The sequence below is a fragment of the Rhinopithecus roxellana genome, chromosome 4 (assembly GCF_007565055.1).
Source record: "Rhinopithecus roxellana isolate Shanxi Qingling chromosome 4, ASM756505v1, whole genome shotgun sequence".
NCBI lineage: Eukaryota > Metazoa > Chordata > Mammalia > Primates > Cercopithecidae > Rhinopithecus > Rhinopithecus roxellana.
Window position 1 is genome coordinate 149,216,465 of NC_044552.1, and position 72,089 is coordinate 149,288,553.

The 72,089-nt window shown below is 41.2% G+C and overlaps 1 long non-coding RNA gene across 1 annotated transcript; it reads left to right on the forward strand.

The window, feature by feature from the left end:
• Window positions 1-19,778: 19,778 nt before the first annotated feature.
• LOC115896962 lies at window positions 19,779-59,656 on the forward strand. Its single transcript, XR_004056913.1, has 4 exons — window positions 19,779-19,903; window positions 26,904-27,022; window positions 31,469-31,613; window positions 59,553-59,656. It is a non-coding gene; the product is annotated as an uncharacterized LOC115896962 (long non-coding RNA).
• Window positions 59,657-72,089: the final 12,433 nt, after the last annotated feature.

Here is a 72,089-nt window from a genome sequence, read left to right on the forward strand (position 1 = left end):
ACAAGATGGTGTATTTGATGAGTATTACAGCACATGAAAATGGGAAGTATTATCAGTATTTTTACAAAGATTTTAACATTTTTAAACAGACTTTTCAAAGCAGTTGTGGAAAAGGGAGAAAGCAAGAGAGTGCCAAAGACTGGGAAAGAGTGAATTTGTGGATACGGTGAGGAGGGAGACACCGGCATTTAAGACTGTACTGAACTGAATCGAGCCTATGGGAAGATGTTTGCAGACAATTGTGCTAATGAAAAGAGGAGAAAAAATAAAACACACTGATGAAAAGACTGGACCATTACTACTGACATCTTGCTAAATTAAGGCTTAATTTGGCTTAAATTTTACTCAGTGATAATGGTCATTTTCCCCTCTGGAAACCATTTTCAAAAATTTGTGAGTAAGTAAAATTTTCTGCTTGGTAGCCCAAGTCTGTCGCCCATCTCCAAAGCCAGGGAAGGATGGAAGTGTGCTGGCAAGCACTTTCAGATTCTGCGCAGAGGACACGACACGATTCTTAGTACTGCTGACTTATGAGGAACATCCATTGAAGTGAACCGTGTCGAACAGTTTTGAGACCAATGTTTCTTGGAGCCTAAGACCTCTAAAGTTCTGAGTATTCAAAATTTGTGCCCTGGGGATTGCATTTATCCAAAAGGAACCACCTTATGTGGCTCCCTGCAAGGCTTCTGAAATAAAAAGGAGGCCTGGCCCACCAGACGCCATCAGCCTGGAGTGAAGGGGTCACTTTCAGGCCAGGTGGTCCTGACTGCCACTAGTTCCTTTGAATTGATCAATTACCCACATTAACGTGGATCTAGGAATAAAATTGTGACTGAGTATTTCTCTTGCTATTTGGCAATACGATTGTTTATCAGTTTAACAAAAGCCACTTCCCTGAGTCTATTTATAACTTTGAACCTTGGAATCTCTATCTCAGGGCCAACCTCAAATAAAATGGCTTCCCACCAGGTTTCCTCTCCTGCAGCCACTGGCAACACGAATTTATGCTGCCACCCGAGGAGTCCGGAGAGTCAGTGCTCATGGTGCCATTACCAAACACCTGGGTTTTGGTTTTCCTTTGCTCGTCCTCAGATATGTCAGAAAATTTAATAATACAGGAAACATTGACAGTTGACATGAACTATAGCTATGTATTATCCATTTATAATAATTTATCACATGAATGTGGAATTCACAATGCTCTTTAGTTTCCCACATTCAAATTCTTTGATTTATTTAATTTTTAAAGCATACCATGAAATAGGTATTATTTTCTATATTTTAAAGATAAGAATATTAAAACTTGTATCTATGCAATGCCACAAAGGCCATAAAACAGCCAGGACCAAACATGTATCTCATAACAGAGTAAGTGCTCTGTTCACGTCACACAACTGCTTTCTCCCTCAACTGTCCAAATGATGCCATTTAAAAACATTATAAAACTATAATTTTTAAATGTGAATTTTATAATACTGGTGCAGCTAGATCAGTGGAATGGACTAGAAAGCTAAAGAATACAGTGTGAGCTTGCAGCACGGTCAAAATTCTGAAGCAAAATTATCTCATTACAATCGTCCTCAAATAAATTCTCACATGTCCTTAATAAACGTGTTCACTAAAAATTGACACAAATGCAATGTACCACTAAAATACATGTACAGATGCACATGTGATGCATACATACACATACAGGTATGTGCACAGAGACACATGCATACACACACATGCACAATAACACCGATCAGACAAACATAGATGGAAGAGAAATGAATCAGAGGGGAAAAGCATATAGAAAGCAACACACCTTCTCTCCATGAGCTTTCTAAATGGGCCGTTTCTCATCCTAGAAACGGTGCTCTCCTGGAGTGAGGGAGAGCCATGACTTTGGCGCCAGGCAGCCCAGGTTTAAATCCTGGCACTGTATTATTATTTTTTTTTTTTTTGAGGTGGAGTCTCTCTTGGTTGAGCCCGAGTTTCACTCTTGTCACCCAGGCCGGAGTGCAGTGGCACGATCTCGGCTCATGGCAACCTCCGCCTCCCAGGTTCAAGCAATTCTCTTGCCTCGGCCTCCTGAGTAGCTGGGTTTACAGGCATGCACCACCATGCTTGGATAATTTTTGTATTTTTAGTAGAGATGGGATTTCACCATGTTGGCCAGGCTGGTCTCAAACTTCTGGCACTTTATAATCTTTATGCTATTTACAGCCATTGTAACCATTTGGAAAGTTAACTAATATGTGTTTAATGGCATCAGTTGAAATATTGAAAAAATAACCATACCATCTCCTAGGGTTTGTAATGATTAAATGAGTAAGTGTTAGAACAGTGCTCAGAATAAGTACTCAATATGGATTAGCAATATTGTATTTTGGCAAAACTTGAATATTTAAAAAATAGAGTTTACAAAATAGGAGAAATTAAAGGCAATGACCCTGGTGTTAGCAAGACCTAAGTCCTACTCACAAACCCTACACACTTTAAGCACATCAATAACTCTCTATGAGCCTATTTTTTCTAATATACATGAATAAAGATATTAATCACCTCATTATATTATGAAATTTATTTCAAGAACAAAGGCTTTAAATGGTAAATGTGTGCTGATTATTTTATTTTCATTTCTTTTTTTTTCCATCTTACATTAGTATGGTGCATGTGGCAATTAATAGACCAATACTGATACATTCTTAATAACTCAGGTTGTACTTCATTTGGATTTCCTTGGTTTTTACTTGAGGTCTTCTTCTGTTTCCCGACCCTGCCCAGGATCCCACATGCTACTGAGTCCTTAGGTCTCCCAGCTTCCTCTCAGCTGTGAAAGTTTCTCGGGCATTCCTTGTTTTGATGACTTTGACAGCTCTGAGGAGCACTGGCCAGGTGCTCTGTAGAATACCTCTCTATTGGAATTTGTCTAGTGTCTTCTGATGGTCAGACAGGGCTTTCGGATTTTGTGTGTGTGTGTGTGTGGCTCCCAGTCCACAGCCCCCCACAACCAGCATTATACTCTTCATTTCTATGAGTCTGACATTTTTACATTCCACGCATAAGTGAGATGATACAGTATTTGTCTTTCTGTGTCTGGCTTATTTCACTTAGCAAATTGTCATCTGCATCTAGTCATGTTATTGCAAATGGCAATATTTTCTTTTCTTTTCTTTTTTTTGAGGCGAAATAATATTTCATTGTATAAATCAGGTTTGCTTGGTGCTTTTTTTTTTTTTTTTTTTTTTGGTTGTCAGCATGGCCAGGCTGGCTGAAGTACAGTGGCACAAATATGGCTCACTGCAGCTTTGACCTCTCATGCTCAAGTCATCCTCCTGCTTCAGCCTCCCAAGTAGCTGCGACCACAGGTGCACATCACCATGAGGTCCTGGGCTTCTCTTTTATGAGAGACTTTTATCACAGCTTTGATTTTGTTACTTCTTATTTGTTTGTTGAGGTTTTCTATTTCTTTATGGTTCAATTTTGGTAGGTTGTGTGTTCTAGAAATTTATTCATTTCTTCAAGATTTTTCCATTTTGTTGGCATATAGTTGTTCAAAATAGCCTGTAATGATTGTATTTCTGTGGTCTCAGTTATGGCTCCTTTCTTGTTTCTAATGTTATTTGGATCTTCTCTGTTTTATGTAAGTCCAGCCAAAGGTGTGACAATTTTGTTTATCTTTTCAAAAAACCAACTTTCTATTACGTTGAGCTTTTGTATTTTACCTTAGTCTCAACTTCATTTATTTCTGCTCTGATTTTTTATTATGTCTTTCCCTCTATTAATTTTGGATTTGGTTTGTTCTAGCTTCTCTGTCTCCTTGAGGTGCATTACTAGGTTGTTTATTTGAAGTATTTCTCGTTTTTGAAATAAGCTTTTATTGCTATAAACTTCCTCGTTAGTACTGCTTTTGCTGTATCCCAGAGCCTTTGGTATGTTGTATGTCCATTTTCGTTTGCTTCAAGAAATTTTTAAATTTTCTTCTTATGTTCTTCATTGACTCGTTGGTCATTCTGGAGGACATTGTTTAATTTCCATGTGTTTGCAAAGTTTCCAACAAGCGCCTCTTGTTATTGATTACCAGTTTTATTCTATTGTGGTTGGAAATTATTTTTAATATTATTTCTACTTTTAAAATGTGTTCAGACTTGTTTTGTGATCAAAGATATAGTCTATTCTGGGAATGTTCTATGTGCTGATGAAAATGTTCCGTGTGCAGAAGATTTGGGTACAGCCTTGCTTGTTTATTTTGTTTGTGATGCCTGCGTTCTTCGTGACATAGCTAAATTCATTGCCACAATTAGTGTCAAGAAGATTTTCCCTATGTTTTTGTCTAGGAGTTTTATTATTCCAGGTCTACATCTAAGTCTTAAATTTGTTTCATTTTGAGTTATTTTTTTGTGTGTGTGGTGTAAGACAAGGGTTTAATTTGTTTTTGCTTTTGTTTTGCATGTGGATATTCACTTTTCCAAACACCATTTATTTGAAGAGAATATCCTTTCCACATTGTGTATTCTTGGCACCCTGACCAAAAATTACTTAGTAGTTTATGTGTGGGTTTATTTCAGTTCTCTCTATTCTGTTCCGTTCGTCTGTGTGTCTGCTTTGATGACAGTATCATATTGCTTTGTAATGCCGTATCATAGTAAGGCTTTAAAATGCTGTCCGTTATCAGGAACCCTAATGCCTCGGGTTTTGTTCTTCATTCCCCAGAGTGTCTTGGCTACACTTACATACTTAAGTGCTCCAATGTTGAGTGCATATGTACTTACAGTTGTTATAGCCTCTTAATGAATTGATCTCTTTATTATTATATAATGACTACTTTGTGTCTTGTGATATTTTTTACTTAAGGTCTATTCTGTTTTGTACAAGTATGGCCACCCCTGCTCTCTTTTGGTTGCCATATGCATGGAATATCTTTTTGCATTTTTTCACTTCCAGCTGATATGTGCCATCAAAGTTAAAGTAAGTCGCTTGTAGGTACCATAGTGTTGAATTTTTTAAAAAGTACTCATTTAGCCACTTATGTTTTTGATTGGAGAATTCAATCCATGTACATTTAAAGTAGTTATTGACATGTAAGGACTTACCACTGCCACTTTGTTGATTGTTTTCTGTCTATCTTAAAGATCTTTGTTTCACTTTTCCCTCTTGCTGTTTTTCTTTATGATTTGATGATTTTTCTTGTAGTGATATGTTTGCATCTCTTCTCTTTTTCTTTTGTGTATCTACTGTGATTTTTTTAAGTGTGTGATTACCATGAGGTAAATAAAACAACTTATAAGTAGTCTACATATAAAAACTCTACATTTCACTTCTCACTTCACATTTAATGGTGTTGATATCACAATTTACATGTTTTATATATTGTATGTTCGTTAACAAATTATTATAGTAGCTATTTTAATAATTTTATCTTAAACATTTTTATTACAGTAAAAGTAATTATACACCTCCATTACACTAACAGAGTATTCTGATTTGACTATATTCTTTCCATTAAAGTGAGTTTTATACTTCCATATGTTTTCACGTTGTTACTTGCCATCCTTTCAAAGCAACTTGAAGAACCTTTTTTAGCATTTAACCTAAGGCATGTTTCGTGGTGATGATTGATCTCCCTCATCTTTAGTTTGTCTGGGAATGTTTTCATGTCTCCTTCATTTCTGAAGGTCAGTCTTTTTCAGGTAAAGTGCTTTTGGTTAGCAGTTTTTCTTTAAATCCAACACATTAAAACGATTATGTGTTATCCCTTTTCCCCTCACCTGCAAAATTTTGTCTGAAAAATTTGCTGATAACCTTGTGACAGTTCTCTTGTATGTGGATGAGTAACTTTTCTCTTGCTTCTTTCTAAGTTATTTTTGTCTTTGAGTTTTAACAGTTTATATATAAAGTGTCTCAGAGTAATTTTCTTTGGATTTTTTTATTGGCAATATTTGAGCCTCGTGAATTTGGATGCCCATATCTCTTCCAAAATTTGGGAAGTTTTCACCAATTATTTCCTTAAATAAGTTTCCTGTCCCTTTCTCTCTCTTATTTCCTTCTGGAACCTTCATAATGTTTATATTTGTTGGTTTGATGGTGTTCCATAGGCTTTACATGCTTTCTCCAAATTTTTTTTCTGTTGTTTCCTCTAACTGGCTAATGTCAAAGAACCTGTCTTCAAGTGTACTGAGTCTTTCCTCTACATTACTGAGTCTGCTGTGGTCTCCATTAAATTTTCAGTCTGTCATTGTATTCTTCAGTTCCAGGATTTCTAATTTGTTCTTTCTATGGTTTTGGTTTATTTATTCTCATTTTATCCATGCATTGTTTTTCTGATTTTTGTTTAGTTGTATAGATGTGGTTTTTATACCTCATTAAGCTGCATTAAGGTGATTATTTTGAATTTATTGTCAAATAATTTCTAAGTCTCTATTTCTTTGGGATAGGTTAGTGGAACTTCATTAGATTCCTTTGGTGGTGTCTTATTTGTGTGATTTCTTGAGATTCATACAGCTTCTACTGGTTACTGTGCTTTTGAAAGAATAAACACCTCTACCAGTCTTTAAAGATTGGTTTTTGGCAAGTAAAGACCTTTCTCTGCCAGTTTCCTGGGTGGATGGAATTACTTCTAGGATTGTAGTAAAGGAGAGTTTGAGGCAGGTTTGGTGACCACTGCTAGGTCTGAAGTAGGTTCTGCAGTTTGCAGACCTGTTATCAGGGACTCTGGCAAGCGTGGATCCTGCTTGGTTTATGGATGAATCAGACTGCTTCTGGCACCTTGGTCCACAGGGCTGGTGGACAAAGGTTCATTTCAAAGTCAACGGTTAGGTCTATAGATTACCTGCCACCAAGTGCACAGGCAGATGTAGTTCCCACTGGGTTACTGGTCAGATCTCTGGGTGGGCAGGTCTTGCCCTGGGCTGTAGCTAAGTAGGACTGAAATTGGGTGACAGTTACTCTAAGATTTGCAGTGGGACTAAGTTTGATGAGCCTGTCTTCAAGAGTACAGAGAGGCATGTCTCCTGCTGGGTCACTGGGCAGGGCAATGCACCTCTTTTCTTTGATAATTATCCTTGTTCTAAAGTCTGTCAATTATCTTTAATTAATCATAGGCAGGGAAGATATTCAGAAGAGGCTGAGAGATGAGCAGGGTAGTGCCAATGTCCATGGCAGCCTTGCTCAAATTTAGGTCCTGTTATTTTAAATGGAATGCCAATTAGAAATGTTTAAGGAATGCCATTTGTTCCAGAGACTCAGTGACACCTCAGGAAAAATCTGGTCATTTTCCTAAATGCTCAGTGCAATGATCTAAATTCCTGTAAAATGTTTCAATAGACTGTGTCCTGAAAAGGCTCTTGAATATTCTAACATATTACAACACTAGAGAGACTTTGACGTTCCTTTAAGAGTGGAAAAAATGTTAATATTCATTTTTCTGGTTAAGAAAAAAGAAACCAAAATTTATTTATGGGAATGAATTGAAGACAAAATTGTTAAGCAAAATGGAACAATATACATGTACATATACGTGTGTGTGTGTGTGTGTGTAGAGAGAAAAAGGGAGGAAATGTTTGTGTTTGTACATATATGTGTGTGTGTATATATGTGTGTGTGTTTGTGTGTGTGTATGGAGAAAGGGAGGAAATGTTTGTGTTTGTATATATATACGTGTATGTGTATATGTGTGTGTGTGTGTATGGAGAAAAGGAGGAAATGTTTGTGTTTGTATATACGTGTGTGTGTATATGTGTGTGTGTGGGTATGGAGAGAGAAAGGGATGAAATGTTTGTGTTTGTATATACATATACATATGTGTGTGTATATATATGTGTGCATGTGTGTATATATGTGTGTGTGTGTGTGCATGCATATGGAGAGAGAGAAAGGGAGGAAATGTTTGTGTTTGTATATACATATATATATGTGTGTGTGTATATATATGTCCATGTGTGTGTATATATGTGTGTGCGCGCATGTATGGAGAGAGAGAGAGAAAGGGAGGAAATGTTTTTGTCTGTGTCCCCTTCAAAATCCATATGTTGACTGAGGTTCAAATTGTCAGTACCCCAGTATGATAATATTTGGAGGTAGGGCCTTTGGGTGGTGATTAGGGTTAGATGGGATCATGAAAGTGGAGCCTCCCTCATAGGAATTAGTACCTTTATAAGGGGATAAAGAGATCCGAGCTCTCTCTCTCTCTCTCTCTCTCTCTCTCTCTCTCTCTCTCTCTCTCTCTCTGTCTGCCATGTGAGGATAGAGCAAAAGGGAGCTGTCTACAAACCTGAAAGAGGGCACTCATCAGAACCTTATCATGCTGGTGTCCTGATGTCAGACCTCCAGTCTTTAGAAGTGTGAGAAATAAATTTCTATTGTTTAAGCCAACAGTCTATGGCATTTTTTGTTACTGCAGCCCAAATTGATTAAAACAGAAATTGGTATCAGATGAGAGTTCTGCTGTAACAAGTATCTAAAAATGTGGAAGAAGCTTTGGAACTGGGTAATGAGTGGAGGCTGGAAAAGTTTTCAGGCCCATGCTAGAAAAAGCTGATACTGTTCCAAAAGGATTGCTGATGGCAGTTCTGCTGAGAGCTAAGAAAGAAAAGAAGGCTGCGGATAAAACTTCCCTCTTCTTAGAGATAAAATGTAATCACATGTAGGATGTTGATAGAAATATTGCTAATAAACACTCTTCTGAGGAGTTCTTAGGAAGAAAATGAAGAACGTGTTATAAAGGGGATCTTTGTTACAAAGTGGCAAAGAAATTTGCTGGGTTGTGTTCATGTTCTAATGTTTTGTGGAAGGTAGAACTTCTGCGTATTGGAATTGAATATTTAGCTGAGTGGATTTCTAAGAAAAGTGTTGAAGGAGTAGCTTAGTTCCTCCTGACTGATGATAGTAAAATGCAAGAAGAAAGAAATAAAGATTGAATTGTTAAGCAAAATGGAACCAGAATTTAAAGATTGGGAAATTCTAAACCTGTACATATTACAAAAAATAAAAAAGCATGTCAACAAGAGAACACTCGAGGTGTGGCATACTGAGTATTTGATAGAGATTAGTGTGGACATGAACTCTGGACTTAGTCAACCGCACTACCAGGAAAATTGCCAATTTTAACTGAAGGAGACAGAGATGGAACAGAACGAAGGAAGACCATTGAATTTGCAATCACAGGATAGGGCTATAGAGCTGTTTAGCTGCCAATGTGCATTATTCGTCAAGCAAAGGGAAGAATGACCCAAATAGTAATTCAGAGATTACCAGGGCTGCCTCTTTAGCTTTAAAAGAGGGGGGATATTACCTGGGTCTTAAGAAACAAAATAGTCTATACCCAATGCTGTGGAGATTAGGTCACTTGCAGCCTAGGGGCAGGGCCATCACACACCGGAGTCCTGGGAGCGTGGCCCCTGCCCAGCAGAGCTGTGGAGATAGGTCTGATGCCCCAGTGGACCAAAAGTTGGGCCTCTACTTCACCAGGGCCTGCTTGGTACCCATTACTCCATTTTTGTCTTCTGTTTGTCCCTTTTGGAAGGGCAATATCCACGCTATGTCTGTTCCACCACTGTGTTTTGTAAGCACTTAGCTTATTTGGTTTCACATCCTCATAGTTGGAAAGAAATTTTGCCTGGGATAAATTCTACCTCATGTGTCACCTAAATCTGATTTAGAGGTTATTTAGTTGAAGCTTTAGACTTTGGAATTTAGATTTTCTGATAAAACAAGTTCAGATTTTTAAAGCAGTTGAGATGAAATGAATGTATTTTGCAAGTGAGAAGATGCAAAATTTGGAGGGACAGGGTGAAATGCTATGAACCCAAAGCTTGTGTCCCCCTAGAATACAGATGTTGAAGCCCTAATCCCCAATATACTGGTATTTGGAAACGCGGTCTTTAGGAGGTAATTAGGTTTACATGAGGGCATAAGACTGGAGCCAAGCCCCCATGATGGGATCAGTGTGTTTGGAAGGCAATCACAGCTCTCTCTCTCTCTCTCTTTCTCTCTCTCCACTATGTAAGGTTACAGAAAAAAGGCATCCCTTTGCAAGCCAGAAATAAGGCCCTCAACAGACCCTGGCATTGCTGGCGCCCTAATTTTGAATTTCTAGCCTCTAGAATTGTGGAAAATAAATTCATGTTTTTGTTATAGCAGCCCAAACTGGCAGAGATTGTGTGTGTGTGTGTGTGTGTGTGTGTGTGTGTGTGTGTGTGTTGGGTATATGTCTCCCCAACCCAATCTAGTCTCTCTCAACTTGTGTTTGTATAGATACATCTCCATGATCTGTCAGAATCACAAGGGCCGACCCAGTCAACAGCACAAAAGGCTCTTCATGACCTGGTTCTTCCCAAACCCTTGAATGCCAGCTCCACCACTTACTGCCATGCTGGGCTCCACTGATCCAATCTACTGTTGACCTTAACATCCAATGCTCAGTGCTTTCATCACTCTGTCTCCTGTCTCTGTAATATATCACCTCTTTCAAAACCTTGATAACTTCCTATCACACTCTATTTTCCTATAATGCATGCTCATTACAGACTCATCAGTGGGGTGTATTACAGCCCATGATAACTTCCTAGCACACTCTGTTTTCCTATAATGCATGCTCATTACAGACTCATCAGTGGGGGTGTATTACAGCCCATGATAATTTCCTAGCACACTCTGTTTTCCTATAACGCATGCTCATTACAGACTCATCAGTGGGGTGTATTACAGCCCATGATAACTTCCTAGCACACTCTGTTTTCCTATAATGCATGCTCATTACAGACTCATCAGTGGGGGTGTATTACAGCCCATGATAATTTCCTAGCACACTCTGTTTTCCTATAACGCATGCTCATTACAGACTCATCAGTGGGGTGTATTACAGCCCATGATAACTTCCTAGCACACTCTGTTTTCCTATAACACATGCTCATTACAGACTCATCAGTGGGGTATATTACAGCCCACCTGAGCAGGTCATTAAAGCTGGATATTTTAACACTGAATAGCAGACCTCTTTGCACCTAGAAGTAAACTTTTCCTAATTCCCTTTTCAACGTGGAATGTATATGATAATCACGTACTGGGATTCCTTGCCTTTTAACTTCCTCCAATGTCCTTTCCCTCAATCTTTAAAATTTCTATTTTTCTCTTATGCAGTGCATTTTAACTATCTCTTAATCTAATACAGGTTCCAGACGATACTTAGGAAGCCTCATAGTCATAACAAAATGGATCAGTGATAGAATGATTTTTAAAATATCAGTTATTTTCTTAAACATATTCACAAGTTGCTCCCCTTTTTTTTCAAGACATGGGAAAATATACTATTTTATCTCCCAGGATGATGGAATTTACTAAATTACCTAGTGACGATTACCGAAAAAGCTAACTGATCACATACTTCTTATTTCAAAGATTCATGTAAGAAAGGTGCAGTGTTACTTCAGAAATGGTAACTTTGATATGAAAATTAGATGTGTTCGTAGATCATACATTTTACAGAAACAAAACAAAAAATTCATGACATCAAAAAGCAAAGCAAAAATTTAAAAACAAATAAAGCCAAAGGAGCCCAAGGAAGAAACAGAAACAAAACAGGACTCAGTAGAAAATACTCAATGGAAGATAACAGTCTCATTTTTTATTCTCATTTTTGGAAAAAGCTTTGGGAGGTGGGTTTGATTTCTCTCTTTGCCACTTGAGTCACTTGCAGAGCCATTAAAGCTACAGTCTAGTCTAAGGATAATCATTTCTCAATGAACTTTTGCAAATATTTTATATGTAAAGCGTATAGTCATTTTTTCAGGGTTAAAGTTTGGGACTATTTCTGAGTATGTCTGCATAGAATATTTGTTTTTAATTTTAATGATAATTACAATACACTAAAAAGGATTATTTCTATTTAATTTAAAGTTGTGTGTATAGAAGTGTGTCCGTGTGTATAGAAGTGTGTCCATGTGTATGAAGAGAGAAAGAGATACCATTACGATGTTTTAAAAACTACACAGCAGTTTGTGAGCTTCTATCAGTCTTGTTGTGCAGCACTTAGCATCTTCAAAAACGCCAAAGACGAGGTGGAAAAGCCACCCCTATGTCCATTCCATTCTAAGCATAACAGGTATTCTAAATTTCTGCCATAATTTTTTAAGGCAACGTTCAGTTGAAATATCTGCATATTGTCATTCTTGAGGGATTTTGCAGCACATGAGTTATGCTAGCTTGTAAGTTATAGTAACTTTCATCATTTTAGCGCTAATCAAGTAAAAAGCTCAGCAAGTATTTTAAAATAACTTTTCAAATAGAAATAATTACCTCATCATAAGTGTCCATGTTTAGAGATACAACATCAATTCCACAATATGTGAGGAAAGCCTACTATGAATGAAGCTCCGGGCATTTTAATACAAACATGATTTGACAATACAAAAACATATTTCTCTGGACTAAAGGGCTATATTTTGTGTCACTGAGCAGTTTCCTTGCCAACCATCGAACTTCAACTAAATTTATGTAGCAATAATATCTGCATAATATCAGTATTTATATAAACATAATCATTTGTATGAAGACACATATGTGAGCAGGCATGATTCACAGACACACGTGTGCCAACGCATGAGCCACAGACACGCGTGTGCGGACGCACGAGCCACAGACACGCGTGTGCCAACGCACGAGCCACAGACACGCGTGTGCCAATGCACAAGCCACAGACACGCATGTGCCGACGCATGAGCCACAGACACGCGTGCGCCAATGCATGAGTCACAGACACATGTGTGCTGATCTATCTGCATTCTGTCACTCAGTGTCTCTTCAGTGAAGTCAGCCAAGTGAGTAGAAAGGGGAATGTCATGCGCAACTGGAGAACAGGGTGAAACTAATTGGTCCCACGTGATGAAACTGCAATCTCAACTTTATCACCATGGCGACCTAACAAACGGAGTTACAGCCACAGCTGCTTTGGTAAATACTGACACACTCATGCTCACGGATAGTTATTTAGAGTCTATTTTAATAGAAAACAACACTCTGTTATCACCTGCCAACCTCACAGAGTCTAGAGCTACTAACATTGTACAGACAATTCAAAACGTATTAAATTTTGCTCAGTATTCTGAGTAGTAAACATAAAACAAGATGAATAGAACCATCACCTATATTCAAGGTCAATTTTATTATATATAATTTTTAATGTTAGTATATGCTCTTATGTTACGCATTGATACTGTAAAACAATATATACTTGTAATGCATGATTGTGGAAAGAACAACAAACATGAAAAGAAGAATGGATGTATAATAGCTATCCTTTTCTATGAGAATATTCATGGATGGTGAAAAGAGAAAGGCATTGTTGAACTGATTTAGACAAGAGAAACGCTTTGTAGATGATCAGAGAGCCATGGCAGTTCCAGGGGACAAAACACAGGTCTCTCAATCATGGAAGCAGCATGAGAGGCCTTTTAAAGAAGACTAGACTCTCCAAGGTCAAGGTAAGTTCAGCCAAGCTATTAGCAATGGTGGACATGGTGGGATGGATTAGAATCTGGAAGATTACCAAATGAAACAATAATTTGTTTATGCTGAATATTATCCATGGCACAACATCAACTTTATGGAAAAAGGAAAAAAGAAAAAGTAAGTAAAGTAGAAACTGAAAATCAGAATTTGCAGAGTCTTGCTTATTCTCATGGTGTGTGGAACTGAGGGCCTGATACAGCTGAAGCCAGCCTCTTTCTGGATCAAACACTCTACTATGAAAATATAATAGACCAGTCCTTCCACTGGGGCCACAGTGGGGATGTGGAAGGCTTGAGGCTGGCCTCAGTGCAGGCAAATTCATTCTTATGAAAGTAACAGTGTAGCACTGGTTCAACATGACTTTCGGTGAAACCTGATGATTACTTCCTCATTTTACTCCACAGACACAGAAAAGAGCTCACATTCTCTGGAAATAAGATAAACACAAAACATTAGAATATTTCAATGCCCTTCTATATACAATGCTTTATACACCATGAAAAATTCGGAGGTGTGCAAAGTGACATGAGGCTCACAAACAAGAGGAAAAAAAAGACACGAACAGAATGTTCTTCTGGTTCCAGAATTGGAGCTAGCAAATAGAAGTTTGAAGATAATGATCATAAAGATATTCAAGTATTTATAGGGGGAAAAGGAAGGAACAAGTGAACAGATGAAGAATGAGAACAGAGAAAAGCAAGTTAGAAAAAGGAACCAAATGGACATTCTAGATCACAAAATTGTAACATCTGAAATCCAAAAAATACATTGATAGGCTTGACAGCAGAATGGAGAATGCTGAAGAAAGATGATTAAATTTGAAAGTCTATCTGTAGAAGCTGGGTAAATTAAAGCTTAGAAAATAAAGATGAATAAAAACTGAGCTGTGTGCCAGTGTCAAGAGGCCCAACATACATGTAATCAGGTCATCAGGAGGAGAGAGTAGGGAAGAGAAAACCATCTGAAGAAAGAAAAGTGGAAATGTCACAAATCTGATGAAAAGCAATGGACAGGTACAAGACACCGAAGCCCCAAGGGGATAGATGCAAATAATTCCACAACTATGCACATCATAAACTGTGAAAAACGAAAGATGAAAAGGAAATCCTGAAGACAGCCAGAGAAAATATCACTTACAGATAAGGATTGTTTTTTTAATGTGAAAAGAAAGGGAGAAAACATCTGTCCATTTAGAATCTATTGCCAGGAAAATTATCCTTCAAAATGGAGGAATGCAAAGTAAACCATTTTCAAATAATGTAAGCTGAAACAATTTCTTGCCAGTAGGCTTGAATTTTATGAAGTGGAAGAGATGATTCCCCAGGCTAAAGGGGACTCATAACAGGTAGAATCCAGAATCCTTAGAAAGAATTCCAGAACTGGTAAATGTATGTATAAATGTAAAAGACTGATTTTTCTCTTATTTTTTTAAAGTAAATTGACTTTAAAAACTAGGACACTGTATTGCAAGGTTTATTTTATATGTACTAGTCAAATAAGAGTAAATGTATGCATAAATATAAAAGATTGTTTTTTCTCTTTCCAAATTCTTTCTAAAAGTGAATTGACTTTAAAAACTAGAGCACTGCATTGGAAGGCTTATTTTATATGTACTAGTCAAACACATGGAAAGTCTGAAAACATCTTGTGTAATGCCTACATTTCATAATACTGATTCAAGATTGACTGAGACAAGTGGAGGTACACCTTGTAGTCATAGAAATATCTATAACATAATTCTGCACAATCAGTTTATAATCACATAAGGGAAATAAAATGGAATACAGCTGACCTTTGAACAACACGGGTTCCAACTGTGCAGGTTCCCTTCTGTATACATTTTTTAAAATACACATATTAGAATATTTTTGAAGATTTGAAATAATTGGGAAAACTCACAAACTGTGTCACCTAGAAAAGAGAAATTTAAGAAAAAGTTAAGTATTTCATGAATGCACAAAATATGTGTAAATACTAGTCTATTTTATCATTTACTACCATAAAATATACACAAATCTATAACAAAAAGCTAAAATTTATCAAAACTTATGTATGCAAACATCTACAAGCCATACATGATACCCTTCACAGTCAAGATAAATGTAAACAAATGTAAAGATGTGGTATTATAACTGCATAAAATTGACTCTAGTAAATACAGTACTGCTGTAATAATTTTGTAGCCACCTCCTGTTGCTATTTGGGTGAAATCAAGTTTTGCTAGTATCTAAGTATCTGCTTAAAGCACCATGTAACACTGACCATCTCCATGTGGGCAGTTCATTGCTCCTGTAAATTGCACAACACAGAAAAAGTGATTTCTTGCAGTTCTCATGTGTTTTCCACTGTGTTTAGTGCAATGACATAAACACTGAATAACACCATGAGACTCATACAACGTGCCACTAGTGATCCCAAGAAGCAAAGAAAAATCACTTTATTACAAGAAAAAGTTGAAGTCTTGATATGTACAGTAAATTGAGCTCCACACTTGTGGTTGCTGCTGTTTTAGAGATGATTCACCTTGTAAACGATAGGCCATGAGTAGTTAACGTTTTTGGAGGAATCAAAAGTTATACATAAATTTTCAACTGCATGGAGTGGTTGGCATCCCTAATCTTGCATTGTGCAAATGTCAACCATACTTATAATTACTTCACTAAACCAAAAGAAGACAAAAAAATAAGTATAAAAACAAAACAAAACAAAACAAAAGATGTAAGATAAAAATACAACAGCAAGATGGTAAATTTAAACTAAGCTAAATCAATGATTATAATAAATATAAATTGGTTAAAGCATTCAGATTAAAAGGCAGAGATTGTTAATGAATTTAAAAAATTGAGACTATTGTCAGGAGGTTATTCCCATAAAATAACTTGCTTTGGATTTAATATCTGCTAATATTTTACACTTTAAATTTTTATTAAACATTTTCCTGGGTGTCGTTTTTCAAAACCTTAACATAAATGTTACAGATAATGTACTTATATAATATCTGGAATAATTAATTCAAAGTTAGAGAACTAAGTATTTTCCATAGTCAGTAGATGAAGCTGGTAAGTAATAACTCCAAAGGACAAAGAACTTTATTTTAACAAAGTTTCACTGGGCAAAATGGCTCACTCATTATTCTCATACTCTCAGAAATGAGACCTGTGTGACAATTAACATATTTAATAGATCTTTTAGCCTGTGGTACTTGGTCCCTCTCTTGCACTGGGAGTCAAAAACTATGTTTCCACTTTGTGAATTTTTTCCCAAGGAATTGACATAACCAAGTATGGAGGCTGAACTACAGCTGACCATGGTTTATTCTTGTCTTAATTTAATGGAGTGTCTACATGAAAGACCCTCCTGGGAATGTATTACAGAAACTTCTCTTACACTTTATTAATACTTTTGTGGGGATTAGCAGAGAGGGCACTAGGCTATTCTTTTAAATTTGATTCATTTAAAATGACTCATTGACCATGTCTAGTTTACAAAGTAGTTTATTCTCATTACAGAATTTGAAAATTTTATAGAAAAAAAGTCAAAATCATTATCATGATGTTATCACATTGGTATGATTCCTAATGTTTTATATATGTATAAATATATACACAAAATATATATACACACAATTATATCACACTGTATATACAGTTGCATATGCTTTTTATGCAAAGTATATCAAAGTATATGCAAAATATAATTAATTTTATTGGAAACATAATTATAAAATTTTTATATGTGGATAGACAATACTTTGATTACTCTTCCTTATTCTTGCACTTTTAATATGTTACCAATTTTAACTCTATTATTTAACATAGTCATGAACATCATTGTACTTAAAATATTGAATCTCTCTCTGACATATTATTACTTTTATTATTCTTAATACCATATTGCACATGTAAAATAACATATAAATGTGCAGTTTGTAAAATAAAATAAAAAATAATATACTCAGCACACAGCTTAAGATATGAAGTAGTTTTGGTACTTATGAGGCTCACACTGTTTATCTTTCCAAATACGTTATCTTTCCTCCACTTTCTCCTCCACCTTGATAAAAGTGATTCTAAATCTTGCATAAATCATTCCTTCTTTTTAAATAACTTTGTTATATATATGATTTCTGAGTAATTCATTATTCAGTTGGTTTTTGACTAACAAATAAACAAAGATACACTATATACATTCTTCTGGAACTTGTTTTTTACTCATTTGGTTTTTGAGAAACATCTGAGATAAGTACACCTATAGTTCACTAACTTTCCTTCATATTTAACATTCCCTTTTATGATTGCTCCTTTTAACCATGTCATTTGTGATAGTTCCACTTTTCTCCTCTTGCTGACATTGCTTTGCACATTTTTGTGTTTCTCTCAACGAGCACAATTCTTCTTCTCAGGCAGCATTTTTCAAATTAAGAGTTTGATCCATTAGTGGATCATTAAATACATTTAATAGGTGGTGAAAGTATTATTTAATTAAATAAATAAAATTCAGTGGAAGAGAAGGGAAGGGAAGACAGTGGAGAAAAGAGGAGAGGAGAGGAAAAAGAAAAAGAAAATCAGATTGCATTCCACAAAGTAAGCAAAATTAATGTTTTGCAAAACTTTTATATTATATAACTGTGTTTTGTCTTATGATACTAAATGTTTTCTGCTTTTATCATTAAAAAAAGGTTGAAAGCTGCGAGTTGAGTTTATATACTTTGGAGTGGGATTTCTAGCTTTCAATAACGCCAATTTAGTTAAATAAACTAATTTGGTTAGCTAATGCAAGTAACTTTGCTACATAATGGTATCAATTTACACCATAAGAGGTGTGTGTCTCAGAGCTTGCTTTATCTCGATTCTCAACAACTATCTTGTAGTTACAATAATAAAGTACTCCAATAATAACAATAACTATTTTTTACTAACTTCCAGAAATTTTTATGAGTGAGTTCACCTTTTTGGGTCTGTTTCTTCACCTGCAATAAGTAAAGTCTGCAATATGAGAACTTCTAAAGTCCCTGTGTAAAATGTTTTAATTACAAAACACTTGTAAAAGAATCATATTGGTCATTCTCAAGAAACAGCAGATGTGACTGTTGGAGAGAAGGGCCATTGTGGTTTCACTGTTCTAACCAGCACATAGTAGTCGTTCAATTTGCCTGGATTAAATGAATGATTATGTGCTTTTCACTTGGTAAATATTTAACATATAAACGTAGTCCTTTCCCTAGCAGTGGGAAAGGTGCCAGCTGAGCTTATCATTATCCTTGATCTGATTCAGTAACAAAGGTTTGTAAAACTTGCTGGTTATATGTACGTTGGGTACTTAACTGAATGCAACATAATTCACTAAACATAAGCAACTTGTAGTTTCTCGTGACCATTGAACAATTCAAGTGACTTGAAAAATACCGATTTTCCACCAACTGCCAGATTGCTGAGGATTTCACCATGAAGATTTGGCCTGAATACACGAGTGAATAAATCTAGAAACACATTTACGGATGGACTTTTCAGAAGGATTCCGATTGTGAAGTGAGGAGAAGACTCATCACCTTGCTCCAGTGCCTGGCAGGCCTGTGTTACGTGTGCTGTCCACAATGTACCTGGAGCAGGCAGTGCCTCTCTCCCGAGCATCCTCACTCCCAGAGCTCTGCGTTCTGCAGTGATGGGCTCTCTCTTTGTTCTCCACCTTCAGCTATATCCTAAAAGCACAAAGCCACCCAGCTCTTTTTAAAAATGCTCGAGGCTTAAACCACCTATTGGAATGCTCACTTTACTCGCGAGAGATCATGTTGATTGAGCGTTCTCCTGTGCCATTATAAATACACAACCCACCAACGAATCAAGAAACCATCCATGAGTGAGGGTCAGAGCCTTGTCAGGAGCTGTTTCTGGAAGACGTGAGGGTGGCAACGTTGCTTTCGCCAGTGCTAGTTTCTGTCCAGATGGCAACTTTGCCTCAGTGTAATCCCAAATGACACGTCCAATTTCCCTTTCTCAACTCTTGAGTTTTTCCAGGAAGAAAATGTGGTTTTGCCCTCCTTTTAGAAAAGTGATGTTTCTATGCTTTTGCTTTGCTAGTGCATCTGAAAACATATGGACGCTTCTGGCTAAAAAAAGGAAAAAAAAGTCTTTTTTGATTCATCTGGCTGAACACATGAATTTTCCAAATTCAGTAAAAAACCCTTTTATGAGACACTTTCGTCTACCATAGATTCCATTAGACCACGGAGCAGAGCTTCTCCCAGTACACACAGTCATGTTGTCATCACAATTCCCAATGTTCCAGAATGGTAGACACTTCCTGACCTTTATGTCTGATACATTATTTGAGAGAATGTCTCCACTGACCCCATCACCTGGATTGGATCACCAACCTCTCCCAAGAGGAGCCTGGCTTCCTCCTAGCTGGGGAAATGGTAGGGAGCTCCCCCAAGTAAAGCCTCTAGGGAGAGTGACCAGGGCCCGGGTCAGGAAAGGTTCTGGTGCCCAGAGGGCTGCCCACAGAGCCTGACGTCCCTGCAAGTGCACAGGGAGGAGAGGTGAGATCAGATTCCAGCTGAGTCAGGCTTCCATGTCAGCCTGGGTGTGTTTATGCAGAGGTACAACTCAGGAATTACTGAGGAAAAAGTACAGGGCCAATTTAACCTCCTCTGAGAGACCTCTATCCCTGCTCATCACCACTCCTCGCTAAAAAGGGCCCTCGCCAGAGAAGAACCCAGAGGGAGACCGGAAATTCTCCTCCCCTTGGAGGAAGAGTGCTTCCTCTACCCTTAATGTATGAACTGACAAAAATTCAAACAGAAGGAAACTGGGGTGTGAGAAATAAAGGAAGCCGTTTCATGCTCTATGTCCACTGGCTTCGGGCAGGTCCCAGTGGAAGTCCAAGAAAAAGAGCCTAAGGTCCAAAAAGATGGTTTGAGCCAAAGTTCTAAAGCATACCAGACATGAATTAAGGTATGTTAATTCTAAAAGCAACTTAAAGAAAATAGAAGCATGATATGGTTTAGTCTCAGGTATTAAAAAATGAGCCGTCTCAGAAGTGGAGACCAACTGAAAATCTTCCTGTATAACCTCTTTTATAACTCTTTGATGCCTCTATGTTTGATTGATTTTTATCAGTTTACCCAGTCTCCAATGAACCTGATTCTATAGGCAGTTACTCTGTGTCCTTATTGATGGGATTCTAAGAAGTGAGGAACAGCATAGGAAACAATTTGCTGTGTAAAATCAGAGAGAGCTCGACTCACCATGGGTTAGAAACAGAGGGAGACTCTGCATTGAAAACAGGCTCCCTGACAGCAGACTCAACTATAAACTGGTTAGGAATTTATTATGAACTTCCTCTACATTCTAAAGCAGAAGGTTTAAAATTAGGCTGTAAGTCAGAACCCACAGTACCCATTTCCCACAGTATGACAAGTTTATATGGGCAACACATATATTTTAGAGTAATTTGTTGTCCCAGGAACTAATCTTGAGTGCTTTACACATGTAGCTGTTTAGCCGTGGACCCTTATGGTCCTCTGGGTTGGAATGATGAGTTGCCAGAGGGAGACGTCACTTCCGGATCCTCAAGAACACATGGAGAATCGGAAGACAACGCCAGAGGGAGACGTCACTTCTGGATCATCACAAACACATAGAGAGTGGGAAGACGACTCTGGGCTCGTCTTCACATTTTCCGTGTTGTCACTTGCCCGTTCTTTGTAAGCCGACCCTAGATGTACACACTGTCTTGCCAGGACCTTTCTCTTCTCCTCCCCTGTGACCACGCAAGTCTTTGATTCCCTGCCCCCTGTCTCCTCCCAGCCCTAGGACCAAGCTTTTGAAGAACTGCACATGGGAGGAAATACCAACCAGTTTAACTTCTTCAGAGACAACCTCTAACGCTGCTCACCACTGTGCTAGCTAATAAACGGCCCTCTCCCAGGAAAATCCCTAAGGAAAAGTGGGACTTCACCAAGGAGTGCTTTCTCTACCCTTAATTTATGAACCGAGAAAAATTTTAACAAGCCTACTATGAAATAAAGATGCCCTTATCCCATTTATGCCTAGTGTTCCATTATTGGAATGCTAAGCTTGTGGGAACTATTTATATCCTACCACTCAAAACCATTCCCAAGGTCTGATTTTTCACAAAAAACTTTTGCAGCCTTCAGTATAAATGGGTTAATTCCAAAGCCTAAAGCAACCTAGTGTGTCTGGAATTGGTGGGTTCTTGGTCTCACTGACTTCAAGAATGAAGCCACAGACCCTGGTTGTGGTGAGTGTTACAGTTCTTAAGGATAGCGTGTCCGGAGTTTGTTCCTTCAGATGTTCAGATCTGCCCAGAGTTCCTTCTGGTGGGTTCATAGTCTCCCTGACTTCAGGAGTGAAGCCACAGACCTTCATGGTGAGTATTACAGTTCATAAAGGCAGCACGAACCCAAAGAGTGAGCAGCAACAAGATTTATTACAAAGAGCAAAAGAACAAAGCTCCCACAGGGCGGAAGAGAACCTGAGCGGGATGCCAACACTGTCTCGGTGGCCTGCTTTTATTCCCTTATTTGGCCCCACCCACATCCTGCTGATTGGTCCATTTTACAGAGAGCTGATTGGTTCATTTTACAGAGAGCTGATTGGTCCATTTTACAGAGCACTGATTGGTACATTTACAAACCTTTAGCTAGACACAGAGCACTGGTTGGTGCATTTACAATCCTTTAGCTAGACAGAAAAGTTCTCCAAGTCCCCACCCCACCCGGAAGCCTAGCCAGCTTCACCTCTCACTCAGTCCACAGTGTACCCAGCCTCCAGCTGCAGGTGTTGGCTTCCACACAGCACAGGACTAAGCAGTTTTGTGCTGAGTCCATCTCTGTGGCCACCAGCCACCCAGTGTTGGGGTTGGTCCTCAGCTTATCTGCACAAGGGCAAACCCGCCGGTTGGTGGAAGAGGCCAGAGGCAGCCTGGGCTCTGAATTCCACCCAGACCTGGAGAATAGACTTGGTAGGGGAGCGAATACCAGGGCCGCTGGTGGCCTTGCCTCTTCTGCACGGCAGCAGCTGTGGTGGCCTGAGAGTAAGGAGTTACCATAAGGACGTAGAAATAGATCACCTGATCTGCATCCACACCTAGAGATAGGCCCACACATCTGTGGTGTGTTCATTTCAACAAAGATGCAGAGATAATTCCATGGAGGAAAAACAATAGCCTTTCAACAAATGGTGCTAGAACAATTGAACATCTTACGCAAAAAAAATTAACTTTTATCTGTATCTCATATTACGTAAAAATGGAACCAAAATAGATTATAAACATAACGTAGAATACAAAAGTAGAAATTATGGTAGAAATCATAGGAAAAAAATATGTGCTACCTTGAGTTAGGCAAAGATATTTTAAATTTGACAGCAAAAGTACAATCCCTAAAAGAAAAGAAACTGATAAATTGGACGTACTCAAAGTGAAGCACATATACTAGTCAGAAGACACTACTGTTAAGAGAATAAAAAATATAAGCCACAGATCTGGAGAAAACATTTGCAAACCATATATCTGAAAAAATGGCTTGTACTTCACATCTAAAAAGACTCAAAAGTCAATAATAGGAAAAAACAATTTAAAATGGGCAAAATAGTTGAAAAGACAGATCAGCCAAGAAGATATATGAATGAAAATTAAACACATTAAATACATCCGATGTCAATAACCCTGCTACCTACCAGTTAGCGGATGTTGAACAGGCCAGCTCCACCGCGCATGCGCGGGCACATGTGGGCGGGAAGAGGAAGTGCCCCAGGACGCTGAATCAAACCTGCCTACGTGAAGGGCTGAGGACACGACATTTCCTGACAGACGTCGCCATGTCTAGCAACACAAGCCTCTCCATGAAGGCATGAGGGGAGAAGGCCTCTTCTCTACCTTGTCGCAGGTCCTCCAGGACAGGCGTCTCCTTTGAGAAGTAGGATTGCTTTTATAAGTAAGAAAAATACCGGTTCTTCATTTTCAAAATGACGTCTCACATACGTGCCCAAGTGTGTCACACTGCAACAACTGCCCAGCTCTGGGGTTGGACTTGGGGAGCAGAGGGGACTAAGGGGCCTGCCTCATTAGGAGCTGCACAGGAGGGCTGAGCTTGCATTAGCAGCCTCTCCCGCCAGTGCAGGAGAATGCATTGAGATTTATGGTTCATCTGAAAGTAGCTTAGAAAGACACCATATGCACTTACCATCTCCTGCAGAAGTTGCAGACAAGTTATTTAAAAGTCTCGTTTTCTTAAACTGTCTTTATGGCGAAGTAAAGAGCCTCTGGGATCCACTTCAAGTGGTCATTGTGGAGGGTACAGCGAGCCAGTCCCGGGCTAAGCATTTACCCCACTGATTCACCACCACAGCAAAGTGGGGAGCCTTGAGTTTTTGCCTGTGTTTCACAAATGAGGAATCCGAGAACTGAAGTGACCTGTCCAGTACGCAAGAGTGAACCCAGGGACAAAGCCAACCCGCTTTGCTGGGGCCAGTGCCTTTCCACACTCCTCTGTTTCTATATTTAAACCAAGTGAAAGGAGACCTGGAAAGTACATTAGCCCATTTGGAGGTGAATTTGATACACTCTCATTTGTCATAGAGGGTAGAAAAAAATGGAAAAGAGAAACAGGCTGGTTGGGAGGAGGGAAGAGCAGAGACCAGGGCCTCAGCCCAGCCTCCATCCGCTTCCCATTTTCCCTCCCTGTCCTTTTCCTGGAGGCCTTGCTTGCTCCTCACAAAACTGTCATTCTTAGGCCCTGCATGGATTTGGGTATTTTAACTTGTCTATTAAAAATACAATTCTGGCCCCATATATATACTTAATATTATCATGTGTCCCCTTCAAAATACTCTGTGGCCAAAGTGTGTGCCCTTTTATGCAGGATCAGGAATGGATTCCCTAATAAATGTCTTGCATTTTTCCCATCACAAAATTTAGCGTCTCAAAAATCTAGTTAAATTAGCGTCTCTTCATCTTAATTTTATTTCTCCATTTAGATAAAGCATCTTCACTTCCAGCAGCTGAGCTTTTCAAAGAGATTTGTCTCTGTGTAGAATTTTTTAAAAAAATACTGTATATTACCATTTCTGAAAATAAATAACTCAAAAGTTTCCTTTAAAATTATTGCAAAAATTTCATAAATTCAGTTAAATACATGCTTAGGGAAAAATACAGAGTTTGAAGGAATTTTTAAAAGACCACATATTCTGTAATTCTATTTATAGGAAAGTTTTAGAACAGGCAAACCCATGGAGACATCGAGTAGATTGGTGGTGGCCAGGAACTGGTGGAGGGAGATGGCGGGCAATAGAGTGGCTGCTGACGGGTGTGGGGTTCCTTTCAGAGTAAAAATGTTCTAAAATTATCTTATGGTTGTGGTTGCACAGCACTGAGACTATACTAACTGGCATGTACAGTTTATTAATTATATTTCAACAAGGCTATTAAAATGTTCAGTTTCCAAAAATGTATCAGTGCATGTAATTGCAATATGTTTAGATCTACTGGAATTTATTTAATGAAATTTAATAAGTAACGTCTAGTTAATACACTTCGACGGGGATTTGAATTTTATATGTTTAAGTTACTCGTCTGAATTTTTTTTTTTTTCAGTTCTTATCAGTGCTTCACAAGGTTGGAATTCCAGCTGTTAAACTTACTATCGGCCGGGTGCAGTGGCTCACACCTGTAATCCCAGCACTTTGGGAGGCCAAGGCGGTCAGATCACTTGAGGCCAGGAGTTTGAGACAAGCTTGAGCAACAGGGCAAAACCCCATCTATACTAAAAATACAAAAAATAATTAGCTGGGTGTGGTGGCACGTGCTTGTAGTCCCAGCTACTTGGGAGCCTGAGGCAGGAGAATCACTTGAACCCAGGAGGTAGAGGTTGTAGTGAGCCGAGATCACGCCACTGCACTGCAGCCTGGGCAACGGGAATGAAACCCTGTCTGAAGAAACCAAAACAAACACACAAAACCCAAAAACCTTACTATGTAGCCTTGGGCAAAGTGACTTTTCAAAGCCATGTATTCTTTATTCTCAAACAGTACAACCAGCACCTCCCCCATTACACACATACACCAGCATACACACACACACACAGACACACACAAACACAACCAGCATATAATTATTTTTTGCAAAGACTGCTTAGAAAGACCAAAAAGATAAGTACTAGTTTTTCATACATATGTGTGCTACAAGAACCAATCAATAAAACAAAACAACAAATAATATATATTGTAGCTTCTTAAGAATCTTCAGCTTTTAAAGTCTCAAGTCTCTCCAGGGCTCCCAGAACCCCAGTGACTCCTCCTCAACAGAGATGGGATCCTGGAAGAGCCCAGATCATAGTGGGAGGGAGGAAGATAAGGGAACTCCAGTCTGTGCTAGAAGAATTTCCTGAATTAACGTTTTCGTCAGGATTAAGTATGAATTATCAACTACACAGGAACCAGAGTTTGCTAGAATAAATGGTAGGTTTAAGTGATTCTTTTAAGATGAAAATTGATTGAGATTGGGTAAAGTTTGTGATGTGATCACATAAGGTTTGTGGACAGAAGACAAGAGTTTTGAAGTGAGCCTTCACAAGAACATTGCTGTTTGGTAAATGAACTTTTTGCTCAGATTAGCAACATGCTGTCCTGACAGAAGTTTGCACAGGTAAACCAACTGTTTATCTTGATAAACTGATTTATAGGAATGCCTTGAAACAAATATTAGAGTTGCATGCAAAATGTCACTTCATTTTTTTTTTTTTTTTTTGAGTAAAATTACCCAGAAAACCAACATATATGCCACAAGACACTGATACCAAGAGTCTGGCTGTCACACAGAGACAGTGAGACCAAGCCTAGGAATGATTCTGATTATCAGAATGAGCCCCATTGTGAGAATATCAAACCAGAAATTAGACTCATGACAAGAAGCCACTAGGGATGAACAAGGCGTAGTAGGGGAGGAACATTACAGACACCATTGCTGAGAGGCAGCAGGTGCCTGTTAACAGTACAGAACCGTACATAGGCAACATGCTAAGAAAATGCCCAGGAAAACAGGGAAGGAAAGCCCCCAGATTTGAGGATGACACTCTAGAGCCAGTCATCTGGCACACTTAACAATGGGTATTGACGGAAACTTCACTTCTCACGATTTTCTCCTTCTTCTGAAATAAGTTGCCTTCATTTGCATAACTTGAGTTCTCCAGAACGTCATCTGCTCTGGTACGTTCCTCACCATCTTTGCTGTAAGGTTTTCTGATGGGACAGGGGCCCAGGTGTTGTTGTACCTGGGTGACGTAACTCTCAAGTTAATTGTGGACTAGTGGCCAAAAGCAAAGTATGGTGTTCCTTCCACATGACTCTAGGGCGTTTTTTCTCTTTTCATCTTTCCTTAAAAGACAACACTTCCAGGTCTTAATCTAGTGGATGCCGCTTTGGAGCCATGGAGAAAAAGCAGCCTGTGCCGATTGACCATGAGCCTGAGTACACTGCATGAACCTGTGGAAGCACCTTTTCTGTGTCTGCGTGAAGTAAGATAAAGTTGAAAACCTGGGGGTAAATACTTTGCATAATGGCGAACCTGTGATAGTTTCACAGGGTGAGAGTTTATAGGGGCTGCCAGGGAGTGTGGACTCATGAGACGAGTGTGATGTCTTCACCAGGGAAGCCATGCCGGATGCTTTGGATGGCTTTAACTCTGTGGTACCGCTGGATGCCTCAAGGTTCTGAGCGGGCAGAAGGCTTCTTTCAGAGCTCTTCAGTGACAACGCCAGCAAAACTAGAACAATGAATTCATTCTTTACATTGGGAGCCAGCATAATCATGCTTATTTATATATTTGCTTTCTCTACTATACAGTCCATAAATCTCTGATCAGTAAAACTCCAAGTAAATTCTGAGAAAAGTTAAACAATGACCAGGACACAGTCAAAACTCATTATACAGTGTAGTCATATGAAATTCAAAAAGGGGCCCAGGCTCTGTGTGTAGAGGCTTGGGCTCCTGTGCATTTTCCATTTTTCAGTGTTATCAGTGTCATGCTGTTGACCTGTAGACATGCTCCAACGTCGTGTTCAGCAAGTGGCAGTGTCGTCACTGGTATTGATTGAGTGCAGTGGCTGAGCCTTCTTTGCTGTCTGGCTAAATTATGTAAAATCATGTGCAAGGTTCTATTGGAGGTCCTCTGGCACCACCAAGTGGCTGGCCTGACAGCCCCCAGCCTGCCTGGCTGAGTTCCCCACCAGATTCACACTTCTCTTCTCTGATTCTGCAAAATTTCTGAGTTGTGTCATCATTTGTAATCAGTTAGATTCATTTGTCACAGTCGTTCTTCTAGTTTGAGATTCCCTCAAATCCTAGTTGAGCTTTTTTTAAAATTTGCATACGATAAATTTGACTTTTTGGCTTTTCTATGTCTTTGCACAACTCAGAAATGCAGTCAAAAATCTTCCACCCACTACCACACAGAACAGTTCTATCACTCATCAACCCATCCCCAAACCCTTAGAAGCCCTGCACCCTTTTCTGTTCCTACACTTTTGCCTTCTCCAGGATGTGATATAAGTGGAGCATATAATATGCAGACTTTGGGGGCTGCCTTTTTCACTTACCAAAATGCAGTTAAGACTCGTCTAGGTCATGTGAGTCGGTTGCTCACTCCTTTCACTGTTAAGTAGTCTTATGTCGTGTGAACACACCACAGTCTGTTTCTCCACTCATGTGTTGAAGGACAACTTGGTTGTTTCCAGTTTGAGGTGTTATGAATAAAACTGTTACAGACATCTGCAGATTGTTTTTTGTGTGAACGCAGTTTTCCATTCACTTAGATGAAAGTCTGGGACAGGACTTCATGAGCCTTGAGATGAGTGTACGTGTATCTTTATAAGAAATAGGCAATCTGCCATCCAAGGTGTATGGACATCCAAGTAGAATACTACTTTTGCATTCCTACCAGCAATGGGAATTCTTGTGGCTTCACATACCTATCAGCATTTGGTGTCGTCGATTTTATTTTAAGCTTTAATTTTAGCAGTACTTGAGGATGATAGAGAGAAAAAAAATTCTGGATATAAGTACTTTATCAAATATGAAATTTGCAAGTAATAGCTCCAAGTCTGTGGCTTGCTGTTTTACCATATTTACAGGGTCTTTTGCAAAGCAAACACTTTAAATTTTGCTAAAGTCAAATTTTAAAAATTCTTCTTTCATTGAGCGAGCTTTTGGTATTGTATCTTAAAACTCACCACCAAAACCAAAGTCATGCAGCTTTTCTGTTATGTTTTTTCAGAAGATGTATGGTTTTGCATTTTCCATTCAAATCTATAATCCACTACGAATTAATGTTTGTATATGGAAAAGGTATATATTGGTCGTATTTGGGACATTTGCATACTAATTGTTCCAACACAATTAACTGAAAAGATTCTCTTTCTTTCCTAACTTGACTTGTACCTTTGCCAAAAGTCACTTGTCAATATATGTCTGAGTCAATTTCTCTGTTCTTACTTTTGTTCCATTGATTGACTGTCCCAATGCCAATACTACATTGTATTGTTTACTGTCGCGTTATAGTGTCTTAAAATCAAGTTATATGAGTACTTTACCTTTGTTGTTTTGTTCGTTTTCCAGAATTTTGTTTTGTTTTTCTTGCAGAATTTTTGTGATTATTATAGTTTCTTTGCCTTTCTATGTTAATTTTGATTCAGCTTGTTGTTATCTACGAAGTAGACTTGCTGGAATTGTATTGAGATTGCATTGCTCAAATCAGGGAAAATGGGAGAATGGACATCTTTGAAATATTGAGTCTCAAATCCATGAAACTGCATATTTCTTCATTCACTTAGATTTTTTTCTTTCTTTCATCAGTGTTTTACAGTTTTCAGCATACAAACGCATACAAACGCTGCACCTATTTTGTTATATTTATACTAATGCTTCATTTGTTTTAGTGCAATTTAATGCATATTGTGTATATTTTAGGTTTACAACATGATGCTACAAAATATAGATAGTAAAATGGTTACAGTGGTGAAACAGATTAACGTATCTATTATCTCACATATTTTTTTGTGTGTGTGTGACAAAGACAGCTAAAATCTACTTATTTAACAAAAATCCTTAATATGAGGCAATTTTATTAAGTTAGGCCCTCATGTTGTGCATCCAGTCTCCGGAACTGTTGGCCCGCATACCTTCTATGATATTTTGATTCCCCATGTCCTCTTGCAATCCCCACCCATGGAAACACTGTTACACACTCTATCTCTGTGTATTTGAGGGTGTTTTTTTTTTAAATCTCACATATAAGTGAGATCATTCAATTGTTTTCTTTCTGTGTCTGAGCATTTCACATAGAATCATGTCCTCCAGGCCAAGCCATGTTGTGCAAATGACATTTTATAAAATTCAAATTCCAAATCTTCATTATTGCAGGTAGAAACATTTTTAATTTTCATGTAAGTTATTTCCTTTTGGGCATAGAGGTGCTTATAATATTACTGATTTTAGGTGTTTCCTATTTTCTATTACAAGCACTTAGTACTCTACATTTCCCTCAAAGCACTGCTTAGCTATATCCTGATAATTTTAATATATAGTATTTTAATTTTTATTTGATTCAAAATATTTTTAGTTTAGTGTAAGACTTCAGTTTTGACCCATCGTTGATTTAGAAGTGTGTTGTTTATTTGCCATATATTCAGGGATTTTCCAGATATGTTTTTGTTTATTTTCAGTGAATTTCATTATGGTCTCAGAACATACTTTGCTTGTTTTCTACTCTTTTATCATGTTTAAGGTTTAGTCTGTGGCACAGAATATCAGCTATCCTGGTAAAATATTTCAATTTAAAGATATACGTTGCTGCTGTTTGGAGGAATTTTCTATAAATGCCAGTAATAATTAGTAGCATTTATGGAATAAAAATAGGACAAAGGATTAGTGATCTTCTGTTTGGCAAAGTTTTCCTAAAAAGGACACAAGAAATTATACATTATAAATTTTAAAAAATGAAAATTATAATATTTTATTCTTCAAAAGACGTCATTAAAATTATTATAATAGATTGAAAGGAAGTATTGCAAAATAAATATCTGAGAAAGAGCTTTTGTTTTGAATATACAAATAATTTACAATGCAATGGTAAGAAAACAAACAACTCCGTACATTTGTGGACTGAGTTGGACAGGTATTTTAATGGATATTTCAACAACAACAACAACAAGAACAAGAAAAGATACACAAATGGCAAATAAGCAATGGAAAAGATGCTCAACAGTATTAGTCTTTAGGGAAAAGGAGGTTAAAACTATAAGGGCAATACCATTGCACACCTGTGAGAACAGCTAATATTTAAAAGTATGACCATAGCAAACGCTGGTGAGGATGGAGAGCAATTTCAAATCTTATACACTCCAGCTGGGAATGTAAACCGTTTTGGAAAACAGTGTGGTCAATTTATAAAACATTAAACATTCACCTACCTTATGGCTCAGATATTCTAATCCTACAATTAATACATTTGAGACCCAAATTTTGGATACAAATGCTCGTATCACTTTTTATTTTTAATAACCAAAACTTGAAAATAATAGAAATGTCCATTAGCAGGTACATGGGTAGATAAATTGTGCTGTGCTTACGCAACGGGCAATGACTCAGCCATAAAAAGCAACAAGCTACTGGGGGATGCAGTGAGTGGATGATGCACCCAAAGTTGTTAGGTGAAATTAAAGCAGCCAGATTCATAGTAAGAAAGAGCATGCACTGTTAAGACTCCATTTACATGAAATTCTGGAAAATGAAAACTACTTTACAGTGGCAGAAATCAAACTGCCAGTTGCCTCAGACAGGAGCGGAGGGAGAAATGGACACCAAGGAATATGAGGAAGCCTTTAGGTTACAGAAACACACGTTTTCATGGGAAATCAATATGTCACTGTATTAGTATTCATCAATACGTGCAACTTATTTTACAGCCATCATACCTCATTAAACATAAGATGAAATAAAGACATTTCAAGTCAGAGAAGAGTTGATCAATTTCCTGCCACAGAATGACATCAGAAATAAACAGTAAAAGAAGTTTCTTGAGCGGAAGGAAAAGTCCAGAAGATCCTACAGGTAAGCAGAGATCATCAGGAAGGAATGAAGCACTCCAGAAACTGTAAAAATAGCAAGAACTGTTTAAAACAACAACTATAACAATTTAGTGCAAGTTTTATAAGGTGTGCATAAGTAAAATTTTATATTAGTGCAAAAATGGAGTTAACTATTGGAAGCTTCTTGTATTTTCAGAGAAATATTAAAATTACTACTTTAAACATTAGCTACTCAAAGATGCTTAGGGTAGTTGCTAAGAGGATAATAAAATAATGTACTAAAATATAATGAAAAAGAAAAATCAATGCATGAAAAGATGACTTACCTGAAAGAAATTAAGAAAAGTGGAACAAAAATAAAAACAGACAAGACAAATAGAATCATTTAGTAGGATGGTAGGCTTACTTAAACACAATTATTTTAGTAATTAAATGTATAAAACTGAACACTCTAATTAGAAGACAAAGATGGTCTGTATGAAAAACCAAGAACCAACAATATGAAATTTGCAGGAGGCACATTTTAGATGAAATAATACAGACAGGCTGAAGATCAATGTCTATAGAGTGGGAGTCATGAACACACTGTGTTTAAGAGGCAGCTGAGGTAGCTATAGCACTATGAGACAGTTGATTTTAATTAAGGCAAAAATATTCCTAAAGATAAAAACTGCATTTCATAAAAACAGAAAGATACAAAACTCATTATTGTGTGCGCATGCCTAATAACATTGCTAAACATGTATAGGAAAAAAAAAAAAAAGACCTAATTAAGCAGAGGAAGATAAATATTCAAAAGCATAGTTGAGGATTTTAACACCTGTTTCTGAAGCTGAGAGAATAAACAAACCAAAAAAAAAAAAAGTATAAAAATAGCCTTTGAGGGACACAGCTAAATTTTCCAGAACACAGCACCCAACAACTGCAGTGTAAACTCTTTATCAGGGGAACAAGGAACATTTACCAAAACAGACTCGACCATAAAACGCATCTCAACAAATTAAAAATAAAAAGATAAGTAAAATCACACAAACTCTGGTTTCCTGCGCAACACAATCACACTGTAACACAACAGAAAGATAACTGAAATAATCGCACAAACACTTCCACGTTGTTACGCATAGAAGGAGCACAATGGACATTGAGAATGTTTTGTATTGAAAAATGATAAGAAGTGTCATATCAAAACATGAGGGAGGAGCTAGAGCAGTGCTTAGAGAAAACTCTATAGCTTTAGTTGCATATATTTAATAGGAAGAAAGTTTTGGAATAAAGGCTCAGAGCTTCTGCCCCCAGAAACTGGGAAAAGAACAGCAAATTAAACCCAAAGATACAAGGAAGCAAATTATAAACTAAGTTGGAAAACTAAGAATTTTCTGGTTTGAGCAGGTAATCGTTTGATGTTTCATTGCTCCAATTAAAAAACAACCAAAATTCTTTTTTTTTTTTTTTTTTTTTTATTTTTTTATTTTTTATTTTTTTTTATTTATTTTTTTTTTTATTATACTTTAAGTTCTAGGGTACATGTGCATAACGTGCAGGTTTGTTACATATGTATACTTATGCCATGTTGGTGTGCTGCACCCATCAACTCGTCAGCACCCATCAATTCATCATTTATATCATGTATAACTCCCCAATGCAATCCCTCCCTCCTCCCCCCTCCCCATGATAGACCCCAGTGTGTGATGTTCCCCTTCCCGAGTCCAAGTGATCTCATTGTTCAGTTCCCACCTATGAGTGAGAACATGCGGTGTTTGGTTTTCTCTTCTTGTGATAGTTTGCTAAGAATGATGGTTTCCAGCTGCATCCATGTCCCTACAAAGGACGCAAACTCATCCTTTTTTATGGCTGCATAGTATTCCATGGTGTATATGCGCCACATTTTCTTAATCCAGTCTGTCACAGATGGACATTTGGGTTGATTCCAAGTCTTTGCTATTGTGAATAGTGCCGCAATAAACATACGTGTGCATGTGTCTTTGTAGTAGACTAATTTATAATCCTTTGGGTATATACCCAGTAGTGGGATGGCTGGGTCATATGGTACATCTAGTTCTAGATCCTTGAGGAATTGCCATACTGTTTTCCATAATGGTTGAACTAGTTTACAATCCCACCAACAGTGTAAAAGTGTTCCTATTTCTCCACATCCTCTCCAACACCTGTTGTTTCCTGACTTCTTAATGATTGCCATTCTAACTGGTGTGAGATGGTATCTCATTGTGGTTTTGATTTGCATTTCTCTGATGGCCAGTGATGATGAGCATTTTTTCATGTGTCTGTTGGCTGTATGAATATCTTCTTTTGAGAAATGTCTGTTCATATCCTTTCCCCACTTTTTGATGGGGTTGTTTGTTTTTTTCTCGTATATTTGTTTGAGTTCTTTGTAGATTCTGGATATTAGCCCTTTGTCAGATGAGTAGGTTGCAAAAATTTTCTCCCATTCTGTAGGTTGCCTGTTCACTCTGATGGTAGTTTCTTTTGCTGTGCAAAAGCTCTTTAGTTTAATTAGATCCCATTTGTCAATTTTGGCTTTTGCTGCCGTTGCTTTTGGTGTTTTAGACATGAAGTCCTTGCCCATGCCTATGTCCTGAATGGTACTACCTAGATTTTCTTCTAGGGTTTTGATGGTATTAGGTCTAACATTTAAGTCTCTAATCCATCTTGAATTAATCTTCGTATAAGGGGTAAGGAAAGGATCCAGTTTCAGCTTTCTACTTATGGCTAGCCAATTTTCCCAGCACCATTTATTAAATAGGGAATCCTTTCCCCATTTCTTGTTTCTCTCAGGTTTGTCAAAGATCAGATGGCTGTAGATGTGCGGTATTATTTCTGAGGACTCTGTTCTGTTCCATTGGTCTATATCTCTGTTTTGGTACCAGTACCATGCTGTTTTGGTTACTGTAGCCTTGTAGTATAGTTTGAAGTCAGGTAGCGTGACGCCTCCAGCTTTGTCCTTTTGACTTAGGATTGTCTTGGCAATGCGGGCTCTTTTTTGGTTCCATATGAACTTTAAAGCAGTTTTTTCCAATTCTGTGAAGAAAGTCATTGGTAGCTTGATGGGGATGGCATTGAATCTATAAATAACCTTGGGGAGTATGGCCATTTTCACGATATTGATTCTTCCTATCCATGAGCATGGTATGTTCTTCCATTTGTTTGTGTCCTCTTTGATTTCACTGAGCAGTGGCTCAAAGAGAATAAAATACCTAGGAATCCAGCTTACAAGGGATGTAAAGGACCTCTTCAAGGAGAACTACAAACCAAAATTCTTTTTTAATAGTTCTAATTAAAAAGCAGCCCAAACTGTTTTTCACTCACACACTTACCTGTTTCAGGCATCGTGTTGAGCTTGCAAGAACTATCAAGCATAGTCCATGTGAGGAGTCAAAACCTTCAATAACAGCACAAGAGAGTAAGGGATACAAGAGTTTCCACAAGGCGAAATTAAAGGAAACAATAAATCCTGTTGTGAACCATCCGACATTGCAGAGGGAGTGTGTGAGAATAGCTGGGCTGGTGAGGGGCGGCTCCCCACCTTGCTCTGCCCGGGGCTGCTCTGGGGACACAGAGCGAGTCTGGCTGTGCTGCCATCTGTCCTGTCGGGGACAGGTCTGATATGTCCACCCAAGAACTGTTGGCTTTTTCTCTATTTTTAAAATCTAAAGCATTTTCTTTGATATTCCACCACACCCCTGCTTCAGGATGGGGAAGAAAATTGCTCTCCCCACTGTAAAGATGAAGAAAGTGGGATGTGTAAAGGTGATAACCCTGCACACCGCACAGTCAGAGTCAAGACTCAAGACAATCTCCTGCCCTTCTCCTGTCCCCTCATAGCAATGGCACTTGGAGCTCAGCAGGAGGTGAGGAAGCAGCCTGGAGACCATTCAGAGGCAGCCGTGGAAAATCCTGGCTTGAGCTGGACTGGGCAGCTGCCGAGTGCCGGGGCAGAAAAGCACGCAGCCGGGCCAGTGGGGGAGCACACACAGCTGCACACAGGACAGAAGGCCCACATGTCTCAAGACGCACACGTGCATTAGGTTTCTTCCTTCATAAAAAGTCACCAACTCGGTAAATCTGTCACATTTATTCAACACCAGCTGCATTGGTGCCTCAGAGTTTGACCCAAATATGTGTTCTGTCACCCAGGAGACTTGAAACAGATGCTAACTCAGTCATGGCAACTTCACATCGCAGGCTTGAAGTCACAGGGGCTCTTCACAGAAGGGTGCAGGGGTCTGGGTGTGAGCAGGGCCGAGAGACCAGAGCCACGGCCTCCAGGGCTGCACAGCCTATGAAATTCACTCTGGCCATTTTTGCTTAGGCCAGCAATAACCTCCCTCATCAGAGGAACATCAATTTTGTTTTAATATGCCATGAGTCTTTTGTTATCCCTGAATGGTGACTAGGCATAGATTATTGCCATATTATATGCCATATTGCAAATAACAAAAAATAACCAGGCTCTATCACTGTGGTGAAATGCAAATCCTAGATTTAAAACTGTTTTTCAACATAAAGTCATGGGAATGGAAGTTCAAACACCAAAACAAAGTTATATAACAGGAATAATAAATTAAAGATGTCAAGCAGCAGATGCGGAGAGAGAAAGCACACACACTCACTCACGCCTGCTGGAGCCACAAAAGCTAAGGCCTGTTGCCACAGTTTATTTAAAATGTATACGCACGCATAACTCCCAAACCCGGCAAATCACTGCTTAGGCATTTTGACAAGCATTTAGATAAACAGAAAGAATTAGCTGTTGTAGTTCTTTTTTTTTTTTTTTTTTAATAACTGTCTCAACAAACAAAAGAAAAATATTGAAAGTGTTTCACAGCTGAGGCTGCAGGAATTGGGGCAATAACAACGCTCACAACTGTCAGGTTCAGTGACTTACAGGAATAGTAACACTGTGAAAGTACTCCGTGGACTAAGTACCAAGAAATATGCAATAACTTTCACTGCTCCTTTGCTCTAATACATACAGCTCATAGCTGCTTTGAAGGGATGTATTCCTTATTTTCATGTTTCATGAAATTTTATAATTGTTAAATTTTTCTAATCCCTGCCCTGACGTTACTGGCTGTTTGATCTTGGGCAATTTAATTCCTTTCTCAAAGCCTGTTTACTGATTTATAAGATGAAATAATAGTGTCCACCTCATAAAAATACCATGAACATTTATAGAAACGATGCATTTAACACCATCTCAGTATGGGGCTTTCCAGCTAGAAGATCTTTACCAATTCAGCTTTTATTGTTTACAGTTTATGGTGCCATGTATAATCTGCTTTCTTCTTTAGCTACTCACTTTTGTTAAGTTATAAATCATGCTTTTCTATGTGAAGTAAGGCAAGATAAAGGGAATCCAGGGCATTGCAGTGGGAAGTGGATATATTCTAACTCTAAACAAAATGACCAGACTTGGGAGTGAGGGTGTTATCTGATGTGGGGTCCTGATTAGGAAAAGGAGCCAGGGTAGGGGGAGCAGGGAAAGCAAAAAGGCAAAGCAGATAAATTATAAATCTGCCTTTCTTCATGGTGCAGGACACACAGCCCTCCTGCACAAATAGTCCATCTAACACACAATCTCCCTATGCCTGACTTACCAGCAGACACCTCAGCTGATAGAAAAATGCAAGTGAGCTCACTGCAATCTTAGTGTTACCAGTACTGCACATATCCCTCTCCAGCACAAGCACCATCCTATAAAATACTCAGCAAGCTTTTGTCTCCTGGAACTCAGCATCTTTCTTGCTGATCTACCCATTGCATCCTTGCAACATATTTTCATACTTTCTTTAATAAATCCTCCTTTCTTTGCCTTGTAGGTAAAGGTAAACTGCCTTTGTAATTCCTTTACTGTATGCACCACTGCTCCCAGTTAGTCACTATCCACAACACTCAATCCTTCTGTTTAGAAAGCCTGGAGAGTGATGCACGTGGATGTCTGGAAGCGCATTCCACATAGAAATGATGACAACTTCAAATTCGTGCTTGTTGTTAAAGTGATAGGAAGGAGGACCACCTGGCCAGGCCATGAAGAGAACAATAGGGAGGTGCATAGCAAAAAGTAAGTGCCCTAGCAGGAAGCAGATGGCACGTTCAAAAGAGAAGTGTGGAGGTGTGATCAGTTAAGCAAACCATTCCAAACCCTTGGCCTGAAGCAAGGCGAGGTATAACCATGGAGCCCCACAAGAACCTGGGCTGTAGGGTGCCCACTGGACAGGATCTGTGAACACACAGAAGAGCAGCCTTTGCCAATACCTGGCCGAGGAGAAGGGAGAAAGAGAGACTTCCCCAGCTTCACCCTTCTCCCACATCCCGAGGTCCTCCTGGTGTTTCCAGTTCTAAACCCAGCAGAAAACAAAGCAAGGAGCCTGCACCTAAAGGTCATGAGGTTCAGCCTCCTGGCACGTAGCAGTGGGGAAGAATGGAGAGCTCTCTGAGACGGGCAGAGAGGACACGTGCAGCATTAGATAGAGGAGAGGTTGTGGGGTGTATTACATGAGGTCTTGAAAACCCTGCAAGAGATTTCACCCTGCTGGAGTGGGAAGTCGTAGGAGACACAGCAGGAGAGGGACTGCGTCTGACTCAGACTTACAAAGGTCCTTCTGGCTGATGTGTTGAAAAGGGCAGAAGAGAGAAATGGGGGAATAACATTAGGAGGCTGCTACCATCATCAAATGAGAGGGACAATGGCCTAAGAAGATGGCTAGTTGGAAAAATGCAAAGGAGAGGTTAGATGCTTGATATGTTCTGATGGTAGCACCAACGGGACTTGGTGATGATTGGATCTGAATGATGAGATAAGGAGAAGCATCAGAAGACGACTCCAGGATCTCTGACCGAAGTAGCTGGAAGGGAGAAGTCATCACTAACAAATGTGAGGGATCTGCAGGAGGAACTGGTGTGCAGGGAAGATGGAAAGTGGTTTGGACACGTTGAGTCTGAACTGTTTACATAGCAAAATAGAGACTTTCATGAGGCAAAAGCTGATACAAGCCTGAAGTTCAAGAAAGAGGTTAGGTCTCAATGTATTAATTTAGGAATAGTCAGCAAGATGGAAGCTAGATTCCTACAGTCAGGGAGCACATATGCACGCACGTAAGTGTGTATGCCCAGCACAACATCAGCTCTACATAAACCTTCGATATTATTCTTATTCTTGATTCTTCTTCTTCTTTCCCTTCAGTATACTTGATTAGGATTTATACACTATTTTTTGTTTTGCTAAAATAAACCTTGCCATTCTGTGACACTGTAGCTTCAGCAGAATTTCTGACCGGTTCAAGCTTATATAGACGTGTGTCTTCCTGCCTATACCAATAACTACAACTAGAAACTCTGAAAATAACGCAAGAAACAACCAAAGGAGAACCCTGAATGGTGGCTGGGTAAAGGTGGAATAGTTTGGTACCTAAGGACTAAAAAGAGGAAAACATGAGCACAGCAGCAGGGCATCCGATATAGCCCTACCCATACAAGAAGGAGACCCAGAGGCACCATTTCCAGACCCCCAACCAATGGCAGAACCAAACCTAGGTAGATGTACAAGCAATAAACATCATTATTACAAACATTTTCTCGGGTCGTTACCTTTTTATCTTGGCTGCTTTCCCTTAGAGATGCTTTACAATGGAATGTTGTTCTAATCTGTGGATCACTGACTTTCCATGCCTTCGTGGTTTTAAAAACGTTAGTCTTATCTAGACGTGCTTTTCTCATTGCACAGATTAACTGAGTTAATGTGTGCACAACTAACGGGGGAAGGACGATTTGAGCCGAATCCCACAGCGCAACACACACCTGTAGGTAATGAACACAAAGAAAAAGCATCTTGAAATTGACCAGAAAGAAACCCATTACATATAGGTGAACAGCAGTTAAAATGTAAAGGATTTATCATCTGAAATGATGAAAGCCAGAAAGAAGCAGCCCAATAGTTTTTTTCTTGTTTTTCCCATACCATTTAACCACTGAATGAAAAGAACTTTCAACTCGAAATAAAGACATACTCAGATGAAAGAAAAGTAGAAAGATATTTGTTGCTCGTGGAAACAGAGATAAGCCCTAACATATCAATAATTATATAAAATGTAAATGGCCTAAATACATCAATCAAAATACATAGATTGGCAGAGTGGATAAAGAAAATGCCACTCACCTATATGCCCTTTATTAGCAACTCACTTTAAATTCAATTATATGGCCAGTTTGAAAGTAGAAGTAGGAACAAAGATAGACCATGCAGCATTAAAGATATTCTGATTCTAAATGGTCTATTAAAGACCATTCTGATTCTAAAAATCAGAGGAGACTCTATTAATATCTAAAAAAGTAGACTTCAGAGCAAAGAAAATTACTAGAGACAAAGAGGGACACTACAAAAATGATAAAAAGATAAATCTACCAGGAAGTTATAATAATTCTAAATGTATATGCACCAAACAACAGCACCTTAAAATGCATGAATCAACAACTGAAAGGAGAAATAGACAAATCAAACATTATGGTTGTAGATTTTAATACCTCTCTCTCAGCAACTGATAAATAAGCAGAAAACCAGCCAGGATACATAGGATCTGAATAATCACAATCAATTAACAGTATCTAATTGACATAAGCAATACATTCCATACAACAACAGCAGGATATGGATGTTTACAGGTGTCCACGGAGCATTCACTAAGATAGACCACATCATGAGTCATAAAACAAACCTCAATACATTTAAAAATTATAGTCATATAGTCTATTATCTGACATAATGAAAACAAACTAGAAATGAATAACTAAAATCAACAGGAAAATCTCTAAACATAAGGAAATTAAACTACAGACTTTTAAATGAGCCATTTGTCAGGAAAAAGTCTCCAAAGGTTTAAAAAATACATAGACTAGAATGAAAATGAAAATACAGCATTTCAAAATATGTGCAACACAGCTAAAGCAGTGCTGAGAGGGAAATCTATAACATGAATTGCTTATACTACAAAACAGTAAAGGTTTCAAATTAATTACCTAAGTGAATGCCTCAAAAAAGTAGAAAAGTACAACAAAATAAACTAAAATCAAGTAGATAGAAGGAAATAATAGGGAGCAAAATCTGTGAAACCGAAACAGAAATTTAATAGAAAAAATTAAAATCTAAAGCTGTTTTTTTCAAAAAAAATCAACGAGGTTAACAGACGCTAGCAAGACTGACAAAAGAAAGAAGATACAAACCAGAAATATCAGGAGTAAAATAAGTGATATCACTACAGATCCTACTGTGATCTAAATAAAATAAAGGACTGCAACAACCAATTTATGTTCATAAATCTGACCACTCAGAAGAAATAAATCACTTCCTTGAAAATCACAAACCAAAACATCTCAACCAAGATGAAATAGATAATTGGAAGAGTTTTATAAATATTAAAGACATTGAAGCCTAACTAAAAATCTCCCAAAAAGAGATTTTCAGGCCCACATGATTTCACTGGAGGATTCCAACAGACATGTAAAGAAGAGCTAACAGCAATTTTATACAACCTCTTCCAGAAAATAAAAGAGGGGGAAACTTTTCAACTTATTTTATAAGCCCAGAACTATCCTGATACCAAAACCACCAAAGAAAATACAAGAAAAAAAAATCTATCACTGAAAGCTTTTCAAGGGGAAGACCAGACTTTGGCATTAGGAAATTTTAATTTCACTAACCATTCTTCCAATTTATTTGCAATTGTTTCCTTGTATTTTAGTTGCATATCTTTTTTAATCCCAAGATATATTATGATTTTATTATTGTTTATATCATTATGGTTGTTTACATTTAGTCACACAATTATCACTCTCTTTTCTCTTAATTTTTTTTTACATGTCAGATCTTCATTCTAGGATTATTTTCTTCTTACTGAAATCCTTCAAAATCATCCTCTAGCACTACACTTAATAATAATGTTCTCCCTATAGGTGACTTAGTTTTTTGTTATCTAAAATGTCTTTATATTGCTGTAATTCTTGAAGCTAATTTTGCTAGGTACACCATCCTCAGCTGGTAATTCTTTTCTTACAGTGCTTGGAAAAGGTTATTCTTCTGTCTCCTAATTCTCGTTGTTTCTGTTCACAAATCTTATGGCCGTTGAAATTTTTCATTACAGATGTTTCTCATGTCTCTGTAGCTGCACTTAAGATCTTCGCTTTGTTTTTGCCGTTCGGAAGTTTTATTAGAAAATGCGTAAGTGTGGATTTCTTTTTTATTTTCTTACTATTAGTTCTTCCATAGTATGGCTTTCACACCATTCCCTTCACTCTTTCATATGTGGCTCAGCTTAAACTGAAGCTCGAGTTTTTCAATCGACTTTTTACATCTCTTAACCTCTTTTATATTTACCATTTCATTATATTTCTGAGTATCTCTGTGTAATTTCTTCAGAGAAATCTTCTATTTTACTTCTCTCATCGTTCACTTTGACAACTATTGAGTTCTTAATTCACCGATTTTATTTTTTATTTCTAAAAGTTATCTATTCTAATTATGTCTGGTTATTTTTAATAGTCTCTTTCCTTGGGCTCATTTTTGATTTGGTTTCTGTGACTGTCATTTCTGGTGCCACTTTTTCGGGTTTTTCTGGTAACTTTTAACTGTGAGCTTCTTTGTGGTTCGCCTTGCTACACAGACATACAAAATGGCCGAAGAAATGCGCTCCTTTGGAGAGGATTTGCATTTGCTTCTGTTAGAAACCAGGGAATACCTTTAGTGTAGGAGCCCTCCGGCGCTAGGAATCTTCAAGGAGCTCTGACATAAGTCTCTGGTGCTAGGACATGCAGGGTAGTGGCCGTCTTAACCCGAGCCCCAGCTGGGGTTATACACATCCAAATGTATCTGAAAGATTGATGGCAGGCGCCTGCTAGAATCTTGCTTGAAAAAGAATCTAGGAGCCTCCTGGGAAAGAACATATCCCAAAGGAAATAAAAGCAGGAGTGATAACTGCCAGTCGAGGGGTCGAGGTGGTCAGGGGTGGAGCATCGCCAGTGGAGAGTGCGGTCTGTCTCCTGCCCGTCTCCCCTTGGCCAGCCCCAGCTGGCTCCTACATGCCTCTCCTGGAAGCGCAAGTGCAGCGGGACCCAGGCCTGGGCAGCTCTGATGGAGATTGCGTTCTTGCAGGTGTTAAAACTGTGCATATGGATATACAGCTTAGACGGCCTCTGCCGTCACCCCAGAGGTGCAGTCTCCACTCCAGCTCTCACCCCTCAGTGAAGGTCTTGCTGTGCATGCGCAGTAGGACATTGAGCTTTTCAAGAGGACTTCAGATATCCTCCCACCGTGTAGATAAAAATACTCTGTCCGTGGTCAAGGCCTGCCACACAGCGGGAGCAGTACAATCTGGTGCTTTAGACCAGGGGTCAGCACACTTTTCCTGTAAAGGGCCAAAATATGTATTTTAGGCTTTGCAGTCTTCGTTGCAATGATTCAACTCAGCTGCTACAGCTTTGAAAGCAGCTACAGACAATGTCTACGTGGAGTGAATGCCTGTGGCTATGTGCCAGCAAAACTATTGACAGAAACATTTGTGGGGTGGGCTGCAATGACCACAGGCGCCAGCCCCTAGTTTAAGGGCAGATTCAGGTCCTGCCCTGCTGGGTTCACCCGATGACTCCCAGGTCTGCCGCTGTCCCGTGGGTGACTTTGGCGAGTTCCTTTGTTCCTCTGTGGCTCGGTGTCCTTGGCGGCAGAACGTGCTTAAGAGCGGCACCTGCCTCCTCAGGTTCTCCTGAGATCTGAAGGGTGCAGGACAGTCATGGTGAACAGCTTGCTGTGTCCGGTCCCGTCAGTCCCTACACCTGGGGTCTTAAGCCGCTCACTTCACTTCTCTGAATCTCAGCTTCTTCTGCATAATGAAGAAACCAACAGCAACTTTCTCAAAATTGTGGGGAAACCATAGCTACAACACCTACTACTGTGCCTGGAATAGAGATCTTTACACTCTAGTCACAAAGAATAGGGGGGAGGAGGAGTGAGACCTCAGGACACAGAGCTCAGATGTGTTCCTGGAGAGGATGGACATGCCTGTGAGCTGAGGGAAAGCAAGGAACTGGTGGGGTGGTGTGTGGGCTGCTGAGGTGTCTTGGCCTTCCTGGCCTAGGTCACAGGGTGGCATGTCTCAGCCAGCGGGAGGAGGCTCAGGCATCGCTTAGGAGCCTCTGTGCATCCACGTGGCCTTAGTGCTACTGGCGGGAGCCTCACCCCTCTGGTCCCCAGGGCCATGGATCTGACCCACAGGGAGGTGAGCCGGCACACAGCATGGTGCAGGGTTTCTCTAAGGGACAAGGTGTCAGATGGAGACCGTGGGGTGCACAGCTGCAAAAGCTGAGGGAGGACTGAGTGAGCAAGAGGAACATGCACTCCAGACCCCTTGGCCACCATTGAGATGGACATGTCATAGGTGGGTATTAAGCAGGGTGGTGCATTGGACACAGTTCTGATTCACTGTGCCTGACTCATCAATGCTTGAGGCACAGAATTCTTCCACACATTTTTCGTGAGAAACCTAGACTAAGTGGATTATGCCCAATTACCACAAATATGTGCTTAACGGGAACATGTTTAAGTGGCACAAATACCAAGCTAAGTAGTGCCTTCCTGCGGTGTTTATAGGAATGGGGTCAAAACAGGCTGGGACTGCACTGCAGAGGACCAACCTTGGTGACAGCATTCAATGCACACATGAAAAGCAGTTCACGCGTTTTATTTATTAACAGTCGTCTCCTAATGCTGTGCGTGTTTACTTTTCAGGAGAACTTTTCCATGGCTTTCCCACACTCCCTGAGAAGAAGGCACCTGCCTCCTCGACAGCACACACAGCTGAGAATCAGGCACTGGGAGGAAAAGGCACCACTTCACGAACCACACAAGGCAGAGCCTGCACTTTGGGTGTTCCTACTGCACACCTGACCCCGTGGACCTGGTGTCCCCACTGCCCTCCATCACAGGAGGCCTGACTGCACACCCCAGACCCTGTGCACGGGGTACCCCCGCAGTGGCATACATGGTGAACAATAACAAGGAGGGCATTTAAGGGACTGGGTTATATTTTAAACTGCAAAGAATAAAAGGATTTTAAAATGTGCTTCAACCCCTAAGGGAAGCCTTTTGATAAATATCAAATTGGTTCTAAGCTCAATACAGGGGCTCTGTAGTCTCTGCTCTCCAAACGCTGTAAAATGTGTGCTTCTGCTTCTCCAATGGCACCAACATTTGAGAGGCCACATCCAGGCACAACTGCACAGCCTTGGTTTCCTCTGATGGTGCCTGACCCAGAGAGATGAGGGAGGCAGGGAGGTCTCCACTCTGATGTCCAGCCAGTCAGCCTTCTGCTCTGGAATCTGGGGAACTGTGCCATGCGGATAGGAGTTATGGCTCCATAGCTAGTTGGCTCAAACGCTTTCCAAGCCCGTGTGAGAGGGTCATCTTGCAGAGGGCTAAGATGTATTAAACTCCCATACAATCTGGGCTTTTATTGTTAGCATAACCCTGTCTCTTTATTCGCAGGTTAATGAGACATCCTGGGTTATCCTGATGCTGTGATTTTATAATTGTGTGTGTGTGTGTGTGTGTGTGTGTGTGTGTGTGTGTGTGTGTGTGTGGTTATAGTATCCTTACTTCAAACATAAATGGAAGCCCAATGTATAAAAACAGATCCAGTACTCTGCTTCCCTCTCTCCTTGCTGTCCCTTCCTCCACCCTCTTCAGTGGCTCTCAGAGGAGCCGTGTGTAAGGCACAGGGTCTCTTGACCACGGATGGGAACCATGAGCCCAGAATGATGTTATCCAGTGGAGGGCAGGGAGTCACCCATGGCAGCCATAGGAAGTGTCAGGGCAACCCTGTTATGCACGGTGGGATCTGCCCAGAGCTTCAACTCCAAATATAAAGTGTGTCTTCTCATCCAGTGGGGTTTAAATTGCACTTCTGCAACCACAAATACATAACAAACCTGCAAAGGCAACTCAAAAAGGGATAGAGACCGAGATAGATGGAAAACCAGAACAGCACAGAGCTACCCTCCTCAGCGAAAACTGCAGAAAAGAAAAGATTCTCTGTCACAAAACTGATTAAAAAGCTGCTCCTTCAACACCACACTTGGAAAATGTGCAGGAGCCATCGCCAAGGACGTTCTGTAATTTCTGGTAAGAGAAATAGCAGGCAAAACAGCCCAAACCGTAAATACCAGAGACATGCTATTACAGCTACTTTCTGACACATGTATGTGTCATTGAGATGGGCACAGCATAGGTGGGTATTAACCAGGGTGGATGCATTGGACACCATTGAGATGGGCATGTCATAGGTGGGTATTAAGCAGGGTGGTGCATTGGACACCATTGAGATGGGCATGTCATAGATGGGTATTAGGGTGGGTGCATTGGACACCATTGAGATGGACATGTCATAGGTGGGTATTAAACAGGGTGGGTGCATTGGACACCATTGAGATGGACATGTCATAGGTGGGTATTAAGCAGGGTGGTGCATTGGACACCATTGAGATGGACATGTCATAGGTGGGTATTAAGCAGGGTGGTGCATTGGACACCATTGAGATGGACATGTCATAGGTGGGTATTAAGCAGGGTGGGTGTATTGGACACCATTGAGACGGGCATGTCATAGGTGGGTATTAACCAGGGTGGATGCATTGGACACCATTGAGATGGACATGTCATAAGTGGGTATTAAACAGGGTGGTGCATTGGACACCATTGAGATGGGCATGTCATAGGTGGGTATTAAGCAGGGTGGTGCATTGGACACCATTGAGATGGACATGTCATAGGTGGGTATTAACCAGGGTGGATGCATTGGACACCATTGAGATGGACATGTCATAAGTGGGTATTAAACAGGGTGGTGCATTGGACACCATTGAGATGGGCATGTCATAGGTGGGTATTAAGCAGGGTGGTGCATTGGACACCATTGAGATGGACATGTCATAGGTGGGTATTAACCAGGGTGGATGCATTGGACACCATTGAGATGGACATGTCATAAGTGGGTATTAAACAGGGTGGTGCATTGGACACCATTGAGATGGGCATGTCATAGGTGGGTATTAAGCAGGGTGGTGCATTGGACACCATTGAGATGGACATGTCATAGGTGGGTATTAACCAGGGTGGATGCATTGGACACCATTGAGATGGACATGTCATAAGTGGGTATTAAACAGGGTGGTGCATTGGACACCATTGAGATGGGCATGTCATAGGTGGGTATTAAGCAGGGTGGTGCATTGGACACCATTGAGATGGACATGTCATAGGTGGGTATTAACCAGGGTGGATGCATTGGACACCATTGAGATGGACATGTCATAAGTGGGTATTAAACAGGGTGGTGCATTGGACACCATTGAGATGGGCATGTCATAGGTGGGTATTAAGCAGGGTGGTGCATTGGACACCATTGAGATGGGCATGTCATAGGTGGGTATTAAACAGGGTGGGTGCATTGGACACCATTGAGATGGACATGTCATAGGTGGGTATTAAACAGGGTGGGTGCATTGGACACCATTGAGATGGGCATGTCATAGGTGGGTATTAAACAGGGTGGTGCATTGGACACCATTGAGATGGGCATGTCATAGGTGGGTATTAAACAGGGTGGGTGCATTGGACACCATTGAGATGGGCATGTCATAGGTGGGTATTAAGCAGGGTGGTGCATTGGACACCATTGAGATGGGCATGTCATAGGTGGGTATTAAACAGGGTGGTGCATTGGACACCATTGAGATGGGCATGTCATAGGTGAGTATTAAACAGGGTGGTGCATTGGACACCATTGAGATGGGCATGTCATAGGTGGGTATTAAGCAGGGTGGGTGCATTGGACACAGTTCTGATTCACTGTGCCTGACCCATCAATGCTTGAGGCACAGAATTCTTCCACACATTTTTCATGAGAAACCTAGACTAAGTGGATTATCCCCAATTACCACAAATATGTGCTTAACGGGAACATGTTCAAGTGGCACAAATACCAAGCTAAGTAGTGCCTTCCTGTGGTGTTTATAGGAATGGGGTCAAAACAGGCTGGGACTGCACTGCAGAGGACCAACCTTGGTGACAGCATTCAATGCACACATGAAAAGCAGTTCACGCGTTTCATTTATTAACGGTCATCTCCTAATGCTGTGCGTGTTTACTTTTCAGGAGAACTTTTCCATGGCTTTCCCACACTCCCTGAGAGCATGAGCCGGGTTTTTCTTCTTTGCAGAGTTGCATGCCTGGTGGAGAGGACATAGTGGGCACCCGGTAAACATGGATCAGATGCCCCATGAGAGGATCCAAGCCATCAGCACTGATGATGATTTAGGCTCTGTCGTTGGAAGTTTGTAAAACCCCACTGTTAATGAAATCTTGGGCTTCTCCTGAATGAAATGGGTGAAAGCCTGAATCCTCCAAGACGTTGGTCAAAGCTAAGCAAGGACAGGAGCCCCGAGTTTAGTTGTAAATAGTGGAGAACACTCTCCTGGGATAAAGGGCGGAGAGAAAAATGAGACCACGAGGCAAGAAAGTGTGGAAAGCGTTGTTGCCACCACCTCTGCTTCTCTTCCTGCTGGTCTCTCCACATTCTGCTTGTTAACGGACCTTCCTTCATCACCATTGGGTGCTTCATCCTCAGGGTCACTCACAGAGGCTGCCGGCTGTAGCCGGGCACCAGGCAAGGATCCCTAGGGTCAGTCACAGATGTTGCCAGCCGCAGCCGGGCACCAGGCAAGGAAGGGCTGCTGGCCAAAGACCGTGGCACTCAGCAGCAAATGGCTCCCACTGACGGCTGGGTCTCCACCTCCTGTGCTGTAACTCTGTCAGTTACATGGAATTCAGAGTGGAAGGAAAACTACCAGCAGGATGAGAGGTTAGAATGGCATCTCAGGATTGATTGACTTTGCCTTGAACCCATAAAAGGTCATTTTAATGCCAGGTCACTTAACTCTCCTGGAGGATGAGCAAACTCTCTGTGAGCTCTGGACAGGAGAGTGAGAATAATGCTGTCCATTCAGGTCATGTCGACATTTACCAAGTGAGAAATAGCCTCCTGTTTCTCGATAGGGAACACACGTTTAACTCCTCCCTGGGCAGATCACACCAGAGTGAAATGTGGCTCTGTGTCTTGGACCCCTGGCATCTGTGCACCAGTTTGTGACACTCTCCCACAGCTGTGCCTTTGCCGACCCTCTCTTACAGTGGAGGCGAGACAGCCGCTTTCGGGTGACGGGTTTGTTAACAAAGAAGTGAACCCATCCCATATCACGGGCGAACGTGTCCAGCGTGCTGGGGCCCAGCGGCTGTGGGCATAAGCCCTCCTGATCCTCAGCTTTAATGACTACAAATCCCATCTCAAGTTTCTCAACAGCCAATTATGGATTTTCTCTTTTCCTCCAACAAACCAGTTATCATCGAATCATAAGGTGACAGGATATGTTAGAATTTTCATGCAGTTACATCAGAACATTTTAACCAGTTGGCTTATGAAATAATCTATTTTAAAATCCAGACTTTTAAAAATATAAAGCTTGGCTTTATATTCTATTTAGTGGATGCAAATACTGGCTTTCTTTTAGAAAATATTTAGTGTGTGTAGAGAGCAATACCAGCTCCTGAGTCAGACAGACCTGGTATAAAGCATAACCCTGCCACTGATTAACTGCGCATCTGACAACTTGGTTTAATACTGAACTTCAATTTTCCTATGTGCAAAAAGGAAATAACAACGTCTAATTTAGATAAGCATTTCTTATGTTCTGAACAGATGTTTCATTTTACTATAATCCAGAAAATCTTAATTCAGAACTCAGAATGGCATCAGAATTACCTGGAGCACTTGTAAAATTCAGACTCCTTAACTTCCTTACAAACTTGAGTTTTTAAAGAGGAAATGAATGTAAGCAAAAAAAAAATATTTTCAGAGTAAGTAGGCCGGGCGCAGTGGCTCACGCCTGTGATCCCAGCACTTTGGGAGGCTAAGGTGGGTGGATAGCTTGAGGAGGTTGAACCTACAGTGAGCTGTGATCATGCCACTGCATTCTAGTCTGGGCGACAACACCAGACTCTGACATCTGAAAGCAATAAATAAATAAATAAGTAAATAAATAAATAAGCTTATAAAGAAATGTTCAGTCTCATTATCACTAAAGTCTCAAAGATGCTGAGGTACGAGTTTATCTTTTTTTTTTTTTCTTTCCGTTTTTGAGACAGAATCTGGCTTTGTTGCCCAGGCTAGAGCATATTGGTGCAATCTTGGCTCACTGCGACTTCCGCCTCCCATTTTGAAGCAATTCTTCTGCCTCAGCCTCCCCAGTAGCTGAGACTACAGGTGCATGCCTCCATGCCTGGGTAATTTTTGTATTTTTAGTAGAGCCAGGGTTTCACCATGTTGGGCGGGCTGGTCTAGAACTCCTGACCTCATGTGATCCACCTGCCTCGGTCTCCCAAAGTGCTGGGATTACAGGCGTGAGCCACCATGCCCGGTTCTACTTTATCTTAAATAAGTCACTGTATTGTGGTAACCAACACTGTTGCAATCTGGTAGACATCTGTGTTAAGTTCTTTCAGTGATTTTAGCAAATTGGACCTTCCAGCATTTAACTTTAGACATCTCTTCAGTCCTGGCCCTGCTGGGGGCCAACGGGTCCGGTGGCCAGCCCCACTGCTGGGGAACAAGTGAGGTGCCCACAGAGAGGGTGTCTCGGGTACTGGATGGAGAATGCATCTGTACCGCCAGGCATGCAGTAGGCATGCAGTGAGCTATGATTTAATTACAGGATTGTTTAAACGAAGTTTCCCAGTCCTTCCAAAGAGCCCTTCCCCACTTGCTCAGGCACAGCACAGGCACAGCTCTCTAAGGGCTGAGGAGGTGGGAAATGGAAGTGACACTGAGAGCCTGGACCCTGTCTCCGCGCTGTGCTGCAGGTCTCAGGCCTGCGGAGATGACTTTTCCGGAGAGAAATCACGTTCTTCCCAAACTTCTGATCCCTCAGCATCACTAAGTATATGATTTGTATTAAAACAATGTCCTGATTGAAATTCCTTACATCTTTTTAAACGCCTGGTACCCTGTGATGTGGTTAACCTTGGCTGCATCAAATGAAGGGTGGTGCATCAGCCACTGTGTCCAATACATGGATAGAAACTCTTCAAACACATTAAGATGTAAATGCTGCAAACGCTCTGACAAAAGTGGAGAGATACAGAGCCAGATAAATAATAGTAGATACCTTTGAAAAAGATGAGCTTGAAATTAAAAAGCAGCGCAAGCACAGACCCCCTTGCAAATCGCACGTGTGAGAGCTGGCGCCAGATTACTGTAGTTCCCAGGAACCTGTCCAAGACCCCCAAACCATGTACACTGTGGAGGATAAGTGCAAGAAGGCAGCTAAGCATTGGCCCGGTTTCTCTTCCTAGCTTCTAATTGCAGATTTTACTTTGGTGTTGGAATACTTCCCTTTGTTATTCAGTTTTTATCAGGACCTGCCTCATTACAGGATCACACACTTTTTAATGAATGTGGGTTCATCTATATCCTGTTTCTTTCCTTCTTCATTTCATAAATGTTTGCATTAATAAATATTCAGTGAACACTTACTCTGTTTGGTTATTTCTTTAGCTATTTTGGGGGAAAATGAATTAGGCATAGTCCCTGCCCTCAAGAAATTTCTTGTCGCCCACTCGCAGGATCATTGACTTGTCTTCACTTTCATCTATGGGAAGATTTCCTCCTCCTTTCTCCTTCCTTGACACAATCTTCTTCCCTTCCCTCTGCCTCTAAGTCATGAGCATAAACTCTTTAACAGGACTAGTCTTAGGCTGAAACCACAAGTTATTTTCTGTTTTGAAAACATACGGAAAACAAAAAAACCCTCTCAATCAATAAATGACAAATGGCTTCTATTCCTATCTGAAACTAAGAGAAAATACTATAAAGAAAGATGCAAATTTACATTTTGTACGTTTTTTTCTGCCAAACCAATTTGCCTGAATCCGAGGCAGAAACTGTGGTGTCTGAGTCTGTGTAACCCCTGGATTTTCAGAAAGAGGAAAGACTCTGCCGACAGCCAGATCTTGCTGTTCCTAACTGAGGACCAGCCAGGCTCAGAGGGCAGCAGCAATGCTGAGCTGAGACCACACTGCAGCAGGGCCTGGAGCAGGAGGGAGGCAAACCCAGCACATATCAGATACCACCATGCAGCCCCTCGGACTCACAGGGACACCTGCCACTTCATCCGTGCCCACACGCGCCCCCTCAAATCTCCCCTCTTGGGACGACATGTATGACGGTATCTTCATCCATCCAGCATTGGCTCCCTCTCCTTAATCTCTCTTTGGGATTCACCCATCAAACATTGGCTCCCTCTCCTTAATCTGTTCCTCACCCATCCAGCATTGGCTCCCTCCGCTTAATCTGTTCTTCACCCATCCAGCATTGGCTCCCTCCGCTTAATCTGTTCTTCACCCATCCAGCATTGGCTCCCTCCGCTTAATCTGTTCTTCACCCATCCAGCATTGTCTCCCTCCGCTTAATCTGTTCTTCACCCATCCAGCATTGGCTCCCCTCTCCTTAATCTCTCTTTGGAATCACCTAGCACAAGCCCCCATGCTTTCAGAAGCCCCTCTTAACTCCCCGTTATTGAAAGGGTTTCCTGGTTCATTTTAATTCCACTCTTGCTTGTCTCAGAAAGTTAAATAAATCTAATTTTTTGAACACAAGTGTTCCTGGTGGTCTTTGGATGAAGAATATGAGTGTAATTGGAACCTGATAGCCAGTTTGCTCTTGGGCAATATCATGAAATCCAGATCTGTTTGGTTCTTGAGTTCAGACAGTGAAAGTGTTTGGCAAGCCGGGGGTGCCTGTCACCGTTCCTCACATCTTTACACATCTAACCCCACTGCCTCCAGGATGCAACAACCAACACAATTTCATGCCAACCTGATTACCGCTGCTTTTTGAGTGTCTTTCTTTCTGAAAGCATTTGGAATTTTGTTCATTTGCTCTGGTTCTCTAACTTCATCCTGGATGCTTTGAAATTCACAGGACTGTACACAGTCATGTGCTATTACATGTACATACTGCCAGTCACTTACTGATCCCCGAAGGCCTGTGCCTTCTTTCAGCACCAGGGAGTGACCTTCTGAAGCGTGCTGGGCACAGGCACCCTGGGTAAAAAATGTGCAACAGAGTTAAGAGCACCCACTGGGGTGTCAGGTTGCCTGCTTTTAAATCCCGGCTCCACCGCTAAGGACTGTGGGATCCAAACCCTCTTAAACGCACCATGCCTCAGTTTCCCTATCTGTAGAAGGAAGATAACAGCACCAACCTAAGGTGTTTGGAGAAGTATACTTCTCAAGCACCTGAGAGCCATGAAGCCTTAACAGGTGTTAGTGGTTGGTGTTATCACTAGCTCCTTCATTCCTCTGTTTTCCCCTTTAGGAGCATTTACGAGCAGGCTGCCCAGCCTCACCTCATGTCTCCCCTGCCCTGTGTGTTGTCACTTTGTCCATTGCATTCAGTTTTCAGACAGATCCTCAGCACCTTTCAATCCTCGCCAAATATTCTTTATGACTATTAATGGAAATACATGTTAAAAGTGTATACACAGAAAAGAAATATCTCCCCGGCTCCGAGTCTTTTTAGAGAGGTGATCTGGTAATCATTAAATGGGCAAATAACTGTATAACCACACATATTCTTCCAGAGACCAGGAAAGGAGGAACACTCCCCAAATCACTGAATATGATATCAAAATCTTAGCCCAGCAAAATACAGCATAAAAATAAAACATTACGTGTCAATCTTATTGACGAATATAGATGCAAAAGTAATAAACAAAACGTTAAGAAAGAAAATCCAGAAAAAAAATACTAAAATATTTACATCATGACATAGTTGAGTACATTCTAAGTCAACAAGACAAAAACGTTAGAAAATCTAGTAATGCTTTTCAAAATTTGCTATGGCAACAAAATCAAGGAGAAAAAAATCCCACATGGTGAGATTAAAAAACAATTAGCAAACTAAAAATATAAAAGAATACTCTTATTCCAATAAGGTATGGCTAACTAAAGTAACCATGTCAAATATCAGAAATTACAGTGACATGGAAGCAACATTCCGAGTTAACTTAGAGAATGAGCAGCTTTCCTTATTTTTTAACAAACGTTTATGTGGTATTCAATATAGAGCAGGCACTATTCTAAATAGGTTAATAGGAAAAATTAAAATCGTTATTGATCACAGCTAAAATTCCATTATACTCCTTTGCACCATCAAAAAGAATAACTCAAGACTTAGAAACATTACAGGTAACAGAAAAAAAAACATAAAAACAGAAAGTAACAAAATTTTCATGAGATAGAAATGGAGAAAATTACAAAATTTTGAGGCATATTAAAAACAGGTAAGTGAATGGAAAGATTTACCATGTTCATGGATAGAAAGATTCAATATTGTGAAGATCTCAAAACTCTGCAAAGTAATTTATAGATTTCATGCCCTTCTCATTATAATCTCAGCAGGATTTTTTAAATAAAATGTGGCAAGATTGTCTAGGCCTTATAACAAAGAACAAAGGTCATAAAGTAGTCACAAAAATACAGGCACAAAAGAAAGAAGAAAAAAGATGATGAAAATTATGATACAAGGTATCACAGTTAGTTATGTCAGTACTTTTAAAACAACATAATTGTGATGGCTAATCTTATGTGTTAACTTGACTAGGCTGAGGGATGCTCAGACAGTTGGTAAGATGTTATTGTGGATGTCTCTGTGAGGATGCTTTTGGATGAAATTAATGTTTGAATCAATAAATTGAGTACAGGATATTCGACTTTACCAGGGAAAAGAAATACACATTCTCTCTCTCCCTCTCTTCCTCCCTTTTTCACTCCCTCCCTCTCCTTGGGCTGGAACATCCACCCTTTCCTGTCCTTGGACACTGGAGCTCCAGGTTCTCAGGTCTTGGACTCCTCAGTCAACACCAGCAGCTCACCAGCCTTCAGGCCTCAGATTCAGACTCATCTACGCCAGAATCTTTCTGGCCTGCAGAGGCCAGATCATGGGACTCCTCAGCTTCTATAGTTACAGAAGCCAATGGTCATAATCCATCTCCTCTTATATCTCTCTACATCCTATTGGTTCTGTTTTTCTGGAGAATCTGGACTAATAAGTAAATTTATGAGCAAAATAGAAATCTGGAGAGGGTTAAGAAAACTGTTCCACACTCATGGCAGTGTGATTCCTGCAAAGATTGGGAGAAAATGTGGCTGCATCTGAAGTTGGAGACGTGAGTTCCTGTGGCTCCGTGGCCCAGCTATTCCACTCCCAGACTTCCAGCGTGTTCCTGTGGCTCCGTGGCCCAGCTATTCTGCTCCTAGACTTCTAGCATGTTCCTGTGGCTCTGTGGCCCAGCTATTCCACTCCTAGACTTCCAGCATGTTCCTGTGGCTCCATGGCCCAGCTATTCCGCTCCTAGACTTCAAGCATGTTCCTGTGGCTCCGTGGCCCAGCTATTCCGCTCCTAGACTTCAAGCATGTTCCTGTGGCTCCATGGCCCAGCTATTCCACTCCTAGATTTCCAGTGTGTTCCTGTGGCTCCGTGGCCCAGCTATTCCACTCCCAGACTTCCAGCGTGTTCCTGTGGCTCCATGGCCCAGCTATTCCGCTCCTAGACTTCAAGCATGTTCCTGTGGCTCTGTGGCCCAGCTATTCCACTCCTAGATTTCCAGCGTGTTCCTGTGGCTCCGTGGCCCAACTATTCCACTCCTAGATTTCCAGTGCATTCCTGTGGCTCCATGGCCCAGCTATTCCACTCCTAGACTTCCAGCATGTTCCTGTGGCTCCGTGGCCCAGCTATTCCACTCCTAGATTTCCAGTGCGTTCCTGTGGCTCCATGGCCCAGCTATTCCACTCCTAGACTTCCAGCATGTTCCTGTGGCTCCGTGGCCCAGCTATTCCGCTCCTAGACTTCTAGCATGTTTCTGTGGCTCTGTGGCCCAGCTATTCCACTCCTAGATTTTCAGTGTGTTCCTGTGGCTCCATGGCCCAGCTATTCCACTCCTAGATTTCCAGTGCGTTCCTGTGGCTCCATGGCCCAGCTCTTCCACTCCTAGATTTCCAGCATGTTCTTGTGGCTCCGTGGCCCAGCTATGCTGCTCCTAGATTTCCAGCGCATTCCTGTGGCTCCATGACCCAGCTATTCCACTCCTGGACTTCCAGCATGTTCCTGTGGCTCCATGGCCCAGCTATTCCGCTCCTAGATTTCCAGCATGTTCCTGTGGCTCCGTGGCCCAACTATTCCACTCCTAGATTTCCAGTGCATTCCTGTGGCTCCATGGCCCAGCTATTCCACTCCTAGACTTCCAGCATGTTCCTGTGGCTCCGTGGCCCAGCTATTCCACTCCTAGACTTCCAGCATGTTCCTGTGGCTCCACGGCCCAGCTATACTGCTCCTAGATTTCCAGTGCTTTCCTGTGACTCCATGGCCCAGCTATGCCACTCCTAGACTTCCAGTCTAGAAAAAGTGCTTCCACAAGGGCCTAATGGGACAGATTTTCATAAAGACAGAAGGACAAAATATTGGAAACAACTAAAAGTCTATGAAAACAGGAGACTGTGTGAATAGTAATGCATTCATTGGTGGGGTAATAAATAAACAGTACTACACATCTCAACCTGAATTAATCTCATGAGGAACATGTTTAACATACAAAGCCAGTCATGAAAAATGTAAAATGTAAGATTCCCCTTATACACGTTAAAAAAAATACACAGACTGATCAATACCAAATATTGAGCAAACCTCCATACATTTGTAGTAAAATACGAATAGATATTTGGGAAGAATAAACACCCATGCAATCAGTGATAACTTGAGGAATGGGAGAAGGAAGCAATGGAAGTGAAGCCTTTGCTTTGGCAGCATTCGCCACGTTTCATGTCCTCTGCTAGTGGCTTGTACTCATCTGTCATCTGATTATTCATAACTGCTTTGAAATATTTCATTAGACCTTTAAAATAAAGACAGTTAGTCAAAGGGACAAGAGGTCCAGTGAATGAGCAATAGATAGAAACAAAGGAGAGAATCTTAAATGGATAAAGAAACGGGCTCCTATTTTTGGTTGTATGCTCTGAATACAACATTATTTCAGAGTATAAATTGGAAAAATTCCCCAAAACATACCACAAAATTAAAACAGTGTTTTAGTATGACACAGTCAATAATGGTTAGTTGTTTTGCTTTTGTTTTCGTATTTATGCTTTTTTATAACTGCATTTTAAAATATATATGCTGTTGGGCTTCACAATTTCTCTACTGGCACAGGATGAGAAATAGCCAATGAAATAATTCATCTAAGTCACTTTTACAAATTAATTAAAACGTGAAATGTAGACAGCCTTCCCATCCAGTCAACCTCAAGGAGACCCAGCTGCTGACGAGAGCTGACCTCCGTGTCTGGTTGAAGACGTCAAGAACAAGCTGTTCTCATGCATGGTCCTTGTTTCTTTCCTCCATAAAACAACTAATTGAATTTGTCTGGGCTTGGTTTGGTCTGTCTCCACCCAATCTCTGGTGCCTGTTGGTGGCTTGGCCCACAGTAGGTGCTCCCTGTCCATTAGCTAAACAGATGACAGTGGACATGGCAGCCAATGCCGGTTAGAAGCTGGCACCTGCCAGATGGTTAGAAACTGGCACCTGCCAGATGGAAAGGAGAAAGCCCAGGCAAGACACCATCGTCCCCTGGCTCTCAGGCACCATCTGCACGCACAGTATATGAGAGCCTCTCCAACAGCAGTCATGATTCCTACTAGAGCCCTGCAAAGAGGGAGGGTTTTGCTACTTTCATTACATGAAATGCCCAGATGTCTCTAAGTTCCTAAATAAATATTCCATTTATAACTAAGTCTAATCTTTAAATTTCTGATACTCCTGAATATTAAAGAATGTCATGGGCCTGGACTATTACTACCAATAATAGTTATTTTGTAAGCATTGAAGTCTTTTTCAACAGATGACGAGAAAAACTGTAGATGGGACTATTTCATTTCATTCCACAGTTTCCAGCAGCTCCTTCCCGGAGCTGGGCCTGCAGCCACAGACCCTCAGCTCAGGTGGGAGGCATAGGAGCTGCCACCATGTGGAGCCAACAGTTCTTTGTCTGAACCCACCTGTATTAGTGTTTTCACGCTGCTGATAAAGACATATCTGAGACTGGGCAATTTACAAAAGAGAGGTTTAATGGACCCAGTTCTGTGTGGCTGGAAAGGCCTCACAATCATGGCAGAATGTGAAAGGCATGTCTCACATGGTGGCCGACAAGAGAAGAGAGCATGTGCAGGGAAACCCCTGTTTTTAAAACCATCAGATCTCGTGAGACCCACTCATGATCATGAGAACAGCATAGGAAAGGCCCGCCCCCATGATTCCATCACCTCCCACCAGGTCCCTCCTACAACATGTGGGAATTCAATATGAGATTTGGGTGGGGACACCCAAATAATCTTATTATTTTTCAGCCCCTGTATTATCCACATGACACCCTCTGTTACTGATGCTTAAGGAGTAGCTTTCTCATTCCCGTGGCATGTGTCTTCATCAGCTCCCCAAACAAAGGGTCAGCTCGAGCTGCACTTCCCCAGCCTGCAGGGTTTTTGCACAGGAAGCCTCAATCTCTCTCCCGAGCAGAACGTCCTTGACAAACGCCAAGTAGGACTTTTTAACAGGGCCATCTTGCGTCTCCTTCAGAACATGGAAAAAGTTGGCAGCAACTCAGACCCACAAAACGAGCAAAGGACTTTCCATGCAGGTGATCTGTTTGGCGACTCATTTACCCGTGCAAAGAGAGAGTTCCAACGCATGCTTCAAGAGCACAGTGAATTTGCCACTACTGTTATTTGGTCTTATTATAGATGTATAAAAAAAAAAAAACATTTTGGAAGGTGTTCCAGTCTTAATGGGAAATAAGGCCTGTAAATTTAAAAAGATAGCCAAGCAGAGTGATCCACAAAGTGGCAGCAATGTGAAACCTCTTTTCCTAAATATACATTATGTCTTTAAAACAGTACACATGCAGCGTATGCCACTCATTGTGTATTGGTCATTGAGGAAAAAATTCAGATAGATAAATATAGATAATTAGTACATGTAGACATATTTTACATTATTAAAATAAATATATGGGCAAACCACATCTTTGATTTAGGTAACCATTGAGCATCTACTAAGCAGCATTTAAAAGGTTTTTGAAGCATTCTTCCTAATTCCTTTCTGCAAATCCTTTTTAAATATCTGATTCCATTAACTTAAAACCCTGCCAGTGTTACAGTTTCCATGGAAGAGGGCATTTTCATTACTCTGACACTAAATTAAAATCTTTCTTTGTCCTTGTAGCTAATAGAGAGCACCGGCATTGCCAGCCCAGCACAGTGGCGCTGGATGACAGGGATTCCACCACAATCATGAGGGCAGCCATCCTGGGACTGGGGGGAAAAGGCACAGCGTTTGATTGGTGAGTCTGTTTCTTGTCTCCAGGCTGCTTTGTGCTTTTCCCCCGGCATTGTGTCCCTTCCATCCCCAAGTTTATATCATTCCGTGAGCCTTGGGTAACAGGGTATTTCCATCACTGGCCCTGGTGCATGAAAGCCACACTGCCAGCTTGTCATCATCACCAGTCCGGGTTCCTTTCCAATGGAGTAAGGGAAACTCCAGGCCTGGACTGGAAGAAGCTTATCTCCATCGGGGAAATGTCTGCAGGTGACTGAAGCTTTCATTCCACCGTAGCATATTTCAAGAGCACATACTCACTCACCCTAACACTTAGTAAGGACCCGTTTACAGGAAAACATTTATTTTGAAGCCTGCGTCTCTGCCAAAAGATACAGAGTGCTAAGATGTTCCATTCCTTTTTAAGGAGATTGCACTGACCCTTTAAGCAAGAAATGACTTCACAGTCGAAACTTTGGTTTGGAAGACTCTTGTTTCAAATCTCGGCGGCATCCAATAAGCCCACCTCATCAGCTGGTGGTAAGCACCTAGGACTTGGGCCAGCAGAACGAAGGAAAGAAACACAATAATTTAGTAAAAAGGTATCATAAAACATCAGATCTGCTGTTTGTGGCTGTGGGGTGCTTTGGAATGTGCACACACACGAGGTTTTCCTCTCCTTGCCGCTTCCTCCTTCTCTTCTCCCTCTTCACACAGAAGTAGCTGCATATCAAGAACTGGTCTTTCCCAAAGCCTAGGCCTTCAGGAGAACTTGGAAGTTTTCAGACAAAAAAGAACTGTGTTTGTAAAACAGGTAAGTCTTGGAAAGGGCATCTTGGAAGCGGGTGGGATAGGAAAAGGGCCCCAGTGCATGCCAGCACCACGACAGACCGAGACCTCTTCTCTGTGTGCGGAGGGGAAGTCTAAGCATTTGGAGCCAGTTGGAGCCAGTTCTTTGCTTCCTGGCATGAAATAAAGAAGCATCAGACAGGAATATCAGGTGTGTTTAGGAAAACCGGGTCGATAGCCACTTTCACAAAGTAGTTCTGGGACCCAGCCTGGTGGGTGTTGTAACTAGAAGGCCAAGTGAGCAGAGAGATGGTGGCCTCAGGAGGTCTGACTGAGAGGATGAGCTTTGGAGCCAGGCAAGAAGTTCAGATGCCACTTGTCTTCCTAATGCTATCTCGCCTTGGGCAAGTTACTTCACATCTCTGTCCTTAAGCTTCTTCATTTATAAAATCACACATTCCTCTGAATTTATTGTGCAGATTAAATGAGTTAATATTTACAAAGCATTTGAAGCAGTGCCTGACACCTGGTAAGCATTATATAAATACTAGGTACATAACCTATTGGCCCCATGCAAGTCTCCTAAACTGAAGCGTACATCCCAAGAAAAATCAAAGTTAGGTTTACCCCAATCTTAGTGAAATTTCAGCTCAGAAATACAAAGAAATAGCATTTTCAGTAATAAGGCTAGCAATAGTTATTGCATACAGAATGCATGGACTGAGATTTATAGGCAATATCATTGTGGATGCAATGACTTTGAAAGGTTTCCTCCGGACGATACCTCAGTCTTTTAGTTATCATGTGAGTGTGTGGGGGGGGTGTGTGCATGTGTGTGCACTGGGCACACTGTGCGTGCGTGTGTGGTGTCACATGTGTATGTGCTGCTGTGTGTGTGCATGTGTGCATCATGCACACTGTGCATGTATGGTGCCACATTACATGTTGTGTTTGTGTGCGTGTGCATGTGCACCATGCACACTGTGTGTGTGGTGTCACATGTTACATGTTGCTGTGCTTGTGTGCATGTGTGTGTGGTGTCATATGTGTATGTGTTGCTGTGCTTGTGTGCATGTGTGTGTGGTGTCATATGTGTACATGCTGCTGTGTGTGTGCATGTGTGTATGTGTGCATCACGCACACTGTGCATGTGTGGCGTCACATGTTACATGTTGCTGTGCTTGCATGCATGTGTGTGTCGTGTCATATGTGTATGTTTTGCTGTGTGTGTGCATGTGCATGTGCATTGTGCAGACTGTGTGTGTGGTGTCACGTGTACGTGTTGCTGTGCTTGTGTGCATGTGTGTGTGCATCATGCACACTGTGTTCATGTGTGTGGTGTCACGTGTCTGTGTTGTTGTCCTTGTGTGCATGTGTGTGTGCATCATGCACACTGTGTGTGTCTGTGTTGTGTCGCATGTGTGTGTGTTGCTGTGTGTGTTCCTGCCTGTGATGGTGCCCATTGCTGGGCTCATTCTCAGCCCCTGAGAGACAGTGCTCACAGCTAAACTAAAATTCCCACTGCAAACAATTTGGTCAGAATCAATTTACATGTGAATGTGTGGGTAACGTTACCTCAACCAAAAATGTGAAGAATTGTGCTCTTCTTCTCGTGCTAACAGGCAATAATTAGCAGTGCACTGGTTAAGCTAGTTTTGTTTTCCCCTGGTGCTTGTTTAAGTCTTTGTTGGTCAGGGCCTAAAATGTGCCTCAAGAACTGCAGAAGAGCAAAATTCGGCAGAGGGAAGAGGAAGGAGCAGAAGATGGAAGGAGACTGGAAATATGTTGACAAACGCATCAGACTCAGAAGTGGCACCCGGCCTGGCTGTGTTTTCACAGAACCCATTCCCAGTCTTTCTTCACGGCACCATTGCAGCCTCCCCTTTCACAGAGATGGTTCCACTTAAGGAACTTGCCTTCGGAAATGGAAGACACGAGGGAGGTTAGAGGTGGGTCCCGAGACAGACACTGAAGATAGAGAACAGGAAAGGGTGAAGCTGAAGAAGACCAGCACATTTGTGTTCAGAGCGGTCTGTTATCACAAGAACAGGCCCAGGCTCCTGCTGCCAGAGACTGAGGTTCAGTTGTTTGGCTTCTTAACAACAGCAATTCAGCAATCAGCTTTTTTTTTTTTTTTTCCCATACCCATGTGTGAACATGTACATATATGTTTGTTTAATTGTATTAAAATATCTTTTTGCTTAGCAAAACATGTCTAAAGTTTTGATAGGTTTATGAATAAAGTTAAAAGTGATCATCCAATTTCAATTAGCAAAAAAATTTCAAAACTTACTTCTTGATATATTGCTTTATTTTAGCAACTACCCTGTTCCGTCTTATGGTTTGACTGCAGTTACATATAACTGTTCTTGCAACCCATGTTAAATGAAGACAATTAGACAGAACTTGAAAGCAATCTGATTACAGTGTGCACTGCATTAGTAGGATTCATGTGGCTCACTGCATACCCTGTTCTTGGGTTACCATCAAGGAATACCTGAGACTGGGTAATTTATAAAGAAAAGAGGTTTATTTGGCTCATGGTTCTGCAGGCTGTACAGAAAGTGTGGTGCCGACATCTGCTCAGCTTCTGGAGAGGCCTCAGGAAGCTTCTAATTATGGAGAAAGGCGAAGAGAGGGTGGACATCTCAGGGGGTGAGAGCAGGAGCAGGTGTGGGAGGCGCCACACACTTCAACAACCAGATCTTGTGAGCACTCATTCACTATCATGAGGACAGTGTCAAGAGGATGGGGCTAAGCCATTCATGAGAAATCCACTCCCGTAACCCAATCACTCCCCTCCAACATTAGGGATTCCGTTCAATGTGAAATTTGGGCAAAGAAATATCCACACCATTTTAGTCACGAAGGTAAACGTGGATTTTTGGCTCAGCCATTTTTTATCAAGAGACCTAGTACCCAAGTAAGTTATTTTGTACTGCAAAATGAATACAATAAAAAGACATCAAATTTATTTACCAGCACTCACTATAAACACAGATCTTACTCTTTAAAACTTATCATCCTGTCTCAGCCGGGCATGGTGGCTCACACCTATAATCCCAGCACTTTGGGAGACCAAGGCAGGCAGATCACTAAAGGTCGGGAGTTCAAGACCGAGCCTGGCCAACATAGTGAAACCCCGTCTCTACTAAAAATACAAAAATTAGCTGAGTGTGGCGGTGCATGTCTGTAATCCCAGCTACTCAAGAGGCTGAGGCAGCAAAACTGCTTGAACCTGGGAGGTGGAGGTTGCAGTGAGCTGAGATCACACCACTGCACTCAAGTCTGGGTAGCAGAGTGAGACTCTATCTCAAGAAAAATAAAAATAAATAAATAAATAGATAAAGCTTATCACCCTGTCTCAGGGGAAAAAAAAAAAGAAAAAGCTAAATGAAGGAAATGGGCCCAAACCCAATGAGAACATGTTTGAGGCTGTGCTTAGGTACAAGATACAAAGTATCCATTATAGTTGTTCCAGAAGAAATGACTCAGTGCAGCAGGGGCCAAATAAAGGTGATGTAATTGAAGGGAGAAGAGCCGGGGGCGACCCGGTCCTGAGAGAAGTCTCCGCTGGCTTGCTTGGGGGTTCCTCAGATGGGGAGAGACTGATGTGGCCTCCTTTTCACATGAAAAGTGCTCCCTGAGCACCATCTCCATGGGCTTGAACAGGACCTTGGTCTCTCGGGGCCTCCCTGAGTCCTCCTGAGGTCAAGGATCAGCTTGTGACTTGAAAGACGCAGAACTAGCTCCCAGCCATGGTGGGACAGCATCTTGATTTGTGCAAAGCAAAAGGAAATCACATAATATGACTTTGTCTTCAAAAAGGAAGATGGAGTGAGTCTGATTCCAGGGCGGGACTCCTCTGGGGATGTGAACGCCAACAGCAAGGCTCAGATGTAAATACGAGACCACCTGTGCCCACCAGGAGAGGAGAGCGGCCCGGCCCCTGGATGAGGGGTCTGTGAAAAGAAGTCTTTCGTGTCAGGGACCCCAGTCTTCCCTTCACAAGGTCAGGAAAGCCGATGAGGGAAGACGAGCGGAGATTCATCTCCACCCACAATAATAAAACATCAGAGCTGGATTTCAGGTTGAAAAGAGAAAAAACATAAACAAGTCTTTTCTAAAAAGCATATTTCAGTGAAACTATATTGTTGATCTTTTAATGAAAACCTTTTTTTCAAACTTTTACAAACTATGCTTTGTTGGTTCATTTTTTTTTCTGGAATGTTGGAAGAGTTATGTCAAACCCTTGTAACCCAAGGTGCTACGGCTTCTTCCCCTGGGAGGATGGTGTGGTCTGCAGCTTCCCACCCCACACGGTCCTGCCTTCGGTGCAGGCTCAGCACCCAGCCTCCCGGGGGCCTATGGCGACAATAATACTCATTTCTGCATGGTGAGCTGTAAGTTGTGGATGGGGGCAGATATCCCTCCCTGAAGAAAAGGACAGAGTCCTACAAAGCAAATGCTTTTGATGGGTTTTTCCTCCTGCTGGGATGCTGATGTGATGCCTGGAGGTGTGGCAGCCATTCTGAACCTAAGAGACAATGGGGTGTGGACAACGGAAGACTCACAGTTCCCGCTGACATCCTGAGTGCACAGAGCCTGTCACTCCCTCTTTCCAATTTCTTCTAACAAACAGTTAAGAGGGAAAATATTGTTACTTAAACCATTCTTTGTCAATTTCTGATTATCTACAGTTGAATACACAACTATGTAATTGATTTGTATTTATGTTTATAAATGCAGATTTAGAAAAGACGTGGAAAATGGCCATGACATGGGCAATTAAAACAGGTTAAAATCCAGGGCACCTGTAGGTTGCAGTAAGCAGCTGTGGTTAGTTAGTACCTGTTCCCAGGTCTGCACTTTGCTTGCGAGAAAGCACCATAGCCAGCACCACCTCAGTCTTCCAGGAGTGGCCTTGATAACGTTAAAAAAAGGATGAAACTCACTGTAATAATGTTTGATTTAGCCCAGTTTATTCCTCAGATTACTATTCCAGCATGTATTCAATATGACAATATTAATTCGATACTTTACATTCTTTCTTTTCTACAGAGTCTTTGAAATCGGTGTATGTTACACCTACAACACATCCCACATTGAGGGAGTCACCTTCCCAGGGTGAGATGGCCACACAGGCCTCCTGGACAGTCTTTGAAATTGGTGTGTGTTACACCTACAACACGTCCCACATGGGAGGAGTCAACCTCCCAGGGCGAGATGGCCACACAGGACTCCTGGACAGTCTTTGAAATCGGTATGTGTTATGCCTACAACACATGCCACATTGAGGGAGTCACCTTCCCAGGGTGAGATGGCCACACAGGCCTCCTGGCCACCCACACAGATAGTGAGGATTTGATTTTCCACAGTTACCAAATCCCACACCTTCCCCTAACCATACAGTACCAGAAGTGGATAACTAGCTCAGAGCATGAAATCAAAAATCTAAAGTGATAATAATAATTTACTGAAAAATATATTTCGATCTTCAAAAGTTTTAACAAGTATGACCTCATGTAATTTCTTTCCCTATAAATGTAAGTAATGGTAGTGCTCATGCCTTAGCTTTCTGCAAGACTTAAATAAGAGGCTGCTTGTGAAGATATTTTTGTTGCTGTCTTACAAGCACTTCTGAAACGTTTGCTAAGCTTGACCAAACTTTGAATCCCACTACATTTTAAAGTATTGGCATCATAACGAGCACATTCTCTGACCACAGTGTAATAAACGAGAAATTAATAACAAAAAGATGACTAGAAAATATGCATATGTTTTAAAATTAAACAATACACTTCCAAATACCACATGCCAAATAAAAAAATGTAAACTAAAAAGTAATATAAAGTAAATGACAAGGAAAATACTCCACATGGAAACTTACAAAATACAACTACATCCATGCTTAAAGGACATTTATGGCCTTGAATGTGTATATTAGAAGAAACGAAAGTGCAGGTATAAGCCAGTAAGTTAACCCTATCCAGGAGTTAGCACCAGCCAAAAAGGGGGAAAAATTATATTGGGGTCACATATACACTAAGAAATTATTTTCACAAAAGACCGATTAAGAGAGTAAAAAGGTAAGCCACTGAGAAAAAAGAAATACTTGAGACTCATTTAACAAAGGACTCTTATCAAAAATACATAAAGATCTTCTGCAAATCAACACAGCAAAAGCAATCAGTTCAAAAGAAAATTATGTAAGATACAGATATCCAGTGGACAACTAATATAGGAAAATATGCTCAATCTCAATAATTCTCAAGGAATGAAAACTAAATCAACAGGAAGGTGCTATTCCACAACCCCCGCAATGACTGATGGTCCCAGGCATTCGCAAGAGGGCGTGTGGATGAGAATTATCCTCACACACTGCTGGGGGGACAAAAATCGGTGAAACCACTTTGGAAATGGTTTGGCGATATCTACTAAAGGTGAAGGTGTCTACACCTGGGTTCTAGCAGTTCCACTCCTGAATGGGAATTTATGTTTATGGGCATGGAGAGACACACACGATTATTTAGAGCCATGTTATTAGCATTAGCTGTACAAACCTACGTTTTTCTCAACCAGAGAATAGATATATAAACTTCGGAACACAGATGTGATAGAACAAGACAGTGTACAGCAGTGACACCAAAGGAACCATGGCTACAGGTAGCAGCAGGTGAACCTCACAAGTAAAACCGAGAGAATGCAAAGGACTGGACTGTATGACAGCATGTCTGTAACGTTCACAAGGAAGGCAACACCGTCGTACTTAGTGATGATGAGTTAAGCCTCAGCAGAAAGGCAAAACTGTGATTGCACAGCAGCCTGTAGCATAGTGAACTTTGCAACGTGGGGAAGGGCATACAAAGTGCAGGCCTCATGGAGTCCTGGCCATTCTGTGCACTGACCTGGGTGTGGTCACATTTCTTGATTAAACAATTGAGGAGCACGTTTTTGCCTTGTGCCTATTTTTTATGTTATATTTCACAATATTAAAAATACGTTAAGAAGGAAAGTGAGCTACTAAAATCGTAGTACATTCAAAAATAAAACAAGCATTCTCATGAAGCTGGGATCAAAGAGAATCTGAGAGCAGGGAGTTGAGGCTGAATCTGCAGCCCTCGGAAGCTCCAGATCCGATTACGAGGAGACTCTGAAAATACGGAGCACCGGGCAGAGGGTGGAGGCCAGGCTCATTACTGGGCTTACGGGAAGGATCTTCTGCCATGTCATTTTAATTCTGTGGGAAATGTGTCTTCCTCTGACTTGTCTTTTCCGCCAGGGTGCAGGCAGAAGGACTTGACGCCTGGTGCTCCAGCAGCTGTTTTGCCACTGACAGGGTAAAGCCAGGGAAAGTGCAGAGTCAATAGTCCAGAACGCTGAGATCCTCCCGCCACTGGAGGATCAGGCACCATCAACCTCTGGTCTTCTCAAGAAATCAAAAAAGCCTTATGGTTTCCAGAAGATTAATTTTATGAAGTGTCTAAAAACTCTTTTTCAAAACATTTGTTAATTTAAAAAAAAGTTTCAAAACAGGTCTGACTTGTAAGTTTACACAGCGTGAAAGCTGAAGACACGCTGTCTTTGTATGGCTTTTGTTGAAAGGTCAGTAGTCATGAGAGTTTAATCAGACTTTTCTACAACCACGTTAACTGTACTCAACCAAAACCTCAGGTCGCTGTGTGGAAAACAACCACTGTAGCATGAAAATTAACACTCAGAATGTACCAGAACGCTGTAATTTGAACACTCAAATGAAAGTAGATACAGCATGAGAGCAAGGTACAAGATATGCTAAGAGGTGGTTTTAGCCTCAAACCCAAGTTTCCTGGACTGTGGGTTCAAGTCACATCTGCAGTGTACTTTAACATATTTCTGTGGCTTAATTTCTGCTGGTTTTCTTTACAGTCATGGTTTGAAGAAATGGATGAACTGATCTGAACTTGCTTTTTTAACATTTAAAAGTACAAACTAAATTCGTCTAGCTAGATTTGAAAATTGGGGGAAAAAAGCTTTATAATTGTTTTAAAAGTCGCCTCGCTTTTCATGAGGTGATCATGATTATTTCATGAGAAACACAAAAAGAAATGCCGCTGAACAAGGATGCCATGTCATTGTAATGGAATTACTTGGTTATCTGTGGTCATACAGGTATTGTGGGATTTCTTAGACTCATTTTGTTAGATAATTTTTGAAATGAATTTAAAATTTCTTGTAGAACACATGATCACCCCTGCAGTACCAGAAATGGTGACTTTATCTGGTAACTTTATCCGGAAATCAGAGCTCTGCACAGCTTACGGGACACCTCAAGCCTGCAGGATGAGCCAGGGCGCCCTCTATGGACCAGCAGGTCTACTCAGGGATTGCCACATAAAATACAGGACACCAGTTGGATTTCAACTGAGGGTAGACTGTAATTTTTTTTAGCATAAGTATGTCCCAAACATTTCATGGGATATAATGACACTAAAAGAGTATCCCTTGCTTATCTGATATTTGAGTTTAACAAGGTGTCCTGTTTCGTTTGCATGTTGGCCAAGTCTGTCAATCCTAACTACAGACATCCCAGGGCCGACAGTGGGGGCCTCTGGTGAGTTATCTCACGATTATTTAGCTTCAGTGAACAATTCCCTTAAGGCTTGTCTGTCAGGACACCCCCTCCCCCATCTCCTGCCTGAAGCCAGTTTTAAACAGCGTATTCTTCAAATCACTACTTATGTTTCATTCAATGCATGACAAAACACACACACAAAAATGGGACCATATCTGGCCATCTCTAAATTAATCCATAACTTATCTTTTCCACTTCTTCTACAGTTGCAAAATACTGCTCCAACTAAGAAGCTCTTGGGAGAAATATGAGTGGATGCTTCCTTGTTGTGAGAAGCTCTGGCCCACCCTGTCCCATCCATCGTAGGGTGGCTGAGAAGCCACAGCAAGGCAGGGCCGACAGCTGAGAGAAGCCGCCAGGGAGGCCAGACGGGCCCCGATGCCTCACACAGGGACACACTCCCTCGTGATTTTATGTAATCATTACAGCCCTCACCAGGAGTCCAGGGAGGAGCAGGACCACCGTCATTTTTACTGATTAAAAAACTGAGGTTCAGAGAGACACAAGACCTGCCTGCATCTCTACAGTGGTGGCTCCTGGGAGCTCGGCTGCAAACTCACACTGGTTTCTCGGCCACCCTGGTCTCTCACTGCCTCTCACTGCTCTTTTGCAATATACAACATTTAAAATCGATCTCATTTCAGGAGTTCGAGACCAGCCTGGCCAACATAGTGAAAATCTGTCTCTACTAAAAAATACAAAAATTAACCAGGTTTGGTGGCGGGTGCCTGTAATCCCAGTTACTCGGGAGGCTGAGACAGGAGAAATGCTTGAACCTGGGAAACAGAGGTTGCAGTGAGCCGAGTCCACACCACTGCACTCCAGCCTGAGTGACAGAGCGAGAATCGGACTCAAAATAAATAAACAAATAAATAAAAATAAAAACACTCTACCTCATTATCTCAGTTTTCATAATTAAATAAACATTTCTTTTTTAATGTAATGCTCTTAACTATAATCCTCATTTTTAAAAAAGAATTTTATTTTATTAATTTACAAGAAAGAATTGTACATAGTCATGGGGTGCCTAGCGATCATTTTTTTTCTAGACTGAGTTTTACTCTTGATGCCCAGGCTGGAGTGCTGGCACGATCTCCGCTCACTGCAACCTCTGCCTCCTGGAGTTCGAGCAATTCTCCTAGCTCGGCCTCCTGAGTAGCTGGGATTACAGGCGTGCACCACCACGCCCGGCTAATTTTTGTATTTTTAGTAGAGACAGGGTTTCATCATGTTGGTCTGGCTGGTCTCAAACCCCTGACCTCAAGTGAGCCACCTGCCTCGGCCTCCCAAAGTGCTGGGATTACAGGCGTGAGCCACCGTGCCCGGCCCTCTAGTGATGGTTTGATAGATGAATTTCTCATATCATCATCACTAACATGTAGTTCTTAATATATTCAGCAATAAAGGTTCCTGAGGTTAAATAAATTTCTCCGTAGGAAAGAGGTATCGCTTTGAAGCACACACTCCCTATTGCTAAATTAACCATGGAAGATGAGGCCCTGCACGAGAGTTCATAGAAGGCGACTGTGATTTTGGAGTGTGTGTGCAGGGGGAAGGCACCACGTATCTCTGGGAAACCCTTCCCCTCCTCTTTAAAAGCATCAGAAGAAAATGATGCTTTTGGCCCTTTAATAACTCAAAGCCAGGCCCTGGCAGAGTTTGGTTGTGAAATAATAGAAGGGGAAAAAGTTTGAAAAAGAAAGATTAACTGATGCAGAGTGGCTTTTCCCCAGCTGCAGGCTTCAAAAGCCAGGAATTTGGCAGCAGGGAGGCCTGTGGATTAGAGATCTCGCGACTGGCAAAGGCCATTTCCGGGAACAGGCCTGCCCTGGGTGGCCACAATTTTCCTCTGATCTGGCAAAATCTAAGCCATAGGATATGAAGAAATTCCTCGATTCTGAAAAGCAATGTCAGAAATCCTTTATTTGAGTAAGAAGCATTCAAGCAGCAGCTTAGAAATAAGAGGAAGCGATAGGACAGCTGCTTTTCTATCTGAAGCCAGACACTGAGCACCGGGGGGCCCAAGGGCAGCTTGGTGGGGCTGCGTCTGCCAGGAGTCCCCCAGGTCCCCAGGGATGATGACGCGCTCCTGCATGGGGTCCCCTCCACACCCTGCAGCAGCACCCCTGGCTCGACTTGGGAGGGCCACGGTCTACACTGTGACGCGTCTCTGTGCACCCAGGCAACACCTCCCAGGCTCATCTCTGAGGGCTTCAGAGCGACATCATAACACGAACTTCACGAAGCTCCTCAAGGCAGAGGATCAGCACGTGCCCGTTTCACAAGCTTCTGACTATAAAAGAAAAAGTGCGACGCAGTCGTCTGCTAACACGCAAAACCTCATGTATCAGGCCATGACTTCCCATGTTTGTGATTTGGGTGTGTAGGATTTTGTTCAAGAATAAAGGTATTTTTAAACTCTTCACTTGTTAGTCATGTTTTAAAATTTGATTGACAAAATCTCTCACTCTTCTTCTATATCCATACATTAAGCTTTCTTATATATGTGGTTTTCCATTTCACAGGGACACCCAGACCAGCTTTGTCACAGCTGGTGCTCTATGAATATTTGGGATTCAATGAATGAATTGTTCTTACGTAATAATAAATGAGTATGTTTGCTTTTCTATCCTTTTTCTCCAGGCCAGTATAGCGTGTTGTAAAGCTGTATGTAAACAGTACATAATGATAATTTCTCTTGTTCTAGTTACCAGTAGAAAGCATCCCCTCCCCAGACTGTTTCTGGAAGTCCTGAAAGCCATTTTATACATGCTTGTGGGTGATCCCTGGGGGCCGCTCCTGAGTCCTCTCCTGTCCCTGCTGAAGCCACCAGTGCAGCCGGCCTCTGCCTGCCGCAGTGCTCCTACCTCTGTAGGCAGAAGCCATGCTCAGGTGCCAATGTGCTGCTTTCTGCAAGATTCTGGCTTGCTGCTGCTAAAGCTGTGTTCCAGCCCTCAAAAATCTCAAACACGTCCTAGCTCCAGGCCCTGCTATCTGGAGCCAGTTGCGAGGCTGGGTCCTAGGGGGGCTTCCTGCTGCCTCCAGCTCAGCCCTGGTGCCGTCTTGCTGTGGGGCTCCCTGGCTCCGAGCCGCATGTCTGTCAGCTCTGCAGTGAGTGCCACCTCCCAGGATCTCAGCAGGCGCCTGCACTGGAGCCCTGTGTGCACCAAAGCGAAGGGATGCCCTCACCTCCCCATGCTCCCCTCTCTGTCCTGCGGCCCTCACACGGGCCTCCCCTGCCCCCTGGGGTTTCGGGGTGGCCAGCAGCACCAATGTCCGGCAGGAGAAAGGGAGGAAGCGGAGGGAGGGATGGAAGGCAGGGAGAGAGTCAGGGAGGCAGGAACTGAAAGGCCATTCTGAAATGAGCTACAAGGTGGGGAAACTGAGGAGCCAAAATAGGGACATGGAGGCTCGGGTGGTCCTGGGCCCTGCAGGACTGGGGGCGACCTCTGGGCTTCTGCATGGTGGGGTGCGTTTTAGCTGGGAAGTGACAGCTTTGTTCTCAGCAGGTCTAGTGGCTTCACTGCTGCCCCAGAGACCGGAGGTCACAGGAGGACACTC